This window comes from Hypanus sabinus, unplaced genomic scaffold, assembly GCF_030144855.1.
Source record: "Hypanus sabinus isolate sHypSab1 unplaced genomic scaffold, sHypSab1.hap1 scaffold_715, whole genome shotgun sequence".
NCBI lineage: Eukaryota > Metazoa > Chordata > Chondrichthyes > Myliobatiformes > Dasyatidae > Hypanus > Hypanus sabinus.
This window is the reverse complement of record NW_026781567.1, coordinates 160,395-232,483: the sequence shown is the minus strand read 5'-3', so window position 1 is coordinate 232,483 and position 72,089 is coordinate 160,395. Positions and strand designations below refer to the sequence as shown.

The window sequence follows — 72,089 nt, the reverse complement described above, 5'->3', positions numbered from 1 at the left end:
AAGCTCGAATGAAACAGTGCTCTTGATGATTTTAAAGTGCTAAAGGGGGATTTAGGAAAGCCTTGAAAATTCCTCGGAAAATAGGATTACAGAGAAACTCAGGTCATTCTATCTACACATCTGCAATGAGGAGATTTCATAGCCTTTATCTAAACAAGGATGTTCTGACACTGTAGAGGATGCAGAGCAAGTTCACAACAATGATTACTGGATTGAACGACTTGTTTGATGGGTCTGGGCCTGCACTCACTGTCATTCAGAAGATTGGTCTTGACAGATTAGACGTGTGTTTTGAGTTTCCTTTGGTGGGTCTGAGCCTGCACTGACTGTAATTCAAAAGATTGGTCTTGACAGATTAGACGTGTGTGGTGAGTTTCCTTTGGTGGATCTGGGCCAGCACTCACTGTCATTCAGAAGATTGGTCTTGACAGATTAGATGTGTGTGTTAAGTTTCCTTTTGTCGATCTGGGCCTGCACTCACAGTCATTCAGAAGATTGGTCTTGACAGATTAGACGTGTGTGTTAAGTTTCCTTTTGTCGATCTGGGCCTGCACTCACAGTCATTCAGAAGATTGGTCTTGACCGATTAGACGTGTGTGGTGAGTTTCCTTTGGTGGATCTGAGCCTGCACTGACTGTCATCAGAAGATTGGTCTTGACAGATTAGACGTGTGTGGTGAGTTTCCTTTGGTGGATCTGAGCCTGCACTGACTGTCATTCAGAAGATTGGTCTTGACAGATTAGACGTGTGTGGTGAGTTTCCTTTGATGGGTCTGGGCCTGCACTCACTGTCATTCAGAAGATTGGTCCTGACAGATTAGACGTGTGTGGTGAGTTTCCTTTGATGGGTCTGGGCCTGCACTCACTGTCATTCAGAAGATTGGTCTTGACAGATTAGACGAGTGTGATGAGTTTCCTTTGGTGGGTCTGACCCTGCACTCACTGTCTTTCAGCAGACTGGTCTTGTCAGATTAGACGTGTGTGGTGTGTTTCCTTTGATGGGTCTGGGCCTGCACTCACTGTCATTCAGAAGACTGGTCTTGACAGATAAGACTTGTGTGGTGAGTTTCCTTTGATGGGTCTGGGCCTGCAGTCACTGTCATTCAGAAGATTGGTCTTGTCAGATTAGACGTGTGTGGTGTGTTTCCTTTGATGGGTCTGGGCCTGCACTCACTGTCATTCAGATGATTGGTCTTGACAGATTAGACGTGTGTGGTGAGTTTCCTTTGATGGGTCTGGGCCTGCACTCACTGTAATTCAGAAGATTGGTCTTGACAGATTAGACGTGTGTGGTGAGTTTCCTTTGGTGGGTCTGAGCCTGCACTGACTGTAATTCAGAAGATTGGTCCTGAAAGATTAGACGTGTGTGGTGACTTTCCTTTGATGGGTCTGGGCCTGCACTCACTGTCATTCAGAAGATTGGCCTTGACAGATTAGACGTGTGTGGTGAGTTTCCTTTGATGGGTCTGGGCCTGCGCTCACTGTCATTAGGAAGATTGGTCTTGACAGATTAGACGTGTGTGGTGAGTTTCCTTTGGTACGTCTGGGCCTGCACTCACTGTCATTCAGAAGATTGGTCTTGACAGATTAGACGTGTGTGGTGAGTTTCCTTTGATGGATTGAGCCTGCACTGACTGCCATTCAGAAGATTGGTCTTGACAGATTAGACGTGTGTGGTGAGTTTCCTTTGATGGGTCTGGGCCTGCACTCACTGTCATTCAGAAGAATGGCCTTGACAGATTAGACGTGTGTGGTGAGTTTCCTTTGATGGATTGAGCCTGCACTGACTGCCATTCAGAAGATTGGTCTTGACAGATTAGACGTGTGTGGTGAGTTTCCTTTGATGGGTCTGGGCCTGCACTCACTGTCATTCAGAAGATTGGTCTTGACAGATTAGACGTGTGTGGTGAGTTTCCTTTGGTCGATCTGGGCCTGCGCTCACTGTCATTCAGAAGATTGGTCTTGACAGATTAGACGTGTGTGGTGAGTTTCCTTTGCTCGGTCTGGGCCTGCGCTCACTGTCATTCAGAAGATTGGTCTTGACAGATTAGACGTGTCTGGTGAGTTTCCTTTGGTGGATCTGGGCCAGCACTCACTGTCAATCAGAAGATTGGTCTTGACAGATTAGACGTGTGTGGTGAGTTTCGTTTGGTGGATCTGAGCCTTCACTCACTGTAATTCAGAAGATTGGTCTTGACAGATTAGACGTGTGTGGTGAGTTTCCTTTGGTGGGTCTGGGCCTGCGCTCACTGTCATTAGGAAGATTGGTCTTGACAGATTAGACGTGTGTGGTGATTTTCCTTTGGTGAGTCTGGGCCTGCACTCACTGTCATTCAGAAGATTGGTCTTGACAGATTAGACGTGTGTGGTGAGTTTCCTTTGGTGGATCTGAGCCTGCACTGACTGTCATTCAGAAGATTGGTCTTGACAGATTAGACGTGTGTGGTGAGTTTCCTTTGATGGATCTGGGCCTGCACTCACTATCATTCGGAAGATTGGTCTTGACAGATTAGTCGTGTGTGGTGAGTTTCCTTTGCTCGGTCTGGGCCTGCGCTCACTGTCATTAGGAAGATTGGTCTTGACAGATTAGACGTGTGTGGTGAGTTTCCTTTCGTGGATCTGAGCCTGCACTCACTGTAATTCAGAAGATTGGTCTTGACAGATTAGTCGTGTGTGGTGAGTTTCCTTTGCTCGGTCTGGGCCTGCGCTCACTGTCATTAGGAAGATTGGTCTTGACAGTTTAGACGTGTGTGGTGAGTTTCCTTTGGTGGGTCTGAGCCTGCACTGACTGTCATTCAGAAGATTGGTCTTGACAGTTTAGACGTGTGTGGTGAGTTTCCTTTGGTGGGTCTGGGCCTGCGCTCACTGTCATTAGGAAGATTGGTCTTGACAGTTTAGACGTGTGTGGTGAGTTTCCTTTGGTGGGTCTGAGCCTGCACTGACTGTCATTCAGAAGATTGGTCTTGACAGATTAGACGTGTGTGGTGAGTTTCCTTTGATGGATTGAGCCTGCACTGACTGCCATTCAGAAGATTGGTCTTGACAGATTAGACGTGTGTGGTGAGTTTCCTTTGATGGATTGAGCCTGCACTGACTGCCATTCAGAAGATTGGTCTTGACAGATTAGACGTGTGTGGTGAGTTTCCTTTGTTGGGTCTGAGCCTGCACTCACTGTAATTCAGAAGATTGGTCTTGACAGATTAGACGTGTGTGGTGAGTTTCCTTTGCTCGGTCTGGGCCTGCGCTCACTGTCATTAGGAAGATTGGTCTTGACAGATTAGACGTGTGTGGTGAGTTTCCTTTGGTGGGTCTGGGCCTGCACTCACTGTCATTCAGAAGATTGGTCTTGACAGATTAGTCGTGTGTGGTGAGTTTCCTTTGCTCGGTCTGGGCCTGCGCTCACTGTCATTAGGAAGATTGGTCTTGACAGATTAGACGTGTGTGGTGTGATTCCTTTGGTGGGTCTGGGCCTGCACTCACTGTCATTCAGAAGATTGGTCTTGACAGATTAGACGTGTGTTTTGAGTTTCCTTTGGTCGATCTGCGCCTGCACTCACTGTCATTCAGAAGATTGGTCTTGAAAGATTAGACGTGTGTGGTGAGTTTCCTTTGGTGGGTCTGGGCCTGCAGTCACTGTCATTCAGAAGATTGGTCTTGACAGATTAGACGTGTGTGGTGTGTTTCCTTTGATGGGTCTGGGCTTGCACTCACTGTCATTCAGAAGATTGGTCTTGACAGATTAGACGTGTGTTTTGAGTTTCCTTTGGTCGATCTGCGCCTGCACTCACTGTCATTCAGAAGACTGGTCTTGTCAGATTAGACGTGTGTGGTGAGTTTCCTTTGGTGGGTCTGGGCCTGCACTGACTGTAATTCAGAAGATTGGTCTTGACAGATTAGACGTGTGTTTTGAGTTTCCTTTGGTGGGTCTGAGCCTGCACTGACTGTAATTCAGAAGATTGGTCTTGACAGATTAGACGTGTGTGGTGAGTTTCCTTTGGTGGATCTGAGCCTGCACTGACTGTCATTCAGAAGATTGGTCTTGACAGATTAGACGTGTGTGGTGAGTTTCCTTTGGTGGATCTGAGCCTGCACTGACTGTCATTCAGAAGATTGGTCTTGACAGATTAGACGTGTGTGGTGAGTTTCCTTTGATGGGTCTGGGCCTGCACTCACTGTAATTCAGAAGATTGGTCTTGACAGATTAGACGTGTGTGGTGAGTTTCCTTTGGTGGGTCTGAGCCTGCACTGACTGTAATTCAGAAGATTGGTCTTGACAGATTAGTCGTGTGTGGCGAGTTTCCTTTCGTGGATCTGAGCCTGCATTCAGTGTCATTCAGAAGATTGGTCTTGACAGATTAGACGTGTGTGGTGAGTTTCCTTTGTTGGGTCTGGGCCTGCGCTCACTGTCATTAGGAAGATTGGTCTTGACAGATTAGACATGTGTGGTGATTTTCCTTTGGTGAGTCTGGGCCTGCACTCACTGTCATTCAGAAGATTGGTCTTGACAGATTAGACGTGTGTGGTGAGTTTCCTTTGATGGATCTGAGCCTGCACTGACTGTCATTCAGAAGATTGGTCTTGACAGATTAGACGTGTGTGGTGAGTTTCCATTGATGGGTCTGGGCCTGCACTCACTGTCATTCAGAAGAATGGCCTTGACAGATTAGACGTGTGTGGTGAGTTTCCTTTGGTCGATCTGGGCCTGCACTTACTGTCATTCAGAAGATTGGTCTTGACTGATTAGACGTGTGTGGTGAGTTTCCATTGGTGGGTCTGAGCCTGCACTGACTGTAATTCAGAAGACTGGTCTTGACAGATTAGACGTGTGTGGTGAGTTTCCTTTGGTGGGTCTGAGCCTGCACTCACTGTCATTCAGAAGACTGGTCTTGACAGATTAGACGTGTGTGGTGAGTTTCCTTTGGTGGGTCTGGGCCTGCACTCACTGTCATTCAGAAGATTGGTCTTGACAGATTAGACGTGTGTGGTGAGTTTCCTTTGGTGGGTCTGGGCCTGCACTCACTGTCATTCAGAAGATTGGTCTTGAAAGATTAGACGTGTGTGGTGAGTTTCCTTTGATGGGTCTGAGCCTGCACTCACTGTCATTCAGAAGATTGGTCTTGACAGATTAGACGTGTGTGGTGAGTTTCCTTTGATGGGTCTGGGCCTGCACTCACTGTCATTCAGATGTTTGGTCTTGACAGATTAGACGTGTGTGGTGAGTTTCCTTTGGTGGGTCTGAGCCTGCACTGACTGTAATTCAGAAGAATGGTCTTGACAGATTAGACGTGTGTGGTGAGTTTCCTTTGGTGGATCTGAGCCTGCACTCACTGTAATTCAGAAGATTGGTCTTGACAGATTAGACGTGTGTGGTGAGTTTCCTTTGCTCGGTCTGGGCCTGCGCTCACTGTCATTAGGAAGATTGGTCTTGACAGTTTAGACGTGTGTGGTGTGTTTCCTTTGATGGGTCTGGGCCTGCACTCACTGTCATTCAGAAGATTGGTCTTGACAGATTAGACGTGTGTGGTGAGTTTCCTTTGGTGGATCTGGGCCAGCACTCACTGTCATTCAGAAGATTGGTCTTGACAGATTAGACGTGTGTGGTGAGTTTCCTTTGGTGGGTCTGGGCCTGCACTCACTGTCAATCAGAAGATTGGTCTTGACAGTTTAGACGTGTGTGGTGAGTTTCCTTTGGTCGATCTGGGCCTGCACTCACTGTCATTCAGAAGATTGGTCTTGACAGATTAGACGTGTGTGGTGAGTTTCCTTTGGTGGGTCTGAGCCTGCATTGACTGTAATTCAAAAGATTGGTCTTGACAGATTAGACGTGTGTGGTGAGTTTCCTTTGATGGATCTGGGCCTGCACTCACTGTCATTCAGAAGATTGGTCTTGACAGATTAGACGTGTGTTTTGAGTTTCCTTTGGTCGATCTGCGCCTGCACTCACTGTCATTCAGAAGACAGGTCTTGTCAGATTAGACGTGTGTGGTGAGTTTCCTTTGGTGGGTCTGGGCCTGCACTGACTGTAATTCAGAAGATTGGTCTTGACAGATTAGACGTGTGTTTTGAGTTTCCTTTGGTGGGTCTGAGCCTGCACTGACTGTAATTCAGAAGATTGGTCTTGACAGATTAGACGTGTGTGGTGAGTTTCCTTTGGTGGATCTGAGCCTGCACTGACTGTCATTCAGAAGATTGGTCTTGACAGATTAGACGTGTGTGGTGAGTTTCCTTTGGTGGATCTGAGCCTGCACTGACTGTCATTCAGAAGATTGGTCTTGACAGATTAGACGTGTGTGGTGAGTTTCCTTTGATGGGTCTGGGCCTGCACTCACTGTAATTCAGAAGATTGGTCTTGACAGATTAGACGTGTGTGGTGAGTTTCCTTTGGTGGGTCTGAGCCTGCACTGACTGTAATTCAGAAGATTGGTCTTGACAGATTAGACGTGTGTGGCGAGTTTCCTTTCGTGGATCTGAGCCTGCATTCAGTGTCATTCAGAAGATTGGTCTTGACAGATTAGACGTGTGTGGTGAGTTTCCTTTGTTGGGTCTGGGCCTGCGCTCACTGTCATTAGGAAGATTGGTCTTGACAGATTAGACATGTGTGGTGATTTTCCTTTGGTGAGTCTGGGCCTGCACTCACTGTCATTCAGAAGATTGGTCTTGACAGATTAGACGTGTGTGGTGAGTTTCCTTTGATGGATCTGAGCCTGCACTGACTGTCATTCAGAAGATTGGTCTTGACAGATTAGACGTGTGTGGTGAGTTTCCATTGATGGGTCTGGGCCTGCACTCACTGTCATTCAGAAGAATGGCCTTGACAGATTAGACGTGTGTGGTGAGTTTCCTTTGGTCGATCTGGGCCTGCACTGACTGTAATTCAGAAGACTGGTCTTGACAGATTAGACGTGTGTGGTGAGTTTCCTTTGGTGGGTCTGGGCCTGCACTCACTGTCATTCAGAAGATTGGTCTTGACAGATTAGACGTGTGTGGTGTGTTTCCTTTGTTGGGTCTGAGCCTGCACTCACTGTCATTCAGAAGACTGGTCTTGACAGATTAGACGTGTGTGGTGTGTTTCCTTTGGTACGTCTGGGCCTGCACTCACTGTCATTCAGAAGATTGGTCTTGACAGTTTAGACGTGTGTGGTGAGTTTCCTTTGATGGGTCTGGGCCTGCAGTCACTGTCATTCAGAAGATTGGTCTTGACAGATTAGACGTGTGTGGTGAGTTTCCTTTGGTGGGTCTGGGCTTGCACTCACTGTCATTCAGAAGATTGGTCTTGAAAGATTAGACGTGTGTGGTGAGTTTCCTTTGTTGGGTCTGGGCCTGCAGTCACTGTCATTCAGAAGATTGGTCTTGACAGATTAGACGTGTGTGGTGTGTTTCCTTTGATGGGTCTGAGCCTGCGCTCACTGTCATTCAGAAGATTGGTCTTGACAGATTAGACGTGTGTTTTGAGTTTCCTTTGGTGGGTCTGAGCCTGCACTGACTGTAATTCAGAAGAATGGTCTTGACAGATTAGACGTGTGTGGTGAGTTTCCTTTGGTGGGTCTGAGCCTGCACTCACTGTAATTCAGAAGATTGGTCTTGACAGATTAGACGTGTGTGGTGAGTTTCCTTTGCTCGGTCTGGGCCTGCGCTCACTGTCATTAGGAAGATTGGTCTTGACAGTTTAGACGTGTGTGGTGTGTTTCCTTTGATGGGTCTGGGCCTGCACTCACTGTCATTCAGAAGATTGGTCTTGACAGATTAGACGTGTGTGGTGTGTTTCCTTTGATGGGTCTGGGCCTGCACTCACTGTCATTCAGAAGATTGGCCTTGACAGATTAGACGTGTGTGGTGAGTTTCCTTTGATGGATCTGGGCCTGCACTCACTGTCATTCAGATGATTGGTCTTGACAGATTAGACGTGTGTGGTGAGTTTCCTTTGATGGATCTGGGCCTGCACTTACTGTCATTCAGAAGAATGGTCTTGACAGATTAGACGTGTGTGGTGAGTTTCCATTGGTGGGTCTGAGCCTGCACTCACTGTCATTCAGAAGATTGGTCTTGACAGATTAGACGTGTGTCGTGAGTTTCCTTTGATGGGTCTGGGCCTGCACTCACTGTCATTCAGAAGAATGGTCTTGACAGATTAGACGTGTGTGGTGAGTTTCCTTTGTTGGATCTGAGCACACGATGAGAGTAAATAAACTTTCCTTTAAAACTGAGATGAAAGGTTCTTTTTTTCCCGGCCAAGGCTTGATTGATCAGTTCAATTTGATGCCACATGAGGGTGGGGGCTATTATTGGGTATATTCATTGCCGAGTTTGATATATTCTTGATTGTTAACTAGGTTTGCTGTTACTGTAGGAAAGCAGAAAGAAATGGAGCTTTGCGGGGGTGGGGGAGGGGGGGGGGGTAATCTTCAACCTTGATGAATGGTGTTGCAGACAAGATGGAGCGAATGGACTAATTCTGCTTCTGTATCTTTTGTCTTACAATGACTGAATTATGACTTATTCTTACCCACATCAGTTTTTCTGATGTGTGAGGGACAATTACTGATTTGTTCACTGAGATTGAGATATTTGTATTCAACATTTAAATTTCTGTGAGTTTATGACTTTAGGAACATTGAACAGAAATGTTTTGTTTTACTTGGTATTGTTAACGTACTTCGTTATCTTTCATGTTCAAGTTAGACCTGCAGTGAGACATTTATTGGAAGAAAAGCACACACCTGGAAGCAGAGCGCGACTGAAGACGAGGGAACAGCAGCAAGTGAACCAGCCCGAGGACTGAAATCATCAACTGGAGAGAAACACATCTGACTCGGAGATTCCGGTGATTCAGTCAGGAGACAGTTTGTTGAGTCTCATTTACTCAAACTCTGGTCAGTTAGACATTATATATCTTCTCAAAGGAATGTAGGAAATATTTGGAGCGAAAGTGAATGTGCCCAGAATACCAGGTAAACCTGTATCAGACCCAGTCGCAATCGATCCAGGTCTGGTAATTTGCTTTCAGCAGCTCAGCTCTTCAAAGCCACTCACATTCCGTCATTGTTTACACATTTCATGGTCTCGTATCTTCTGAAGTAACTTTTGGTCTGATCTTCGTGCCGTAGTGATTGCGGAAACGTGGAACTACCATGAACTGCAGTAACAGGTCATTGACTTCTCTTTCTATTGCAAGCTGCAATGGTGAACTTACCCTCGAATATATTGTCGTGCAGCCCGATGCGGAGAACAAACCCCTTTGAAGCATTTGTCGCAACACTTCATTTCCTTCAGTCGTGGCGAATGTGTACAACTCTTTGCCGCAGGTGGCTGTGAAGATCAAGTATTTGGGTGCTTTTAAAGAAGAGGTTGATAGATTCTCTATTAGTCAAGACATGAAAGGATACTGAGTTTTTCGAGGGAAGCGGCCCTGTAGAGGGAAGCGGCCTTGTCGAGGGAAGTGGCCTTGTCGAGGGAAGTGGCCTTGTCAAGGGAAGCGGCCTTGTCGAGGGAAGTGGCCCTGTCGAGGGGAGCGGCCCTGTCGAGCGGAGCGGCCCTGTCGAGGGAAGCGACCCTGTCGAGGGAAGCGGCCCTGTCGAGGGAAGTGGCCCTGTCGAGGGAAGCGGCCTTGTCGAGGGAAGCGACCCTGTCGAGGGAAGCGGCCCTGTCGAGCGGAGCGGCCCTGTCGAGGGAAGCGACCCTGTCGAGGGAAGCGGCCCTGTCGAGGGAAGTGGCCCTGTCGAGGGGAGCGGCCCTGTCGAGGGAAGCGGCCTTGTCGAGGGAAGCGGCCCTGTCGAGGGAAGCGGCCCTGTCGAGGGGAGCGACTCTATCGAGGGGAGCGGCCCTGTCGAGGGGAGCGGCCTTGACGAGGGAAGCGACCCTGTCGAGGGAAGCGGCCTTGTCGAGCGGAGCGGCCCTGTCGAGGGAAGTGGCCCTGTCGAGGGGAGCGGCCTTGACGAGGGAAGCGACCCTGTCGAGGGAAGCGGCCTTATCAAGGGAAGCGGCCTTGTCGAGGGGAGCGGCCTTGTCGAGGGAAGTGGCCCTGTCGAGGGGAGCGGCCTTGACGAGGGAAGCGACCCTGTCGAGGGAAGCGGCCTTGTCGAGGGAAGCGGCCCTGTCGAGGGAAGTAGCCCTGTCGAGGGAAGTGGCCCTGTCGAGGGAAGAGGCCCTGTCGTGTGAAGCGGCCTTGTCGATGGAAGCGGCCTTGTCGTGGGAAGTGGGCCTGAAGAGGGAATGGCCCTGTCGAGGGGAATGGCCCTGTCGAGGGATGCGGCCCTATCGAGGGAAGCGGCCTTGTCGAGGGAAGCGGCCCTGTCAAGGGAAGCGGCCCTGTCCAGGGAAGCGGCCCTGTCGAGGGAAGCGGCCCTGTCGAGGGAACCGGCCCTGTCGAGGGAAGCGGCCCTGTCCAGGGAAGCGGCCTTTTCGAGGGAAGTGGCCCTGAAGAGTGAAGTGGCCCTGTCGAGGGAAGTGGCCATGTCGAGGGAAGTGGACCTGTCGAGGGAAGTGGCCCTGTCGAGGGGAGCGGCCCTATCGAGGGAAGTGCGAGTCTTTGGCTCGAGAGTCCTCGGCGAGGAGGCTGAGGGAGGAGACTACACCTCAGTTGGAGAGGGTAAGAGGCGGTGAAGAGATGACAGGTAAACTAATTCAGTGTGATGGTTGCCTGATGTGGGAGGTCAGGGACACTGATGGTGCAACCGGCTGCTACAACTGTGTGTGTCCAGGTTCGGCTCCTGAAGGACAGTGTTGTGGCATTGGAGAGGCAACTGGATGACCTCAGGATCATCCGGGTAAACGCAAGTTTGCTGGACAGGACCTCCAGTGAGATTGTTACACCGAAGATACTGGAGGAGAGAAGTGGGGCGACGATGAGAAAGGGATGGATGCTTGAAGTACTGGAGACCCTGGGGGATGTGTCTCTTGAATGCAGGTTCACCCTCTTGGAAGCTGTCGGGACAGAAGATACTGCCATTCTGAGATGCGGACAGGTCTGCGAGTCAACAATTGGCACTGAGCAAAGCAGATGAGACAGACGACAGGCAGAGCTGTGGTAGTAGGTGACTCCATTGTGAGAGGTACAGAAAGGGGTTTCTGCAGCAACAGGCGGGATTTAAGGATGGTATGTTGCCTCCCTGGAGCCAGGATCCAGGACGTCACGGACCGATTGCAGGGAATCCTCCAGGGTGAACGTGAACAGACGGATGTGGTAGTGCATGTCGGCACAAATGACATCGGGAAAAAGAGGAAAGAAATTCTTCAGCGTGACTTCAGAGAACTCGGAAGAAGGCTGAAAAGCAGGACCTCCAGGGTGGTTATCTCCGGTTTGCTTCCAGTTCCTCGTGCTGGTGAGGGCAGGAACGGGGAGATATGGGATCTGAATGTGTGGCTGAGAGCTGGTGTGGCAAGCAGGGTTTTAGATTCTTAGACCACTGGGATCTGTTTTGGGGTAAGGATGAATTGTACAAAATTGGACGGGTTGCGCTTTAACAGTCGGGGGACAAACATTTTCGCAGGCAGGTTTGCCACTGCTACATGGTTGTGTTTGAACTAATAAATGGCGGGGGGGGGGCGTGGAGGAGACGAACGGGAAATATAAGGATGGAGTCAAAGGGAAAGACAGAATAAGAAAAGTTAAGATAGACAACAGATTTAAAGGGGCAGTAAGCTCAAGAAGGGATCGTATGAGGAAAGAGTATGGCCAAGTGCAATAGGGACTGATGTGAGAAGCGAGCGGGCTAATGGATTGAAAGTATTATATATGAATGCACGAAGTATGAGAAATAAAGTGGATAAGCTTAAAGCTCAGTTGGAAGTTGGTAAGTATGATGTTGTAGAAATAGCAGACATAGCTGCAAAATGACCAGAACTGGGAAATGAATATTCAAGATTATATGTCCTATCGAAAGGGCAGACAGGTGGGTAGACGGGGTGGGTTGCCTTTGCTGGTGAGGAATGAAATTCAGTCCCTTGCGAGGGGTGACATAGAATCAAGAGATGTAGCGTCAGTATGGATAGAACTGAGGAATTGTAATGACAAAAAGACTCTAATGGGAGTTATCAACAGGTCCCGAAGTAGAAACCTACAGAGTGCAAGTTGAATCAAGAGTTAAAATTAGCATGTTGCAAAGGTAATACTACGGTTGTAATGGAGGATTTCAATATGCAGGTAGACTGGAAAAATCAGGTTGGTACTGGACCCCAAGAAAGGGAGTGCCTCCGAGATGGAGTCTTAGAGCAGCTTGTACTGCAGCCTACCAGGGAGAAGGCAATTCTGGATCTAGTGTTGTATAATGAACAGGATTTTATCAGGGAACTCGAGGTAAAAGAACCATTAGGAGCTAGTGACCATAAGTATGAATCTACAATTTGAGAGGGAGAACTGAAAATCGGAAGTGTCAGTATTACAACTGAACAAAGGGGACTATGGAACCATGAGGGAGGCGCTAGCCAAAGTTGACTGGAAGGCTACCCTAGCAGAGATGAAAGTGGAACAACAACGGCAGACATTTCTGGGAATAGTAAAGAAGGTGCAGGATCAGTTCATTCCAAAGAGGAAGAAAGTTTCTAAGGGGGATAGGGGAGACCGTGGCTGACAAGGGAAGTCAAGGACAGTATGAAAATAAAGGAGAAGAAGTATAACATAGCAAAGATGACCGGGAAGACAGAGGATTGGGGAACGTTTAAAGGGCAACCGAAGATTACTAAAACGGCAATACGGGGAGAAAAGATGAGGTATGAAGGTAAGGTAGCCAAGAATATAAATGAGGATAGTAAAAGCTTATTTAGGTGTGTGAAGAGGAAAAAAACAATTTAAGAACAAATTTGGGCCCTTCAAGGCAGAAACGGGTGAATATATTATGGGGAACAAGGAAATGGCAGACGAGTTGAACAGGTGTTTTGGATTTGTCTTCACTAGGGAGGACACAGACAATCTCCCAGATGTAATAGTGGCCAGAGGACCTAAGGTAACGGAGGAGCTGAAGATAATTCACATTAGGCAGAAATTGGTGTTGTGTAGACTGATGGGATTGAAGGCTGATAAGTTCCCAGGGCCTGATGGTCTGCATCCCAGGGTACTTACGGAGGTGGCTCTAGAAATCGTGGACGCATTGGTAATCATTTACCAATGTTCTATGGATTCAGGATCTGTTCCTGAGGATTGGAGGATAGCTAATATTATCCCACTTTTTAAGAAAGGAGGGAGAGAGAAAACAGGAAATTATAGACCAGTTAGCCTGACATCAGTGGTGGGGAAGATGCTGCAGTCAATTATAAAAGATGAAATAACGGAACATTTGTATAGAATAAAGAGGATCGGTCCCAGTCAGCATGGATTTACGAAAGGGAAATTATGCTTGACTAATCTTCTGGAATTTGTTGAGAATGTAACTATGAAAATGGAAAAGAAGGAGCCAGTGGATGTACTGTAGCTGAACTTTCAGAAAGCCTTTGATAAGGTCCAACGTAGGAGATTAGTGGGCAATATTAGAGCACATGGTATTGGGGTTAGGGTACTGACAAATAGAAAATTGGTTGGCAGACAGGCAACAAAGAGTAGGGATTAACGGGTCCTATTCAGAATGGCAGACTGTGATTAGTGGGGTAAAACAAGGCTCGGTGCTGGGACCGCCAATTTACAATATACATTAATGACTTAGAAGAAGGGATTAAAAGTAACATTAGCAAATTTGCAGATGACACAAAGCTGGGTGGAAGTGTGAAATATGAGGAGGATGTTAGGAGAATGGAGAGTGATTTGGACAGGTTGGTTGAGTGGGCAGATGCAAAGTAGATGCAATTTAATGTGGGTAAATGTGAGGTTATCCACTTTGGTTTCAAGAACAGGAAAGCAGATTACTGTCTGAATGCTGTCAAGTTAGGAAAAGAGGAAGTACATCGGGATCTAGGTGTCCTTGTTCACCAGTCACTGAAAGTAAACATGCAGGTACAGCAGGTAGTGAAGAAATCTAATGGCATGTTGGCCTTCTTAACAAGGGGAGCTGAGTATAGGAGTAAAGAGGTCTATGTGCAGCTGTACAGGGCCCTGGGGAGACCCTAACTGGAGTATTGTGTTCAGCGTTGGTCTCCAAATTTGAGGAACGACGTTCTTGCTATTGACGGAGAGCAGCATAGGTTCAATAGGTTGATTCCCGGGGTGGGCGGGTCTGTCATATGTTGAAAGATTGCAACGACTGGTCTTGTATACACTTGAATTTACAAGGATGAGAGGGGATCTGATTGACACATATAAGATTATTAAGGGCTTGGACACGCTAGAGGCAAGAAACCTGTTACATATGCTGGGAGAGCTCAGAACCAGAGGCCACAGTTCAAGAATAAGGGGAAGGCCATTTAGATCAGAGTTGAGGAAAAAACATTTTAACCATATAAGGATATAACAATCACAGCACGGAAATAGGCCATCTCGGCTCTCCTAGTCCATGCCGAACTCTTAATCTCACCTATTCCCACCTACGCGCACTCAGCACATAACCCCCCACTCCTTTACTGTCCATACACATATCCAATTTTACCTTAAATGACACAACTGAATTGGCCTCTACTACTTCTACAGGAAGCTCATTGCACACAGCTATCACTCTCTGAGTAAAGAAGTACCCCCGCGTGTTTCCCTTAAACTTCTGCCTCCTAACTCTCAAATCATGTCCTCTCGTTTGAATCTCACCTACTCTCAATGGAAACAGCCTATTCACGTCAACTCTGTCTATCCCTCTCAAAATTTTAAATACCTCGATCAAATACCCCCTCAACCTTCAACGCTCCAATGAATACAGACCTAACTTGTTCAACCTTTCTCTGTAACTTAAGTGCTGAAATCCAGGTAACATCCTAGTAAATCGTCTCTGCACTCTCTCTACTTTATTGATATCTTTCCTATAATTTGGTGACCAGAACTGCACACAATATTCCAAATTTGGCCTTACCAATGCCTTGTACAATTTTAACATTACATCCCAACTTCTGTACTCAATGCTTTGATTTATAAACGCCAGCGTCCCAAAGGCCTTCTTCGCCATCCTATCTACATGAGACTCCACCTTCAGGGAACTATGCAACGTTATTCCTAGATCTCTCTGCTCCTCTGCATTCCTCAATGCCCTACCATTTACCCTGTATGTTCTATTTGGATTATTCCTGCCAAAATATAGAACCTCACACTTCTCAGCATTAATCTCCATCTGCCAACGTTCAGCCCATTCTTCTAACCGGCATAAATCTCCCTGCAAGCTTTGAAAACCCACCTCATTATCCACAACACCTCCTACCTTAGTATCACCGGCATACTTACTAATCAAAATTACCACCCCATCATCCAGATCATTTATGTATATTACAAACAACATTGGGCCCAAAACAAATCCCTGAGGCACTCCGCTAGTCACCGGCCTGCATCACGATAAACAATTATCCATCACTACTCTCTGGCATCTCCCATCTAGCCACTGTTGAATCCATTTATTACTCCAGCCTTAATACCTAACGACTGAAACTTCTTAACTAACCTTCCATGTAGAACATTGTCAAACGCTTTTGCTGAAGTCCACATCCACTGCCTTACACTCATCAACATTCCTCTTAACCTCTTCAAAAAATTCAATAAGTTTTGTCAAAAATGACCTTCCACGCAGAAATCCATGCTGGCTACACCTAATCAGATCCTGTCTATCCAGATAATTATTAATACTATCTCTAAGAATACTTTCCATTAATTTGCCCACCACTGATGTCAAACTGACAGGTCTATAATTGCTAGGCTTACTTCTAGAACCCTTTTTAAACAATGGAACCACATGAGCAATACGCCAATCTTCCGGCACAAAGCCCGTTTCTAATGACATCTTAAAGATCTCCGTCAGAGCTCCTGCTATCTCTACACAAACTTCCCTCAAGGTCCTGGGGAATATCCTGTCAGGACCCGGAGATTTATCCACTTTTAAATTTCTTAAAAGCGCCAGTACTTCCACCTCTTTAATTGTCATAGGTTCCATAACTTCCTTACTTGTTTCCCACACCTTATACAATTCAATATCCTTCTCCTTAGTGAATACCGAAGAGAAGAAATCGTTCAAAATCTCTCCCATCTCCGTCGGCTCCACACATAGCTGACCACTCCGATTCTCTAAGGGGCCAATTTTATCCCTTACTATCCTTTTGCTTTTAATATAACTGTAGAACCCTTTCGGATTTACTTTCACCTTAACTGCCAAACCAACCTCGGATCTTCTTTTAGCATTTCTAATCGCTTTCTTGTGATTCCTTTTACATTCCTTATATTCCTCGAGCAATTCCTTTACTCCATGCTGCCTATATCTATTGTAGACATCCCTCTTTTTCCGAACCAAATTTCTAATATCCCTTGAAAACCATGTTGCTTTCCAACCTTTAAGCTTTCCTTTCAACCTAACAGGAACATAAAGATTCTGTACCCTCATAATTTCACCCTTAAATGACCTCCATTTCTCTGTTACATCCTTCCCATAAAACAACTTGACCCAATCCACTCTCTCTAAATACCTTCGCATCTCCTCAAAGTTAGCCTTTCTGCAATCAAAAATCTCATCTCTAGGTCCTGTCCTGTTCTTCTCCATAATTATATTGAAGCTAATGCTATTGTGATGACTGGAACTGAAATGCTCCCCAACACATACATCTGTCAGCTGACCTATCGCATTCCCTAACAGGAGATCCAACACTTCAACATCTCTGGTCGGTACTTCTATGTATTGTTGCAACAAACTATCCTGCACACATTTCACAAACTCTAAACTATCCATCCCTTTTACAGAATGAGCTTCCCAGTCTACGTGTGGAAAATTAAAATCTCCCACAATCACCACCTTGTGTTTGCTACAAATATCTGCTGTCTACTTACACATTTGCTCTTCCAACTCACGCTCCCCATTAGGTGGCCTATAATACTCTCCTATCAGTGTTACTACACCTTTCCCATTCCTCAATTCCACGCAAATAGTCTCCCTAGAGGAGCTCTCTAATCTATCCTTCCAAAGCACCTCCATAAGATTTTCTCGGACAAGCAATGCAACACCTCCTCCTCTGGCTGCTCCTACTCTATCACACCTGAAACAACTAAATCCAGGAACATTTAGTTGTCCATCACACCCTTCCTGCAACCATGTTTCACTAATAGCTACAACATCCTATTTCCAGGTATCAATCAACCCTTTAAGCTCATACACCTTTCCTACAATGCTCCTAGTATTAAAATAGATACAGTTAAGATTCTCTCCACCTCCTCCTCTCTTTTCATCCCTAACAATGCATTCAAATTTATTATCCTTTTCTTGCTTCTCCCTTACATCTTCGGGCTGAGCTCATCCCTTCTCCATCACGTGCCTTTCCTCCCTCACACAGTGTCTATTTACTTGTTCTACTCTTGAACTAACCTCCTCTCCCATAGTTTCCTCAAATTGATTCCCGCCCCTCCCCATCTTACTAGTTAAGTCTGCCCTGTAGCCCTAACAAACCTCCCCGCTAGGATATTGTTCCCCCAAGGATTCAAGTGTAACCCGTCCTTCTTGAACAGGTTACACCTGCCCCAGAAGAGGTTCCAATGATCCAGAAATTTGAATCCCTGCCCCCCGCTCCAATCCCACAGCCACGCATTCTTCTCCACCTAATTCCATTCCTACTCTCACTGTCGCGTAGCACAGGCAGTAATCCCGAGATTACTACCTTTGCGGTCCTTCTTCTTAACTGCCTTCCTAACTCCTATACTCTCGTTTCAGGACCTCTTCACCTTTCCTACCTATGTCATTAGTACCTACATGTACCACGACCTCTGGCACCACACCCTCCCACTTCAGGATATCTTGGACGCGATCAGAAACGTCCCGAACCCTGGCAACTGGGATGCAAATTACCATCCGGTACTCCCGATCACCTCCACAGAACCGCGTGTCTGAACCCCTGACTATCGAGTCCCCTATTACTATGGTCCTCTTTCTTCTATCCCTAACCTTCTGAGCTACAGGGCTGTCCTCTGTGCCGTAGGCCCGGCCACTGTCACTTCCACCAGGTAGGCTGTCCCCCCCAAACAGTACTCAAACATGAGTACTTATTGTCAAGGGGTACAGCCACTGGGGTACTTTCTAGTACCTGCCTCTTCCCATTCCTGACCTGTGACACACCTATCTGCCTCCCGTGGCCCCGGAGTGACCACCTGCCTGTAACTCCTCTCTATCACCTCCTCGCTCTCCCTGACCAGGCGAAGGTCATCGAGCTGCAGCTTCAGTTCCCTAACTCGGTCCATCAGGAGCCGTAGTTCGGTGCAGCTGGCACAGATGTGGACGTCCGGGAGGCTCGAAGACTCCAGGATCTCCCACATCCGACACGGAGAACAACAAGCTGCCCTCACACTCATACTTCCCGAATAACAGAAAATAACAAGAACTAAACGATAAGCCTACTGTGCCCTCTTCCGCCTAAGCCCCCTGAGCCCAAGCCCTACACTCTGCTCCCGGCGCACTCCGCTGCCCGCTTGTTAAGGCTGCATTCTTTTTATATCTTCCCTCCTTCCCAGGCCTCCTCACCTGCCTGCGCAGTCCCGCCTCTCAGAACTCCGATCTGAGAAGCAATTGGACAATTTGAAAATGGCCGCCGCCGCACTTCCTCCCAAAGCCTCGCTGTCCTCTTCCAAAAGAGAAATACCTCACTCAGTCCTTTTTATATCTTCCCTCCTTCCCAGGCCTCCTCACGCGCCTGCGCAGTCCCGCCTCTCAGAACTCCGATCTGAGAAGCAATTGGACAATTTGAAAATGGCCGCCGCCGCACTTCCTCTCAAAGCCTCGCTGTCCTCTTCCAAAAGAGGAAGAGTTCACACAGAGAGTTGTGGATCTATGAAATGCTCTGCCTCAGAAGGCAGTGGAGGCCAATTCTCGGGACGCTTTTAAGAAAGAGTTAGATAGAGCTCTTAAAGTTAGCGGAGGTAAGGGATATGGGGAGAAGGCAGGAACGGGGTACTGATTGTGGTTGATCAGCCCTGATCACATTGAATGGCATTGCTGGCTCGAAGGGCCGTACGGTCTACTCCTGCACCTATTGCCTATTGCCTATTGTCTATTGTCTATAAAACTGCACCGTCTGGCACCAAAAAAACATTCCACTCTCAAAATCACTGAGATCACATTTCATCTTCATGGAGGTGTTTGTTTGGAGACAGAACGTACCCTGTGCTGAGGAACAGGCCGCGGAGCGACCCGCTGGTAACGCTGTGGGTTTAGTTAATGATTATCACCAGGAGCTGACTGAACTTTAACCAGCGTGTGTTCATTACTCACAGATCCCGTAACACAGCCTCACTGGGACAGGGTGGTAACGAACCTAGAGCCGCTGTACAAGGTAGGTAGCTCTATATATTGAACAAAATAAACATAATAAAGATATTTAGCCACTTTTATGAACACATGAATGAGATTGATAACGTATTGTGTTGATCGACATTAACACAATACATTAACACAATTTGCTTATTCCTCCATTGGCGGGATCGACGCTATCTGTCCATCTTAGACGGCATTTCGGTTGGTGGTCAAAAGTATGGAACCACCCACATTGATGATTACAGCCGGGGCAGGGGATGGTCGTGGGGAAGGCGGTGTAAGGAGTTGACTGTTCCATTATATAGTCGGTTGGTGAGACCTGTTGTGGATCAGCGTCATTAGTGTTGTTTCCCTTCCGTCAGATGTGAGTGGGTAGGTGGGAAACCAGAGGAAGGTTTACCAGACAGATATCTGCCCCCGTGAGTTTTTCTATGAGGAATCTGCTGTGATCTTGTTTTGAGGTATTACATAAAACAGGGGAGACCTGCTTGTATACATTACAGTTTTTTTAATAACAATGTATTTGATTGTATCAGCGGTAATTTGGTAAAATGAGTGGGAACTTCGATGAGACATGAAGTATCCCATGGACTTTGACAGGGACGTGGACAAAGTAGCTCCTGTTATGTGAGGATCTGAAACCTCCAGTTTTAGACAGTTGAGATGTTTTCTCTCTCTCTGTGGGTCTAGTGTGTCACGGGAATGACCGTCCTCAGTATTCAGGAGAAGGAGATCTGCGTTGGTCACAGTGAATGCGGGATGCCAATGTAATTAAATCTCCCGTCAGCATTTTCTGGCTGACAAAAACCTTAAGATTGCGTCGATTAACGAATATGTGTGTTTTATTCTGTTTGTGTGTTTTTTAACAAAGTCTTTATATATCTGGCAGTGATATTTAGGATAAAAAGTCCTATAATAATTCTCACTGGCAGTTGATAAAAGTATGGAAGTCTACACTCAGTGGGCACGTTTTATGTACCCCTATACCTAATGCTGTGACACTGAGTGAATGCTACACCCCGTCCAAGTTCTACGTTAGGTGCACAGTGACGCTCTCTTGCACTCCACTGTTGGAGTGCGTGGTTATTTGAGTTCTTGCCGCTTTCCTGTCGGATTGAATCAGTCTGGCCTATCTCACTGAGCTCTCTCATTAACAGGGCCTTTAGAACCGCTGTTCACTGGATTTTCCTTTGGTTTGATTCCGGACCATTCTCCGTAAACCGAGAGATTTATACTTGAGAATCCAAGCTGCTGATCAGTTTCTGTAACACTCAGACCACCCGTTCTGGCACCAGCGCTCACTCCACGGTCAACGTCACTTACATCGCATTTATTTCCTCTTCAGATGTTTGGCCTGAATAACAACTGAACCTGGTGAACATATCTGAATGTGTCTGTGCTTTGAGTTGCAGGAACATGTTTAACAGTTTCGTATTAATGAGCTGGTATACAGTTGTACCTAACCAAGAGGCCATTTAGTGCATTTCCCATTTAGGCAAACCCTCATCCATCTCGAATACGCACACATAATCTGGGCCTGATTATTGACGATTTGCATGTTTGTAACAACAGGCTGCCGCTGACAAGGCTGTGGACAAATCACTGTTATAAGGTGGGGGTAACATGGAGAGAGAGAGAACAGTCACAGTTCCCTCTGCACTGCACATCTGCGTAACCAAAATGCTCCCGCGAACGGAGCCTTTGCTGCAGCGCAGATGGAATTAAATACTGCCAGAGAAACATTTATGAAATCTGAAAGTTTTCCTTTGTTCTACTGCATTTTTATCATATCATTCAATTAATAATTAAAAGTGTGTTTTTTTCTCTTGTCTGCCTTCATCCTAAAATATTCATAGATGCATTTTACAAAAGAGAACACACCTACGATGTTGTGCTTTTTTCAGGCTGTGTGAACATTTCCGGCTCAGAGCAATGGTTATCCACGCAGCGGCAAAAATAGCAATTAGTGGGAACATTGGAGACCGGACCATGTTAAATTTAATGCATATTAATCACGATTGAATATGATACATTACTGTGCTTCATTACGATACTTTATTTTGGTATCTTATTTTATATTATTAGCTAGCTTGCCTTCATATTTCACCTTTTCTCTCCTTATTCCTTTTTAATAGCCTTCTTTTGATTATTAAAAGCTTCCCAACTCTCTAACTTCAACTATGTTGCTGTCTAGAATAACAACTCAAATCAATATGTAGTTTGTCCAACAAAAGCAGGAGCTGTACTGGACCTGGCGTTGGGTAATTATGCGAGCTAGATACCCGACCATTTGGTGGGTGAATGGTTAGGGCAGAGCTCCTTAAGTTTAAGAGAACTATAGAGAACGGAAGTGTAGATTTTGCTGGAGAGTAAAGAATTGGATCAGGGTAAATTCACTGAGCAGGAAATATGGAGAGTTAACGGGAAACGTCTGTTTTTGGCAAGTCCACATCTGACATGTGGAAGGTATTTAAAATCTAACTGCACGGAGTACAGGACGAGTACATTCCAGTGTGAAGAAATGATGAGATTGGCTGCGTAAGAGAACGTTAAATGTGGAGAGAAGTGATGAATTTAGTCAGGCAGGAAAATCAGAAGTATGTAAAGCTTAGGAAGGTCGAATCAAACAGAGCCCTCGATGATGTGTGTGTGTGATGTCCTTTGCGAGTAACTTACATCAGTATTTAGAAATATAGAAACATAGAAAATTGCTGCAGGAGTAGGCCCTTCGGCCCTTCGAGCCTGCACCCCTACTCAGTATGATCGTGGCTGATCATCCAACTCAGAACCCTATACCTGCTTTCTCTCAATACCCCCTTATCACTTTAGCCATAAGGGCCGTATCTAACTACCTCTTAAAGATAGTCAATGAACTGGCCTCAAATGCTTTCCTGTGGCAGAGAATTCCACAGATTCACTACTCTCTGTGTGAAGAAGTGTTTCCTCATCTCAGTCCTAAAAGGCTTCATCTTTATCCTTAAACTGTGACCGCTTGTTCTGGACTTCCCCAACATCAGAAACAATCTTCCTGCATCTAGCCTGTCCAATCCCTTTAGAATTTTATACGTTTCAATAAGATCCCCCCCCCCCTCAATCTTCTAAACTCCGGCGAGTATAAGCCTAGACGATCCAACCTTTCTTCATAAGAAGGTCCTGCCATCCCAGGAATCAATCTGGTGAAACTTCTCTGTACTCTCTCAATGGCAATAATATCTTTCCTCAGATTTGGGACCAAAACTGCACATAATACTCCAGCTGTGGTCTCACCAAGGCCTTGTACATTTGCAGTGGAACATCCCTGCTCCTGTACTCGAATCCTCTTGCTATGAATGCCAACATACCATTCGCCTGTTTCAACGCCTGCAGTACCCGCGTGCTCACTTTCAATGACTGGTGTACAATGGCACCCAGGTCTCGTTGTACCTCTCCTTTTCCTAATCGGCCACGATTTAGATAATAATCTGCCTGTTCTTGCCAGCAAAGTGGATAACCTCACATTTATCCACATTAAATTGCATCTGCCATGAATTTGACTACTCATCTAACCTATCCAAATAGCACTGCATCCGCTTAGCATCCCCCTGACAGCTAACACTGCCGTCCAGCTTCGTGTCATCGCAAACTTGGAGATGCTGCATTTAATTCCCTCGTCTAAATCATTATTATATATTGTAAACAACTGGGGTCCCAGCACTGAGCCTTGTGGTACCCCACTAGGCACTGCCTGCCATTCTGAAAAGGTCCAGTTTATTCCCACCCTTTGCTTCCTGTCTGCCAACCACTTCTCTATCCAAATCAATCCCATAACCCCAATATCGTGTACTTTAAGTTGGCACACTAATCTCCTGTGTGGGACCTTGTTAAAAGCCTTTTGAAAATCCAAATATACCACATCCACTGGTTCTCTCCTATCTAATCTACTAGATACATCCTCAAAAAATTCTATGAGATACGTCAGGCACGATTTTCCTTTCACAAATCCATGCTGACTTTGTACGATGATTTTACCACTTTCCAAATGGATTGTTATCACATCTTTGATAACTGACTCTAGCATTTTTCCCACCATCAATGTCAGGCTAACGGGTCTATAATTCCCCGGTTTCTCTCTCCATCCTTTTTGAAAAAAAGTGGTGTTATGTTAGCCACCCTCCAATCCTCAGGAACTAATCCAGATTCTAAAGAGTTTTGAAAAATTATCACTGATGCATCCACTATTTCTTGGGCTGCTTCCTTAAGCACTCTGGGATGCAGACCATCTGGCGCTGGGGATTTATCTGCCTTTCATCTCTTCAATTTGCATAACACCATTTCCCTACTAACATGCATTTCCTTCAGTTCCTCCATCGCACTAGACCCTCAGTCCCCTACTATTTCCGGAAGGTTATTTATGTCCTCCTCAGTGAAGACAGAACCAAAGTAGTTATTCAATTGGTCTTGCACGTCTTTGTTCCCGATGATCAATTCACCGGTTTCTGACTGTAAGGGACCTACGTTTGTCTTAACCAATCTTTTTCTTTTCACTTATCGATAGAAGCTTTTACAGTCAGTTTTTATGTCCCCTGCCAGCTTTCTCTCATAATCTTTTTTTCCCCTTTCCTAATTAAGCCCATTTCCCTCCTCTGCTGGACTGGGATGAACAATTGTTGTAATTTATCCATGCGATCTTTAAATGCTTGCGATTGCAGATGCACCGTCAACCATTTAAGTATCATTTGACAGTCTATCTTAGCTAATACACGTCTCATACCTTCAAAGTTACCCTTCTTTATGTTGACCAATGAGAAAGACATGGAGGATAGGGAGATCCGTGCGGAGAGTACATGTATACACGGGCATTTTGAGGTAAGGGAGGAGACAGTGTTGGGTCTCTTAAAGTGCATCAAGGCGTATAGGTCTCCAGGCCCTGATGGGATATACCCCAAGTTACAGAGAGAGGCAACTGAAGAGATTGCTGGGGCCTTGACCAATATACTTGTGTCCTGCCTAGCCACAAGCAAACTCCGGGAGACCTTGCGAGAACCTCATGTTGATTCGTCATTCAAGACATGATCCAGGGAATAATCCTGATGAGAATTTAAACTGCCGAGATACAGTCAGCTATGAACCAAGTGCTGATAAATGGAACAGTGTAAACAGTGAGTGGATGGTCAGAACAGGTATGGCCGACCAAAGGCCTGTTTCCGTGCTGTGTAATCCACCACTCCGGATATGCTAAATTAAAGATGGTGGCACCACAGGGCATTGATTTCGAAACTCCACACCCCTCTCCAATTTGAAATAAACCAGAAGGAATCCCTTTGTCACCACTGCGAATATCTGTTTCCGTCATCCAGATTGGACACTTCAGCTAAACAACTGGCAATTGATGAAGTTCCTTTGTCTTCTTCCAGTAATGTCCCGTCCTTACAGCAAAACTAACCCTATCACTGTGTCAGAATCAGTGATTAAATCCGGCCCCAAGCATTGTGCTTTCATCCCTGCACATTGTAACGTGAACCATCTCGCTGAGGGTCTGATGGAGAAACAACCCCTTCCCTCTGCACATGTGATCACATCTCCCCTGCTCCTGTCATTTCCAATACGCTCAGAATGGTTTTCTGATTCAGTCTGAAGGTTATGGAAAATTCAACTCGTTTTCAGACCTGACAAAACATGCCTCTTCCACCTCGTTCCTCCACTTCCAGGGAAGCTGCATTTCCATAAGACCATAAGACATCCTTCCAATCAGGCACCGATTTATCAATGCTAGACTTTCCTGTAATACCATGGGCTCGTAGCTCGTTAAACAGCCTCAAGTGTGGCACCTTGTCAGAGGCCTTTCGAAAATCCAAATACACAACATCAACGTATGCACCTCTCTCTATCCTGCTTGTTATTTCTTCAAATAGAAATAGCCGAATATCCAGCTACTAATTCAATATGCCAGCAACAACCTCCGACAAATAAGAGACCCCGTGAATTTAATGTTTCGAGTTTTTCCATCTCTCACTGATTGAAAACGATTGATGTACGTGCAAACTAAATGCGATATTAGGCAAATTCACCAGCGAGAAATGGTCTAAAATGCAAATGATGGCGCTGTGATCCTACAATTTGCTTCCAGTTAATGAAAAATATACTGAAGGAGAATGGCATCCATCTCTTGCTGTCGACTTTGACCAGTTGTTATCTCTGGGAGACGGTAATCTTGCAGCAGCCGCTCCCCAATTGCCCATACCCGACGTTTACAACTACGGACAACTGTTAAAGATGGCTTTTAAATGAGCCAGCTTAAAATCAGTGCAAGCCCAGGCTAAGGGGCCACAATTAAATCTGGAGAAAGGGAATGTCCGCTGATCAAAAGAAAACATTATTCCAAATGCATAGTATTCCATCGGAGTGGAGAGCGCCCTTGCTTCTGCTCACTCTGTGCAATAAACCCACAGCGATCTTTGCTCTGAGCTGTCGCTGGAGTTTACAATCTGACAATAAACTGGTCCCAAGGTGAACAATAACTCAAAGCGACGGCACCAACAGAACTGAACCAGAATGCGGGTTATGATTCCTCTCTGGTGGAGGTAAAATTTCGCGCACTGAAGTATTAATTCTAGTTCGGACCACAAGTTAGGAAAACTCATTGAAGCAAGGTGAGTCTTTGTGTGGTGTAACACAAGCGTTATGGAACAAGGTGTGACGTTACATGCTGAATAGGCTGAAGTTCAGGCTAATGAGCGACTTGTCAACTGGACATTGCTCAGGGTGTTTTCACTTACTGTTAGGGACATAAAATTCAGATACTCGGATTCACTGAAACCAGACCTAGGAGTCCTGCATTAGGTAGGAACATGGACTGTGTTCGGGAATGTCATGGTGTTTTAATAAGCCTACTTCTAGCGGCAGTACTTCTAATATTTCTACTATATCAATATTATCATTGAAATCGTGCGGCTTTACTTATCTGTGTGCTCGATTATTCTGCATGCGTTTTTTTATAGCGAAGACAAGGTAGATCTGGCAGTGCTATTTATATTAAAAAATGTGGTAATTCTCACTGACCGTAGACAAAAATATCAAATTCTACACTCAGTGGAAGCTTTACTAAGTATCTACGGTACCTAATATTGTGGCCACTGAGTGCATGTCCGGGATCTCTGCTGCTGTTCCCCGTCCGCTTCAATGCTGACCTCTACTCTGTATTCGCTGGAACTCGATAAAGACGGGGAGTTTGTTGTATGCGCTGTTATTTAGATGCAGGTGGGGAGATTTTAACCGCTGGGGGTTGGATAAATGAATTAAGCTTTTGCTGGAGACATCGAACATCACGTGGATTCCGAACAGAAATGTACAGAACACGTTTGCTGCTGTAACGGGAAAACATTTTTTTTTTCTCTGAGGTGGAGAAAAAGGGGTTCCTGGGAGATAATATAGGAAGCTAGGTCGAAAGCTGAAAAACAGGACCTACAGCGTAGTAATCTCTGAATTGATGGCCGTGCCACGTGCTAGCAAGAATAGAATGATTTGGCAGTGGCTGAAAAACTGGTGCAGGAGGCAGAGGTTCAGTTACTTGGACGATCGGGATCTCGGCTGGGCAAAGTATGACTTGTACAAAAGGGATGAGTTACACCAGAATCCCAGGTGAACCAAGGTCCTTGCCGGCAGGCTTTCCAGAACAATTCAGGAGGACGGATGGGAACTGGAGTTACAATGCAGAGAATGGGGTAGTTGATTCACAAACTGTGGCAGTGTGCAGTGATACAGCTAGAAAGGCGAGGCTGAGAGAGGGCAATACTACAGTCAATGAGATGAGCTGCAATGTAAAAGGCAAACAAAATGGGAAATGGAGAGTTCAGGACTGACAGTGTTACAGTTGAAGGCGAGCATTATATGGAATAAGGTAGACGAACGCAGCAAAGTTACAGATTGGCATGCATTGTATTGTGTGTGTCACTGAATTGTGGCTGAAAGAATATTTTAGCTGGGAGTTTAACATCCAATGATACACATTGTATCGAAAGGACAGACAGGTCGGCAGAAAGGGTGGCGTGACTCTTGGTGGAAATGAAATGAAATCATTAGAAAGAGGTGACATAGGGTAGGAAGGTTTTGAATCATTGTGGGTGGAGCTAGGAAACTGAAAGGTTACAAAGACCCTGATGGGGATTATATACAGACTCCCACACAGTAGTAATGACATGGTCTGAAAATTATAACGGGAGATAGAAAATGTGTGTCAGAAGGGCAATGTTACGATAATTATGGGATATTTTAACATGGTAAAATCAGGTTGTTATGGTCTTTTATTACCCCACTTGTCACGATTGTATTTCTAGAGTTTTCACCAGTTCAATATTGTCCACTGGATTGCCTGGATTTACGGATGCGTGTTTTTTTTTAATCTGTGTAATTTTATGAGCAATTTTATATCCGGCAGGGATATTTAAAATAAAAAATCCTGTAGTAAATCTCATTGGCAGTTTTTAAAATTATGGACGTCTGCACTTAGTGAGCAATTCTTATCTACTTCCTGTACCTAATGATATGGCCTCTGAGTGTATGTTTGGAGTGTTGTAAAAACAAGCCTGAAGGCTTTGTGTGTCAATGCGAGGAGCATTCGTAACAAGGTGGATGAATTGAATGTGCAGATAGTTATTAATGAATATGATATTGTTGGGATCACAGAGAAATGGCTCCAAGGTGACAAAGGATGGGAGCTCAACAGCCTGGGATATTCAATATTCAGGAGGGATAAACAGGAAAGAAAAGGAGGTGGGGTAGCATAGCTGGTTAGAAAGGAGATTAAAGCAATAGAAAGGAAGGACATTAGCCTGGAGGATGTGGAATCGATATGTGTAGAGCTGCATGACACTAAGGGGTAGAAAACGGTGGTGGGAGTTGTGTACAGGCCACCTAACAATAGTAGTGCGGTTGGGGATGGCATGAAGCAGGAAATTAAAAATGCGTGCAATAAAGGAACGGTAGTTATAATGGGTGACTTCAATCGACATATAGATTGGGTTAGCCAAATTGGTAAGGGTGCTGAGGAAGAGGATTTCTTAGAATGTATGCGGGATAGTTTTCTGAACCAACATGTCGAGGAATCAACTAGAGAGCAGGCCATTCTAGATTGGGTATTGAGCAATAAGGAAGGGTTAGTTAGCAATCTTGTTGTGCGAGGCCCCTTGGGTAAGAGTGACCATAATATGGAAGAATTCTTCATTAAGATGGAGAGTGACATAGTTAATTCAGAAACAAAGGTTCTGAACTTAAAGAAGGGTAACTTTGAAGGTATGAGACTTGAATTAGCTGAGATAGACTGGCAAATGATACTTAAAGGGCTGACGGTGGATATGCAATGGCAAGAATTTAAAGATCCCATGGCTGAACTACAACAATTGTTCATCCCAGTTTGGCAAAATAATACACCAGGGAAGGTAGTGCACCCGTGGATGACAAGGGAAATTAGGGATAGTATCAAGTCCAAAGAAGAAACATATAAATTAGCAGAAAGAAGCGGCACACCTGAGGACTGGGAGAAATTCAGAGACCAGCAGAGGAGGACAAAGGGCTTAATTAGGAAAGGGAAAAAATATTATGAGAGAAAGCTGGCAGGGAACATAAATCTGACTGTAAAAGCTTTTATAGATATGTGAAAAGAAAAAGATTGATCAAGACAAATGTCGGTCCTTTACAGTCAGAAGTAGGTGAATTGATCATAGGAAGCAAAGAAATGGCAGACTAATTGAATAACTACTTTGGTTCTATCTTCACTAAAGAGGACATAAATAATCTTCCGGAAATAGTAAGGGACCGAGGGTCCACTGAGATGGAGGGACTGAGGGAAATACATGTTAGTAGGAAAGTGGTGTTAGGTAAATTGAAGGGATTAAAGGCAGATAAATCCCCAGGGCCAGATGGACTGCATCCCAGAGTGCTTAAGGAAGTAGCCCAAGAAATAGTGGATGCATTAGTGATAATTTTTCAAAACCCCTTAAGTTCTGGATTAGTTTCTGAAGATTGGAGGCTGGCTAATGGAATCCCACTTTTTTAAAAAAAAAGGAGAGAGAAAGAAACCGGGGAATTATAGACTGGTTAGTCTGACATCGGTGGTGGTTGAAATGCTGGAGTCGCTTATCCAAGATGCGATAACAGCACATTTGAAAAGAGGTGACATCATCGGACAAAGTCAGCATGGATTTCTGAAAGGAAAATCATGTCTGACGAATCTTACAGAATTTTTTGACGATGTCACTAGTAGAGTGGATAGGAGAGAGCCAGTGGATGTGGTATATTTAGATTTTCAAAAGGCTTTTGACAAGATCCCACACAGGAGATTGGTGTGCCAACAGAGCACACGGTATTGAGGGTATGGTATTGATGCGGATGGAGAATTGGTTGGCAGACAGGAAACAAAGAGTGGGAGTAAACGGGACCTTTTCAGAATGGCAGGCAGTGACTAGTGGAGTACCGCAAGGCTCAGTGCTGGGACCCCAGTTGTTTATAATATATATTAATGATTTAGACGAGGGAATTAATTGCAGCAAGTTTGCGGATGACACGAAGATGGGCGGCGGTATTAGCTGTGAGTAGGATGCTAAGAGGATGCAGAGTGACTTGGGTAGGTTAGGTGAATGGGCAATTTCATGGCAGATGCAATTTAATGTTCATAAATGTGAGGTTTTCTTACAGTAAAACTAACCCTCTCACTGTGACAGAATCAGTGATGCAAACCAGCCCCAAACACTATGCTTTCATCTGCACATTTCCCTGCACATTGTAACTTGAGCCATCTCACTATGGGTCTGATGGAGACACAACCCCTGGCCTCAACACATGTGATCAGATCTTCCCTGCTTCTGACATTTCCAATTCCCTCAGAATGGTTTTCCGATTCAGGCTGAAGGTTATGGTACATTCAACTCTTTCTCAGACCTGACAAACCATGTCTTCCCACAGACAGTTCCACCTCTTTCCTCCACCTCCAGGAAAGCTGCATTTCCATAAGACCATAAGACCTGCAGCCAATCAGGCACCGATTTATCAATGCTAGACTTTCCTGTAATACCATGGGCTCTTAGCTTGTTAAGCAGCCTCAAGTCTGGCACATTGTCACAGTTCTTTCGAAAATCCAAGTACCCAACATCAACGTATTCACCTCTCTCTATCCTGCTTGTTATTTCTTCAAATAGAAATAGCCGAATATCCAGCTACTAATTCAATATGCCCGCAACACCCTTCGCCAAATAAGAGACCCCGTGAATTTAATGTTTCGAGTTTTTCCATCTCTCACTGATTGAAAACGATTGATGTACGTGCAAAGTAAATGCGATGTCAGGCAAATTCACCAGCGGAAAATGGTCTATAATGCAAATTATGGCGCTGTGATCCTGCAATTTGTTTCAGCAAGTGAAAGATAAACTGACGGAGAAGGGCATCCATATCTTGCTGACGACTTTGACCGGTAGTTATCTCTGGGAGATGGTAATCTCGGCACAGCCGCTCCCCAATTGCCCATTACCCGAAGTTTACAACTGCGGGCAATGTTAAAGATGGCTTTTAAATGGGCCAACTTAACATCAGGGCAGGTCAAGGCTACGGGGGCACAGTTAAATCTGGAGAAAGGGAATGTCCGCTGATCAAAAGAGAACATTATTCCAAATACATACTATTCCTTCAGAGTGAAGAGCGCCCTTCCTTCTGCTGTCTCTGTGCAATAGACCCACAGCGATCTTAGCCCTGGGCTGTCGCTGGGGTTTATAATCTGACAATAAACTGGTCCCAAGGTGAACAATGAATCAAAGCGACGGCATCAACCGAACGGAACCAGGCTGCTGGTTATGATTCCTCTCTGGAGGGTATAAAATGTTGCGCACTGAAGTATTAATTCTATTTCAGACCACTAATTAGAAAGACTCATTGAAGCAAGGTGAGTCTTTGTGTGGTTTAACACAAGCGTTGTGGAACAAGGTGTGGCGTTACATGCTGAATAGACTGAAGCTCAGCTTTATGAGCGTGTTATCAACTGAACATTGCTCAGGGTGTGTTCACTTACTGTTAGGGCCAATAAAATTTAGATGCTCGGATTCACTGAAACCAGACTCAGGAGTCCAGCACCGGGTAAGAACAGGGACTGTTCTGGGCTGTGTTATGGTGTTTCAATAAGCCCACTTGTCACGGCAAGTATTTCCAGTTTTTCTACCGTCTCCATACTATCAGTTGCTGTTCCAGGGGAAGCTGAAACAGGAGAAGATAGGTGAGACTATTTTTTTTAGGTGAAACTGTTTTCAAAGGAAACGAGAAGCAGAGATTCCCTCCCCACCCCCAGTGTGTTTAATTCCGCAGCGCATAGATCCTCAACAGGCAAGGGAGTGAAGTGTTCCAGACGGTCGCGGGGATGTGTCCCTGAGACCACAGTCCTACTGTGATCATAGAGAATGACGGAACAGGACTGAGGGGGCGAATGTCCTGCTGCTAATTCAACATACCGACAGCAGACTCTGACAAATAAGAAACACAGTGAAATTAATGCTTTATTTCCCCCCCCCCCCATCATATTCCGACGAAGAACGGGACAAGTATTTGTAAAATAAACGCCATGCCGGTTGATCTCTGTGTGAAGCAAATGGGATGTCAGGCAAATTCGCCAGCGGGACATGATCATAAATGTGATGTGATTTCTGCTGTGGCATTGTAACCTGTTTCCAGTCAGTAAGCAATAAACTGAAGGAGAAGGGCGTCCTTATCTTGTTGTCGACTTTGACCGGTTGTTATCTCTGGGAGAGAGTAATCTCGGCACAGTTCCTCCCCGAACAGCTCATAACTGTAACGGGCGAACTGCGGTCAACTGTTAAAGACGGTTCTTTGTAAACAGGCGTCTTTGAAGTCAGCTCCAGGAGGGGGGGGGGTGCAGAGTAAAATCTGGTGAAAGGAAATGCCTCCTGTTCAAAAGAGAACATTATTCTAAATACATAATATTCCATTAGAGTTGAGAGCGCCCTTTCTTCTGCTCTCTCTGTGCGATAAACCCACAGCGATCTTTGCCCTGAGCTGTCGCTGGGGTTTATAATCTGACAATAAACTGGTCACAAGGTGAACAATAAATTAAAGTGACGACACCAACAGAAGCAGACCAGGATGCGGGGTATTCTCCCTCTCTGAAACAGATCAAATATTTGAGAGAAACGTAATCCTTGCACCGCTTGAACTGAAGTATTAATTCTGGCTCGGACCACTTGTTAGAAAGACGCGTTCAAGCAAAATGAATCTGTGTGTGGTTTAACGCAATCTTTGTGGTACAGGGTGTGGCGTTAAATGCCGAATAGCCTGAAGTTCAGCTTTATGAACGTGTTATCAACTGAACATTGCTCAGGGTGTGTCCACTTACTGTTAGGGACATTATATTCAGATGCTCGGATTCGCAGTAGTCTAACACCAGGTAAGAACAGAACCTATACGCGGAGAAGTTATGGCGTTTTATCTAGTATTTCTTGTGTTTCTAGCAGTTCAATGTCGTGTATTAGCGGATTCGTGTGTGCCTCTTTTCATTCTGTGTATATTTTTAGCAAAGATGGTGTATATCTGTCAGTGATAAAATCAAAATCCCAGCAGTAAATCTCACCGGCAGTTGAACGAAACTTGGCAGTCTACTCTCAGAGGGCATTTTATTTTGTACATCTTGTCCCTAATGACGTGGCCGCTGTGTGTGTGTTGGTGGTCTCCTGCTTCTCTACCCCGTCCAAAATCAGAGTTCGGCGTTCAGTGACGCTCCTCTGCACACCACTGTTGGACGCATGGTGATTTGAATTACAGTCGGCTTCCTGTCGGATTTAATCAGTCTGGCCAATCTCCTCGATCTGTCTTATTAACGAGGCTTTTTCACCTTAGACCTGCCACGATTTTGTTTTGTTCCACACTATTCTCAGCAAACCGAGAGCGATCTGTGCGTGCAACACAAGGAGAAGGGCATCCAGTTTGATACTTTTCGCTATTAAAATAAAGAACTAGATAAAGGAAATGTGTAATATAAACAGATAATATTTAAAATGATTAGCAGATTGAGGAACATCTGTAGCGGCCAATTCTAACCAAACCAAGTTGCCATTGCTGGCGACTCCCACGGACTTGATATACTTGAATGACGCGCCCACGGCTCCAATGAAGGTTGTTTAAAAAGTTAAAGGTACTTCCTCGACCCTTTATTAACAATCTGCAAACGTACAATCTTGAAGCAAAGAAGCCGTCAAGTTCACATGTGCAACTTCAGCGTAAACGAGCCGATGATAACAAATGATACGGTCCCAAGCTGAATAGTGCACCGAACAAAGCACGAATACGTAACTGATTGTCTTTGCGTTTACCAAGTACCCACTGATGCGACTAGTTACCATAAAAAGCATCATAAGCTCGCAGCACAGACTGCAATGCAGGTAGAGAACAGATACATGGCTCCAACAGACAGGATCAGTGGTCAGCAAAAATATTTCAACCCACACTGCTGTAACGGGCGTCCATTACTCACCATAGCGCCTCCAGTGGTAGGAGGACCACAGTGGAGCAGTAGGCGCTGTCTGCTCAACCTGCCTTGCCATTCCATTGACACATCATCCCCGGTCCAGGACACAAGACTGGTTCCTAAAAGGGAATTGCTGGTAATACAGTGAGTAGATGCCCTGGAAAATCCTGGCCTAGTATACAATCCATAGAGAGCGCGGAAATGGACATTGTGTGACTGTGAGTCGATGGCCACAGGTAGATCAGGCCATGTCAAGTGTTCGGAGGGTAGGCCCAAGATGTTTGGAAGCGTGCGACTCAGTTAAAACAAAGTGCTCTCATTTGCGCCTCAAATAATGTCTGAGCATCCTGGTAATTATGTTTGTAGAAAGCGGCAGAATCTGACCAGAACTGTCTTCGAAATGGATAACAGAACGAGCAGTGGAGGAGTTCCAGTAACGTCAACATGGGGAAAGGACACGGGTATGCCAGCGAATTATTTTCATTTATAAGTATTGTCTTGACTCCGTGTCTGGGTTTAATTCAATATCCGCAATTCACAAAATGTATGTGAAGTGACTGAGTAGAGAGTTGACAGAGAAGGGGCATCATCGGAAGTTAGAGAAGTCACCCCCTCCTCTTCTTAAACATCGACTTCACTAACTTCCGCTATGCACCCCTCCCCTTCGTAAAAATTGACTTCCCTAACTTCCGTTAATTTCCCCCTCCCCTTCGTAAATTTTGACTTCTCCAATTTCCGTTAATGCATCTCCTCCCCTTTGTACCCCATCCCTTATTCATTTATTATAATGTTCCCCTTTTTATCTCTATCTTTTTTCTCGCTCTGCCCCTCTCATTATAACTCCTTGCCTGCTCTCTATCCTCTGGGCTCCCCTCCCCCTTTCTTTCTCCCTAGGCCTCCCGTCACATGCTCATCTCCCTTCTTCAGCATTGTATCCCTTTTGCCAATCTCATTTCCCGCTCTTAGCTCCAGCCTTCCCCCTCCTGTCTTCTCCTATCATTTCGGATCTCCCCCTCTCCCTCCACTTTCAAATCTCTTACTATCTCTTCTTTCAGTTAGTCCTAACGAAGGGTCTCGGCCTGAAAAGTCGACTGTACCTCTTCCTATAGATGCTGCCTGGCCTGCTGCGTTCACCAGAATTTTTTGTGTGTGTTGCTTGAATGTCGAGCATCTGCAGATTTCCTGGTGTTTGTATATGTATTTCGGACTGTGTTTGGTGACCTCGCGCACCACCTTTAGGTTCCAGAGAGAAAGTTGCTGCCCATTAGGAGTTGGGTAATACCGTTAATTTTGTCCATTTTCCTTCACAGGTCTGAGCTCAGTGATCACCGAGCTCCTAGCAAGCTGGGACGATTTCCAGCTGCTGCAATTGACGGACTTCTACCGGGACAGACTGGAGCAGGTGATGGAAGGAGGGGTGCACGGAGTGAGCCTGGCGTTAACGGCCGAGAATCAGTTCAGTGGAGAGGAACATCGGGTGAGTGGGAGGGAGAAATGGTTTGAATTTTCACACATCACAGGACTGATGGGTGTCGGAACTCTGACTCATCGGATATTAAATAACATAGAAGAACAACTGGGAAATAAATACTGTACATACAATCACAAAAATGTGTATCTGAACCAGTGATAGATAGGGTGAAAAGACCCTGCGGACTGCTGGGTATTATTCACAAAATTCACAATATGCGAGGTGAGTTGTGTCGGCTTGAAGTATTAAATTGAAATACTATAGGAAGTTTCGGTTTGGGAAGAATGTGCAGTGTGATGGCTGGATAACAGTGAGAACCGGGACATCATCAGTGAATGCCACAGGAACTCGAGTGTGTTCTGTTTAGAGTGGAAATGATTGTTACAATCCGTAACTGCAAACAGGGTGAACCTTGGAATACTGCCATGTTGTAATGTGTGATCACAGAATAAACCTCCACTGGAAAAGACAAAGGAAAGGCATCAGATGTCAGCCGGTAATCCGCTGTCATGTTGGACACTGGCGGACTGAGGAGATGAATCACATCTTCTTTTCTGCAACTTCTCTGAGACTGTTCACTCTGTTATAAAAACCCTCCTGACTTCTTTCTTCATCTGTGATCGTTATTTTCTGATTTCTGTTTTGCTCCGTCAAATCCAGTGAGGAATTATTTATGGATTTGGAGCCACGTTAACGAAGCGGTCACAGACCAGCCAGGATCTCATTAGCTGGTGGACCAGGTTCACGGCGAATGTCCCTCCGTGTGCTTTGCACTCAGATTGTACAGTCCATGTCCCGACAGGATCAGCACCCGTCCGGATGACTGTTCAGTGTGATCCCGTTACAGTGCACATCATTTACTTCTCATTCTTGTGTGAATCTGTCAGTCCCCAATATGTTCACTGTTACTCTTCACAGAAAATCTCTGATCTCGCTGATAAGGGAGAGCGGGCGGACAGTTCTAAACTCCTCCTGAGCCTGGTGATGGAGAAAGGCTCCCGCGCCCGGAGGGTGATGTGGGAAACCTTTGTGAAAATGCGGACTGGTGTTCCAGAGTTGGACAAAATACTGAAGGAAATACAGGAACATGGTGAGACAGTATCAGAGATTAATTTAATTTTGGAATCAAGCATTACATACTTAATAATTTGACTCATTTCAATTCCTCAAATTATTTTAAATCCGAACAGGTTGTGTTCCGGTCCGTCGACACGTACTGGAGATTCCCAGGGAACTGAAAGGTAAGTGAAGAAATCACTGTTACCATCAATGGTTGATGTTGTGTAGGGCCACGTCGTTGTTGAGCCATGTTGATTTGATCAGGTAAACGTTCCACCGTGACACAGCGCACAGTGAGACACAGGGAAAAAATGTTTGCTGGAGGGAGAGTTTTCACAGGACAGCATAAGGAACCACGCAGAGAATTGGCGAGTTTGCTGAAAGTGATCCCTGCTCTCTGGGTCTCTCAACTACATATCCTTCCATCGGGGTCAGAATGGAGAAGAGGGCAATCTGAGGAGTGAAACTATGGGAAATGTCTTACTCCGAAAGGTGAAATAAAATCCCTACAACCACCCAACCCCAGGAATAGCCCTCATCCTAAATCACTTTTCTAAACTCCCTCAGATCCTATAGGGCATCATTTGTTTTTTAGAATTAGTAGTCCATTAAAGTTCTCATCACGGAATAACAATGACAGCATCCATTTAATGAGAAAAACAGGTAACAGGACAACTAGTTTGTTTAATCCCAGAGCAGAATATGATCCAAAACTCTGTACACATCTGCAACCCCTTAGTGCAAACAGTACTGAAGTTATCCAGTTCAATTTGCTACTCAATAATCCTGGGAATTCCATCAGGAGACAGTGTTAGTGAGGGTGAAATCGGAGTCAAAATCCTCAGCTCAGTCCACAGAAGCTGAAATTCCTGTCTTCCGGTGTTGTGTGATGGACACTGTGGAAGGGTGAGAGATGGGAATTAGGACAGAGAAACCGAGGTTTCTGAGCATGCAGCCAAAAGGTGGACAGGACTGAAAATATCTATAAATAGTATTGCAATTAATTAAATTGTGAGCATCTTGATAAGAAACTCACTACATCCGTAAGCACATTGCGTCAGTGAAAATGGAGCCCAGGGCAGTGCATGGGCTAAAGAGACTGTAAGGCTTCATAATCTCAAACTGAGTTGGATCACACAACTGTACATTTAGCAGAGCAGAGTGCGTAGGAAATACAGATATCGTAAAAAATATTAATCTTACAGTAGGCCATGTTTTAAATGATAACTCGGAACCCTTGAACAGAAATATTTGGAATCTCAGTCAACACCCTCATTCAGCCTCTCTCATTTCCAAGAACAAATTCGAAGCGATGTTAATTTTCAGACGGTATTGGAGAAAGTTTTCAAACTGCTCACATTTCTGTCACCTGCATTAATGCTTTTCCTGTCCTTATTCAGACAATAAAACCCCTCCGTTTCCCTGGACTATCGATTTGGTGATTCAGTACAATTTGCCTGCAAACTTGTTCTTCACTGTTCTTCATGCCGAAGGACCTGTCACGGCAGTGAAATTCCCACATCTATTTCTGAATACAAAAAAGATTCCTTCACTGATTATTGAAGAACATTATTTCTACCACTGTCACATTCTTTAAACATTTCAAAAATCAGTGTTTTCCTACGCCCCCGTGTTTGACCCGAATACGTTGATTGGAAAGACGGAAAGACGACACGGACCCTGACACGTTCTTGACACACAGTGAGACCCCACACATCCCTGTTAAGGTGCAGCATCACTGCGAGATACCAACTACCCCTGACAGGGCCCTGACACACTGTGAGACCCCACACATCCCTGTTATGGTGCAGCATCACTGCGAGATACCAAATACCCCTGACAGGGCCCTGACACACTGGGAGACCAAGCATAACCCTGACAGGGTCCGGATATACTCTGAGACCTCACACACGGCTGACAGGGTCCTGACACACTTTGAGACACCACAGACTTGACAGGGTCCGGACACACTGTGTGAGCCCACACAATCCAGACAGGGTCCTGACACACTGTGAGACACGACGCATCCCTGACAGGGTCCCGACGTACTCTGAGACCCCACGCAACTCTGGTAGGGTCCTGATACACTGTGAGACCCCACACAAACCTGACAGGATACTGACACACTGTGAGACCCCACACACCCCTGACAGGATCCTGACACACTGTGAGACTCCACACTTATCTGTTAGGGCCCTGATACACTGTAAGTCCCCACAGACCCCGCCAGGTTGCCGACACAATGTGAGACTAACGAAACCCCGCCAGTGTCCTGACACACTCTAAGACTCACAGACATTGCTGGCTTGCTTCCGACATCCTGTGAACCGGAGAAACCCCGAACAGTGTCCTGACACACTGTGAACCATCCTGCCCCCACACTCAATTCATATTCCTGACACACTGTGAGACTCCAGAGTCCACCAGAGTCTGACAATGAGTCTGGAAAGAGACTCCACACATTCCTGACACATTCCTGGGCCAGAGTGAGAACCTACAGGCTCATGAGAGGATTTAAACAGACTTTAACATCCTACACTCCCCAACGTCACACCCACAGTCCACGTGCTGATCAGCAAAACTACATATTTGTATTTTGAATCAGCGACGGTGGGAGGGGAGGGGGAGCTGTGATTTCCCGACCTGTTCCTTTGACAAAATACCCACTACCATCTTCTCCACCTCCATAAGCCACATCAACACTGTGGATTAAAAGTTTCTTCCACAGGAAAAAATGACAGCTGTGACAGTAGTGTTAGTTTGTACGGTACAGGACAGTCGGGGTCAGTAAATATTCACCTTCACAGCACAATTAATGTGGAAATGTGATGATCTGGTGTTTATCTAGACCAGGCCTCTCTGTCCAGTCAGGGGTCTGTTAATCATATTTACTTTACTGTGCGGACATCCATTGAAGAATCCATGAATGCAATAGTTTTGAGCTAACTCTTGTGTGCTTAAATACTGAGTTCTGAGCTGAGGCATCTAACAGTTTTTTTCCGCTGTCTGTTCCCATGGAAGATGTTCAACAGAAACACAAGGAGACTCTGCGGGCACAATCTGAAACACTGAGAGTGAACACGATCCTGATGAGGGAGAAGGTGAAGGTTTTCCAGCTGGTTGATCGATACGCTGAGCTCACGGTCATTTCTACTGTTCGAGATCGGAGACTGGTGGAACATGAGCTGCTGGCAAGAGGCAGAGACCACGATGAGTGGAGAGAAAAACATCTCCGTGGAGAGCTGGAGAAACTCCAGACGGATCAGTTGTTCCAGAGCAGCTTTATCCGGAGCAAATCCAAATCTGGGAGTTCAGCAGCAGTGGCCGGGATCCCAGGGATAGGGAAAACAACAATGGTACAAAAGATTGTTTATGACTGGGCCACGGGGAAAATATACCAACAGTTCCAGTTTGTATTTAGTTTCAAATTCCGGGATTTAAACTCTATTAACTGCAGAATAAACCTGAAGGAACTGATTCTGGATCAGTATCCCTACTTTGGGAATATCCTGAGAGAGGTCTGGAAGAACCCAGAGGGATTGCTGTTTATATTTGATGGTATGGATGAATTCAATTACAAAATTGTTAATACTGACAGTCGGAGAAACACAGAACCTCAGTCCACATGCACAGATCCTGAATTCAAGTGCAAGGTGTCTGACATTGTGTACAGTTTAATCCAGGGCAAGCTGCTCCCAGGGTGTTCAGTGCTAGTGACCACCCGCCCCACTGCGTTACATTTATTGGAAAAGGCAGAGATCAGTGTCTGTGCTGAAATCCTGGGATTTTCCAGTGAGGAAAGGAAGAAATACTTCATGAGGCATTTTGAAGATCAGACGGTGGCGGAGGCTGTTTTCAAACACGTGAAGGAGAACGAGGTCCTGTATACCATGAGCTACAACCCCGCCTACTGCTCGATCCTCGCTCTGGCACTGGACCCCTTCTTCACACAAAGAGTCAGGGACCCACAGCGAGTTCCCAAGACCATCACCCAACTGTACTCCTACTATATTTACAACATCCTGAAAAATCACGGCTGTGAGATTGAGAACCCCCGTGATGTGTTACTCAGGGTTGGTCAGATGGCCTTCAGAGGAGTGTCCGAGAGGAAGATTGTGTTTACAGATGGAGATTTGATCAACTACAATCTGCAGCCTTCCCAGTTCCTGTCCGGGTTCCTGATGGAGCTTTTGGAGAGAGAGGATTCTGCCCGGAGCGTGGTGTACACATTCCCACACCTCACCATCCAAGAGTTTGTAGCTGCAGTCGCAAAATTCCTGACTCGACATCCCGGGGATATCCAGAAATTCCTTACTGAAGCCCACAACACGAAAGATGGGCAATTTGAGGTATTTCTCCGTTTTGTTGCTGGTCTCTCCTCCCCAATCACAGCTGAGGGCCTGGAGGAGTTTCTGGATCCATTTCCTCATGAAACAACCTGCCGGGTGATTGACTGGGTGAAGGAGGAGGTGAAACGCCAGATTGGAAACACATGGAGTGAAGCTGGTAAAAGGGGCCTCCTGAACACATTGCACTACCTGTTCGAGTCTCAGAATCGTAGACTGGCTCAGGCCACACTGGGATCTGTGGAAACACTTTCATTCAGTGGAATGACACTGACCCCGATTGACTGCGCGGTCCTGTCTCATGCCATCGGTCTCTGCGATACAATAAAACAGCTCAACCTGGCGAACTGCCACATTCCGTGTGAAGGAATCCAGCGGCTGGGACCCGGGCTGTACAAGTGCCAGGAGTTGAGGTAACTTGATTTATCTCTCACTCTGAACTGTTAGATTGTTCCATTGTGTTGTTTCAATGTAAAGGTATTTGGGTAAAACTGTAGTAAATCAGATTGTGAGGAATAAAACACAGTAATGGCCGTGTTTCTCGCTGCCTGTGACACGTCCATTGACAATGTTCCTTCTCACTGTTACTGACACCCAGACCGACACTGACTGCAGCAGGTGGGTCAGAGATTCACAACCCCTTCCCGGTGAGGGACAAGAGACCGTCAGCAGACTGTCCCAGTGAGAAGGAAAGAAATACCATTGTGAGATTGTCCTCCCCTGCCCTTCCCCGTGAGTGACTATCACCATCAGTCCACCACCAGATACCCAGACCCCATGGGTACATCTCCTCTCCCAACTGTGGGCCTCAGTTCAGACCCAACACTCCCGTACAATCTATTTCAGGATCATCTCATCTTGTGGGATTATGTTTTCCCATCGCTATACTGCTGTGGGACTTCTCATCACTATTCTCCTTAGTCCTGAGGGATTTCTCTTCCCCATCCCGTTCCAATCACAGATTCTGTCTTTCTATCCCTTTTTCCTTAGTGGGGTCTCTTCCACCGTCTCCCATGGACATTTTCAGAAATCTTCCTCACTGTGGGACTTTCTCCCATTCTTCATCCCTGCCCCTCCTGACGCTCTCACATCAGGAACACATTTCTAACAATCGGGGAATGAGATAGAATATGTGGAGTTTACAGGTCACAACGACAGACTAAAGTACTGACATTCGGTGAATACCCTGGAGCTGTGCAGTGAGAGATATTGACAGTGATGGGAACTCCAATCAGTGATTTACTGAAGTGGTTAATGTTTCCTGAAATATCCGTGGGAGAGAAATTCACCCAGATCCGTGGTTTGAATCACTTTGTTCATCAATCTACCTGTTTGTGTTTAGACTTGGGTGGAATGAACTGGGAGATTCAGGAGTGAAACTGGTGTCTGCGTCTCTGAGGAACCCGGAGTGTAAAATACAGAAACTGGGGTAAGTACCAGATTGTGGGGATTGTGTTTACTGTCACTGGGTGTCTGACATTGAACAGTAATGTGATCAGTATAAACACAGAAACTTAGAAAACCTACAGCACAATACAGGCCCTTCGGCCCACAAACCTGTGCTGAGCATGTCCCTACCTTAGAATTACCTAGGCTTTACCCATAGCCCTATATTTTTCTGAGCGCCACGTAGCCATCCAGGAGTCTCTTAAAGACCTTATCATTTCCACCTCCACTGCCGACAGCCCATTCCACACACTCACTCTCTGCGTAAAAAAACTTACACCTGACATCTCCTCTGTACCTACTTCCAAGCACCTTAAAATCTGCCCTCTCGTGCTAGCCATTTCAGCCCTGGGGAAAAGCCTCTGACTATCCACATGATCAATGCCTCTCATTATCTTGTACACCTCTACCAAGTCACCTCTCACCCTCCATCACTCCAAGAGAGAAGCCCGAGGTCACTCACCCTATTCTCTTAAGGCATGCTCCCCAATCCAGGCAACATAGTTGTAAATCTGCTCTGCACCATTTCTATGGTTTCCACATCCTTCCTATGGTAAGGCGACCAGAAATGAGAACAGTACTCCAAGTGGTGTCTGACCAGGGTCCTATGTAGCTTTAGCATTACCTGTCCGCTCTTAAACTGATTCCCACGGTTGATAAAGGCCAATACACTGTAAGACTTCATAGCATAGCATATGCATAGAATGCATAGCTTTTGATATGTGTAGCAGCTTTGTGTGACCGACAGACTCAGAGCCCAAGGTCCCCACAATCCTCCACACTGCCAGGAGTCTTACTGTTAATACCTTATTCTGCCATCACATTTGACCTACCAAAATGAACTACCACACACTTATCTGGGGTGATCTCCATCTGCCACTTCTCAGCCCTGTTTTGCATCCGATCAATGCCCCATTGTAACCTCTGACAGCCCTCCACACTATCCACAACACCTCCAAACTTAGTGTCATCTGCAAATTTACTAACCCATCCCTCCACTTCCTCATCCAGGTCATTTATGCAAATCACAAAGACTAGGGGTCCCAGAACAGATCCCCAAGGCACTCCACACGTCAACGGCCTCCATGCAGAATATGACCCGTCTGCAGACACTCTTTGTCTTCTATGGGAAAACCAGTTCTGGATCCATAAAGCAATGTCCACTCGGATCCCATGCCTCCGTACTTTCTCAATAAGCCTTGCATGGGGTACCTTATCAAATGCCTTGCTGAAATCCATATACACTACATCCACTGCTCTACCTTCATCAATGTGTTTAGTCACATCCTCACAAAATTCAATAATGCTCGTACAGCACGACATGCCTTTGACAACGCCGTGCTGATTATTCCTAATCATATTTTGCCTTTCCAGATTTTCATACACCCTACCACTCAGGATCTTCTCCATCAACTTACCAACCACTAAAGTAAGACTCACTAGCCTAAAATATCCTGGGCTATCCCTACTCCCTTTCTTGAAAAAGGGAACAACATCCGCAACCCTCCAATCCTCCAGAACCTCTCACGTCCTCATTGATGATGCAGAGATCATTGCCAGAGGTTCAGCAATCTCCTCCCTCGTTTCCCACAGTAGCCTGGGGTACATCCCGCCATCTCCCGGTGACTTATCTAACTTGATGCTTTCCTAAAGCTCCAGCACATCCTGTTTCTTAATAACTACATGCTCAAGCTTTTCAGTCTACTGCAAGTCATCCCTACAATCGCCAAGATCCTTTCCCGTCATGAATACTGAAGCAAATTATTCATTAAATAGCTCTGCTGTTTCCTCCGGTTCCATGCGCAATTTTCCTTTGTCACACTTGTTTGGTCCTATCCTCTCACATCTGATCCTCTTGCTTTTCACATACTTGCAGAATGCCTTGGGGTTTTCCTTAATCCTGTCCGCCAAGGCCTTCTCATGGCCCTTTCTGGTTCTCCTAATTCCATTCTTAAGCTATTTCCTGCTAGCCTTATAATCTTCCAGATTCATATCATTACCTAGTTTTTGAACCTTTCGTAAGCTCTTCTTTTCTTCTTGACTAGATTTAGAACGGCCTTTGTACACCACGGATCCTGTACCCTACCATCCTCTCCATGTCTCATTGGAACGTACCTACTGAGAACCCCACGCAAATATCCCCTGAAAATTTTCTACATTTCTTCGGTCCGTTTCTCTGAGGACATCTGTTTCCAATTTATGCTTCCAAGTGCCAGCCTGATAGGCTCATAGTTCTCCTTACTCCAGTTAAAGGTTTCCCTAACTTACCTGATCCTATACATCTCTCAGTGTATGGTAAAAGAGATAGAATTGTGATCACTATCTCCAAAATGCTCTCCCACTGAGAGACCTGACACCTGGCCAGATTCATTTCCCGATACCAGATCAAGTACAGCCTCTCCTCTTGTAGGCTTATCTACATAGTGTGTCAAGAAACCTTCCCAAACACACCTAACAAATTCCACCCCATCGAAACCCCTCAATCTAGGGAGCTGTCAATCGATATTTGGGAAGTTAAAATCTCAGACCTCAACAACCCTGTTATTAAAACTCCTTTCCAGAATCTCTCTTCCTATCAGCTCCTCGATGTCCCGATTACTGTTGGGTGGTCTATACAAAACACCCAGTAGAGTTATAGACACCTTCCTGTTCCTAACTTCCAGCCACAGAGACTCCACAGACAATCCCTCCATGACTTCCTCCTTTTCTGCAGCCGTGACTCTATCTCTGATCAACAGTGCCAGGTCCCCACCTCTTTTGCCTCCCTCCCTGTCCTTTCTGAAACATTTAAAGCCTGGCATCTGAAGTAGCCATTCCCGCCCGTGAGCCATCCTAGTCTCTGTAATGGTCACACTATCATAGCTCCAGGAGCTGATCCATTATCTGAGTTCACCTACTTTATTCATGATACTCCTCGCATTAAAATATACACATCTCAGACAATCGGACTGAGTGCGTCCCTTCTCTATCTCCTGACTATGCTCCCTCTCGCACTGTCTGCAAATTGTCTCCATTTGTGAGCCTACCTCACTTTCCTCCGTCACTACAGAGTCACCTATCACTACTGCATTCCTCTTCCTTTCCCTGCCCTTCTAAGCCACTGTTGCCTCCAACAGGTAGGCTGTCCCCAACCCCTCCAGCAGTACTCAAACAGGAGTACATATTGTCAAGGGGTACAGCCACAGGGGTACTCTCTAGTACCTGCTTCTTGCCCTTCCCTCTTCTCACTGTGACCCACTCCCGTGGCCCGGTGTGACCACCTGCCTGTAACTCCTCTTTATCACCTCCTCGCTCTCCCTGAACAGACGAAGGTAATCGAGCTGCATCTCCAGTTCCCTAACTCGGTCCCTAAGTAGCTACAGCTCGACACACCGGGTGCAGATGTTGCCGTCCAGGAGGCTGGGAGTCTCCAGGATCTCCCACATCTGACACCGAGCACAGAAAACCAACCTCACACACATACACTCGGTCTGTATTGTAAACAGATAACCTACCTCGCCTCGACCCTTTATCGCCGAAGCCCGTTGAGCCAAAGCCTTCCTACTCTGTCTCTGGTCCTCTGACGCTCGCTCTGTAAATCTGACTTCCTTTTAAACTCTTCTCGTTGTTCTCACTGAGCGACTTGCGCAGTCGTGCTGAAGAAAAAAAAAATAAGTAATTTTGTTACTGTTAAACACTGGGGATTTGTACCGGCTCCTGCCTCTCTGTGTCCTTCACCCTCACTCTCTCTCATCTCCAGGCTGATGGATGTCGGTCTCACAGATTCAGGTGCTGAGGATCTCGTCACCGCTCTCAGTACAAACCCATCACTGACGGAGCTGAACCTGGGTGGTAATGAACTGGGAGATGCAGGAGTGAATCTGGTGTCTGCGGCTCTGAGGAACCCAGAGTGTAAAATACAGACACTCGGGTAAGTACCACACTGTGGGAGATTGTGTTTACATCACTGGTTGTCTGACACTGAACATTAATGTGATTAGTAATTTTGTTTCTGATAAACACTGAGGATTTGTACCGTCTCCTGTCTCTCTGTGTCCTTCACCCTCAGTCTCTCTCATCTCCAGGCTCCGGGATGTCAGTCTCACAGTTTCTGGTGCCGAGGATCTCGTCTCCGCTCTCAGTACAAACCCATCACTGACGGAGCTGGACCTGGAATCAAACTGGCTGAGAGACCAATCTGTCCCCGCTCTCCGCCGCCTCATACTGACCCTCCCGAGTCTGGACCGGATATGGTGAGTGTTTGTGGTAATGTTCAATGTGATAAAATATCAGCGGATCCGCGGGTTTTCCGGCGATATTTGTCTGTGAGTGTTGTTGAAACATTAACCCCGGTCCCCTGTTACTGACACTGTTGTGTAATCTGTTTATTTCATCTTTATTCTCCCATCTGTTTCAGGCTGGCGGGCAATCGGTTCAGTGAGACCGGGGAGAAGGAACTGAGATCTCTGCAGGAACTCAGACCCGGACTGACAGTGATCCTGTGAACATCTGAATGTGTGAACATCCCCGCCCGCGGGGATTCCCCGCCCTCCCCTTTAACTCCCGCCCTTACTTTCAATGGCCGAGCGCCGGGGCTGATTCCCAACGGTTTTAACGGAACCGGCTCAAGCCTCGCGCTATGTGTCGCTCGGAGCAATCCCGCATTGACGTGTTTCCGCCTGTTGTCCGGCGGGGCAGCTTCCGCCGAATGTGCGCGATTTAGACTCCCACGTGACACCCCGGAGGATTGCCCAGAATGGAAGAGCCCGGAGGCCGGGGCTCAGTCTGGTACACCGGTGTCCCGGGGTGGGATTATCCCGGGAGAGAATCCTTTTGCTCCCTTTGCTGAGGACGGTGCATTCAGCAGCGTGACCGATATAATGATGTTAATTTGACAAATCCCTCGGCAGTGACCCTGGATCTGCAGCGATCCCGGACACGGCCCGGAAGTGTGTTTTTATAATCATCGGTTCCCCGATGCAGAGTGACGGTGAGAAGCGGGACTGATTATTCAACCGGTCACTCGTTGTCGCCGGTCAGTTAATTGTCTGTGACTGTGAGTGAGTCGATTTACGTTTGTCATGAAGATATCAATAAACCTCTGTTACTTCCCGTCTTGGTGTCGGACTTTAGTCTCATTAAAGGAGAAACAGTGACATGCGGTTACTGCTGCCCGCATCAACCGATAAACTGAAATAATACATGGTAAATGGTAGGGCATTGGGGAACGTCGTAGAACAGAGTGATCTAGGAATAACGGTGTATAGTTCCCTGGAGGTGGAAACTCATGTGGATAGGGTGCTGAAGAAAGCTTTACTATGCCGGCCTTTATAAATCAGAGCATTGAGTAGAGGAGTTGGGATGTAATGTTACAATTGCACAAAGCATTGGTCAGGCCAAATTTGGATTATTGTCTACAGTTCTGGTAACCTAATTATAGGAAAGATGTCACCAATGCAGAGACAGTACAGAGAAGATTTACTAGAATGTTACATGGGTTTCAGCACCCAAGTTACAGGGAAAGGTTGAACAAGTTAGGTCTTTATTCTTCGGAGCGCAGAAGGTTGGTGGGAGCTTAATAGAGGTATTTAAAAGTATGAGGGGGATAGATAGAGTTTACAAAGATAGGCTTTTTCCATTGAAAGTAGGGGAGATTCAAACGAGGACATGAGGAGAGTTAGGGGCCAAAAGTTTAGGGGTAACACGAGGGAGAACTTATTTACTCAGAGAGTGGTAGCTGTGTGGAACGAGCTTCCAGTAGAAGTGGCAGAGTCAGGTTTCATTTTGTCATTTAAAAAAAATGGATAGATATATGGACAGGAAAGAAATGAATAGTTATGGGGTGAGTGCAGGTCGGTGAGACATGGTAGAGAGTGAGCGTTTAGCACGGACGAGAATGGCCAAGACACTCCGGGGTCACACATAGGCTGAATGTCCCTCCACACTGTCCCATCACACACTCCCGGGATGAGACACAAAGTGAATCTCCCTCTGCATTGTACCAGCACACACTCCTGGTGTCAGATTCAGAGTGAAGCTCCCGCAAAACCATCCCATCACAAACTCCCGGGGTGAGACACAGAGTGAGTTTCCCTCTGCATTGTACCAGCACACACTCCTTTTTTTTTGCAATATTTTTATTCAGAAGAAGAAAAAAAACAAGATTTACAGAGTGCAACACATAGATGCAGCTAAACATATATTATGTACATTCATATATTGTGATAAAATTGATCAAAATGTTATAGCATAACACATAAAGGTATACCACTCTGTAATGAAAATTTTAAAGATAGGTCATAAGGCATAAAATAATTTTTGTAAAATAAAAGTCAACCCCCTACCAACTACCAAAGAAAAAAGCTGATGGATGATAATGGATAAATTAGAAAAGAAAACATAATCGCTTAAGAAGAGAAGATAAAAATATACATAAAAGTCTGTGCACTGTTAAACTTTATAAATTGGAAAAGTAATTTAGGAAAGGTCCCCAGATATCATAAAAAGATTGTTTCAAACTTAGGACTGAGCAGCGGATCTTTTCTAAATCTAAGTAAGGCATATCACGTAGCCATTGAAGATGTGTAGGAAGGGTAGACTCCTTCCATTTAAGCAAGAATGCCCTCCATGCTAAAAGAGAGGGAAAAACTAAAACGGGGATTTGGGTCAAATTGGACCCTAAAAAGTTGTGAGAAGGTATGGAATTATTAAGGGATTGGACAAGATAGAGGCAGGAAATAAGTTCCAGATTCTGGGAGAGTCCAGTACCAGATGGCATGGTTTGAGAATAAGGCGTAGATCATTTTGGACAGAGTTAAGGAAAAACCTCTTCTCCCAGAGAGTTGTGGGGGTCTGGAGTACACTGTCCCGGAAGGCAGTGGAGGCCAATTCTCCGGATGCTTTCAAGAAGGAGCTAGATAGGTATCTTATGGATAGGGGAATCAAGGGATATGGGGACAAGACTGGAACCGGGTAGTGATAGCAGATGATCAGCCATGATCTCAAAGTGGCGGTACAGGCTCGAAGGGCCGAATGGTCTACTTCTGCACCTATTGTCTATTGTCTGTAATACTTCCCGCCAAAACTTTGAAATTTTAGGGCAAAACCAAAACATATGAATTAAAGAAGCATCAGCAGAGTTGCATTCATTACAAAGTGGAGAAACATTTCGATAAAAACTGGACAGCTTCTGTTTAGAAATGTAAGCTCTATGAATCACTTTAAATTGTAGAAGAGAATGGCGAGCACAGAAAGATGATTTATTAAACCGATTAAGAATTTTATTCCATCTATCTTCAGAAATCTGACAATTTAGGTCATCCTCCCAAGCTTTTTTTTTTAATTTTATCTAAAAAGTCTTGTCTAGAATCAATCAGCAAGTTATAGATACCGGTAATAGAAACATTAACAAAATGTTTTAAATTTAAAAGATTGTCCAGTAAATTTTTATCAGGACCTATAGGAAAAGTAGTTAATCGGAAACGTAAGAAATATATAATTTGAAGGTATCTGCAAAAATGTGTTTTTGGGAGTGCAAATTTATTTGACAATTGGTAAAATGAAGCAAGAGATCCTGAGATAAACTGGTCCCAAAAACACTTAATACCTAGTTCATCCCAATCCTTAAAGAATTTGTCAGTCATGGAAGAGATAAAAAAAATAATTAAGGAGAATGTGAGATGATAATGAAAAATTTGCTAAACCAAAAACTTTCCTTAATTTAGACCAAATCCTTAAAGTTTGCTTAACAATTATGTTATCTGTTATGTTATTTGCTGAAAATGAAGAGTATGATTCAAGAAGAGGGGCAATAGAGGAATTTTTTACAGAATTAACTTCTAAGGAGACCCATGATGGACAATCTTTATGACAAATATAATAAGACCAGAAAGTAATATTCCTTATATTGGCAGCCCAACAGTAAAACCTAAAATTGGGCAGGGCTGATCCACCCATCTCTTTATTGTTTTGTAGGTAAACTTTACTTAAACGAGCTTGCTTATTATTCCAAGTATAAGATGTTAAAATTGAATCTAAAGAATCAAAGTAGGTCTTAGGAATAAAAATAGGTAAGGCCTGAAAAAGATATAAAAATGTAGGTAGAATCCTCATTTTCATCTAACTAATTCGGCGAATTAGGGATAAAGAAAGAGACCATTTAGAAAGCATCTTTTTCAGATAATTCAATAAGGGGTTTAAGTTTTCTTCAAATAAATTCTTGAAGATTTTAGTAATTGTTGCACCTAGATATGCAAATTAACGTCACAACTTGGATTGGAATCTCACGTTAATCTCCAGCTCAGTCACGTTAATAAAAACATGCAGAAATGGTCAAGAGGTCCAGCTGTTGTTCGAAACATCAGAGTGGGGAAGAAATGTGAGCTCGGTGACTTTGACAGTGGAATGATTGTTTATTCCAGATGGTGTAGTCTGAATATCTCTGGGATTGTCACCCACAACTGTCTCAATTTACAGGCAATGGTGCGAAATACAAACAAGAAACATCCAATGAGTTGCAGTTCTGTACGGGAAAGAGGAGAATGGCCAGACTGATTCAAGCTGCCGGGAAGGTGATAGTAACTATAATAATAACAGGCTGCAACAGTAGTGTGCAGAAAATCATCACTGATCACGTAACATTTTGAACTTAGAAGTGGACTGGCTGCAGCAGCAGAAGACCATAAGACCTTAAAACATATGGTTATAATTAGGCCATCTGGCCCATCGAGTCAATTATAGCTGATCCTTTTTTAAATCTCCATCTCAATCTCAGTTCCTGGCCTTCTCCCCGTAAACTTTGATGCCAATGCCAAGACCATGAACATACACTTAGTGGTTACATTATTGGTTACAGGAAGTACATACTAAACTGCCCACGAAGTGCAGACTTTGAGATTTGTATCAACACCCACTGAAATTCAATACAGCAAGTTTTATTTTAAGTACCACTGCCAGATGTATGCTTGTTTTCCTTAAAAACACACACACAGAAATAAAAACATCCATTTCCGTAAAGCCACACAGTTTTAAAGGCAATATTGAATAGGTAGAAACACTAGAAATCTTCTCCTGACGAGGGACGTATTGAAACACCACAACGTTCCCCACCCAGTACGGTCTCTGTGTGTACTTGGTGCTGAGCTTCTCTTTCTGTTCCAGCGAATCCGAGTCCCTGAACTTAGTGGGTGCAAACAGAAAGTGAACACACCGTGAGCAAGATTCAGTTGATAACACATATGTAAACCTGGGCTTCACATCAGTGAGCATGTAATTCCACACCCTGCTCCACAACGCATTAAGTATATGACACAAAAGCTGATTCAATCAAATGATTCCATTGTGCTGTTCGGTCCAGGCTTCCTATTGTGCTGCAGTGCACGGTGACACAGATTACATCCAGTATCTTTCCACAATTCGATCTGCTCCAGGGAGCAACCGCGACCCGCATCCCGGCTCTGTTCAGTCGGTGTCATCACACTGATACATTGCAACACGCTCAGAATGCTGGAGGAACTCAGCGGGCCAGGGCCAGGAGGCATCTATGGAAAACAGTCGACATTTTGGGCCGAGACCTTTCAGCAGCACCGCTTCCCAGAATACCTACACTCCGTCCGCCAGAAAACACGGGATCTCCCAGTGGCCGGCCATTTTAATTCCACTTCCCATGCCCATCCTGACATTTCAATATATGGCCTCCTCAGCTGCCGTGATGTGGAAACACTCAGACTGGAGAAGAAACACCTTATATTCCCTCTGGGTAGCCTTTAACCTGATAGCATGAATATCGATTTCTCAAACTTCAGGTAATAACGCACCACCACCCCCCTTCACCATTCCCCATCCCACTTTCACACTCTGGCCTTATCTCCTTACCTGTCCATCGCCTCCGTTGGGTGCTTCTCCCCACTTTTCCTTTTCCATGGCCTTCTGTCCTCTCCTATCAGATTCCCACTTCTCCAGCCTTGCATCTCACCAATCAATTTCCCAGCACTTTACTTCATCTCTCCCCCTTCCAGTTTCACCTATCATTTTCCACCTCTTCCTCCACTCCACTCCCCCTCCTTCTAGCTCTGACCGATCATCTATTTCTTTGTCCGGTCTTGCTGAAGGGCCTTGGCCCGAAACATCGTCTGTATCTTTTCTGTAGATGCTGTTTGACCGACTGAGTTCCTTCAGCATCTTGTGTTTGTTGCCTGAATTTCCAGCCTCTGCAGATCTTCTCTCGTCATTAGTTTATTTTATATTTGGGGATCAATTTATTTTCAGACTAGAAACCACAGCGATGGGCAAGGACAAAGATCCCCGTGAGCTTATAGGAAAAGCTCAGCAGCAGGACGGGCGCTGTCAACTCTGGGGAAAAGTTATGATTTTGGAATAATATTTTCTTTTGAACACCGGACATTCTCTTTCGCCAGATTTAACTGTGCCCCAAATGTCCGGAGCTCCACTGATCTCAGAGTCAGCCCTTTGATAAAGCAAACTTCAATATTTGTCCACAATGGGGCCATTACAATAATGGGCAAGGCAGCAACTGTGTCGAGATTGCAAACTGGAGATAACCACAGACTAACGAGTACAGCAAGATAAGAATATATTTCACGTTGAAATTAGTGTTCACTTATTAGAAATAAGTAACCTGATCGAGCAGATAAAATTATGACTAACGGGTCTGTTTACTTTCCTCCCGTCGGTGTGTTTCCTCGCTATCACTCATACTTTACAAATAGCTGAGCTGTTTCCTTTTACTGAATGATGAAAATCCCCTTAACATTAAATTCACTGGATGTGTTTTGTCAGCCAAAGGATGCTAATGGTAGATTTCATAAAATTCACTTCCCGAATTTACAGTGACCGATCTAGGTTTGTCTGTGATCTCTGCGCCTTACTCCTGATTCTCATCTGTAACATCTCACTCATTTGTCCTTCAACGATCACTACACTGCAGAGATTACAGAATTAATTGGAATAATCTGCTTCTCCGGAATATTGAGGAGGCCATTCTAATCAGACACGAGAGAGAGGGAGGGAAAGAGAGAGAGAGAGAGAGAGAGAGAGAGAGAGAGAGAGAGAGAGAGAGAGAGAGAGAGAGAGAGAGAGAGAGAGAGAGAGAGAGAGAGAGAGAGAGAGAGAGAGAGAGAGAGAGAGAGAGAGAGAGAGGTGGGGGGGGGGAGAGAACATCTCAATTGTTAACTGGCGGTGCCTGCTTTCAGTTCAATCTGATATATTTAGTTTTAATTTCTTCCTCCCTTTCTCTCTCTCTCTCTGCCCATCACTGCCTGTTCTTCATCTCCCTCTGGTGCTCCCCTTTCTTTCTCCTTTGGCCTCCAGTCCCATGATCCTTTCCCTTCTCTAGCTGTTTATATCTTCTGCCAATCACCTTTCCGGCTCTCAGCTTCACCCCATGCCCTCCGGTCTTCTCCTATCATTTCCCCCTCCCCCCACTACTTTCAAATCTCTTACTATCTTTCCTTTCAGTTAGTCCTGACGAAAGGTCTCGGCCCGAAACATTGACAGTGCTTCTCACTATAGATGCTGCCTGGCCTGTTGCGTTCCACCACCATTTTGTGTGTGTCTCTCTGTCAAGCCTTCTTTTGAACTCCCACCTACCCACACACTTCTGACAGAAGGGAAACAACACTGCAGGTGGTGATCCACAACATGTCTCACGAACCGACTATATAATGGAACCATCACATCTTTACATCCCTCCCAGCCCCCACCCCCCGCTATAAACTACAGTGCGGGTAGTTCTCATAATTTTGCCCTCTCCCTGCAGCTACCTCCGGAAATATCGTAAATGGTAGACAGATAGTGTCGATCCCGCCAGTGACGGAATAAGCAAAGCGAATCCTCAGTTCCCTCGGTCGGGGATCGGTAAAGCCCCGAGTGTGGACGGATCGGCTTCCTGCTGTTGCAAGCAGTAGCCCGGGAACAGTTCCGAGATGCGGGAAGCTCGCACCTCCAGAGCCTCTGCTGATGATTCGGAGCTCGGTTGAAAGTGCGGCGTTTCCGATAACACCTCCAACTACACCGGTTTCCCGCGGGACATGTACAGGAAGTCGATGCATTCAATTAGCTGAAGTGAATTATTAAATCTTTCAAAAGCGATTCGCTACAGTTCTAATATCGATCAACACAAAACGTTATCAACCCCATTCGTGTTTGGCTAAATATGTTTATGATGTTTATATTTCAGTATATAGAGCTTCTTACCGTGTACCGCGGCTCCAGGTTCAGTTACCACTCTGTCCCAGTAAGGCTGTGTTACGGGTTCTGTAAGTAATGAACACACGCTGGTTAATGCTCCGTCAGCTCCTGGTGATAATCATTAACTAAACCCACAGCTTTATCAGCGGTTCCCTCCCTATCCTGTTCCTTAGCACAGGGTACGTTCTGTCTCCAACAAACGTCACCATGCAGATGAAATGTGATCTCATTGATTTTGAGAGTGGAATGTCTGTCGGTGCCAGAGGGAGCAGTTTTATAGACAATGAACTATAGACAATAGGTGCAGGAGTAGGCCGTTCGGCCCCTTGAGCCAGCACCGCCATTCAATGTGATCGTGGCTGACCATCCGCAATCAGTACCCCGTTCCTGCTTTCTCCCCATATCCCTTAACTCTGCTGTCTTTAAGAGCTCTATCTAACTCTTTCTTGAAAGCACCCAGAGAATTGGCCTCCATTGCCTTCTGAGGCAGAGCATTCCGTAGATCCATAACTCTCTGGGTGAAAACGTTTTTCCTCAACCCTGTTCTAAATAGCCTACCTCTTATTCTTAAACTGTGGCCTCTTGTTCTGGCCTCGGGAACATGTTTCCTGCCTCTGGCGTGTCCAATCCCCTAATAACCTTATACGTTTCAATCCGATCCCCTCTCATCCTCCTAAATTCCAGTGTTCCGGTGAAAACAATGTCATTCAAGCGTGAAGAAAGTTTAACTCTTTGTGGTACAGGGAAGAGCGATAGAACCAATGACGCGATGTAAAGTACATTAGCTGGAGTCTCGAAGGTCGACTGTTCTTTTCTCCATAGACGCTGCCTGGCCTGCAGAGTTCCTCCATCATTTTGTGTGTGTTGCTCAGATTTCCAGCATCTGCTGAATTTCTCTTGTTTGAGAGAGATCGGTGATGGGTCACTGTCCCGTGGAATATTTCACATGTCACTACCGGGGTGAAAAATGCTTTCTGCTCACACTCAGTAAAAATCACCCAGGAGAGTATTTCTGGTTGACGACAAAGACATTGATTTCTCTTAATCCATTTGGACACTAATTGACTCGTTAACATGAACGTGTCAGATCTCCCTTCTCCCACTAAATTCACTCCCGGTTTTGACCAAATCCGAGCCTCGCTCTAAGTGCTGAATAGTTGTGCAAAATCATAGACAACACTTACCTCTGATGTTGTAACCGGACAGCGTTCAGTGTGGTCCCGGGAAATCACAGTCTGACTTCCCCGGTGACCAACAATGGTCCTGCACCGGTGTGCTCACCCTGTACGGAGAGTTGAGTCTGAGCTGCTGCTCCCGAGGCCACTCGGCTGTGATGTGTCCGCCGCTCATTACAGATGGACAGGGCCGGGTGGGCCGGGGTGGAGCGGGACTGCCGCAGTCCGGGTCACACTAACTCTCACCGGCTCAGGACGGGTCTGACAGCGGGAGGGGGCGGGAGTGGTCACTCATTACAGATGGACAGGGCCGGGTGAGCCGGGGTAGAGCGGGACTGCCGCAGTCCGGGTCACACTAACTCTCACCGGCTCAGGACGGGTCTGACAGCGGGAGGAGGCGGGAGTGGTCACTCATTACAGATGGACAGAGCCGGGTGAGCCGGGGTAGAGCGGGACTGCCGCAGTCCGGGTCACACTAACTCTCACCGGCTCAGGACGGGTCTGACAGCGGGAGGAGGCGGGAGTGGTCACTCATTACAGATGGACAGGGCCGGGTGAGCCGGGGTGGAGCGGGACTGCCGCAGTCCGGGTCACACTAACTCTCACCGGCTCAGGACGGGTGTGACAGCGGGAGGAGGTGTGAGTGGGATCAATGTAGCAACCCAAAAGAGGAAAACAATCAGGCTGCGTTAACCTTTCTGTCCGGATTTCCGTGTGGATCTCTCCTTTATCTTTCATCGCAACCAGTGGGGCGGAGTTTCTCTGTTTAACTCAGCCAGTCCCAGGCTGCGAATTTGATCCAGTCCGGGTTCTGGGAGGGTCTGAGCTCCGCCCTGTGTGTAAGAAAGACTGTCTGACATGGATAGAGTTTCAGCTCAAACGTCCCTCGCATGTTCAGGTCCAGGGAGCAGCATTTCAGCTGAAATTAAACCAAACACGTTCGACTATATATTTCCACTAACTGGAAAAAAAAACTGGGAGAGATGTTTGCATTTCCCTCTGGACAACCATTGTCACAAGAACCCTCCTCACCCACGGTTTCATTCCACACACCGCCGGAAATACTTGTTGAATTTATTTCTCTTAAAAGTCGTTTATTCCAAATGGCCAGAGGTTTTACCGAGGGAGGGAGTGATGCACTCACTGAAAATTGTCACATATATTAAAATAATCAACAGGGAGGGAAGGACGCACTGATTGAAATGAGCATGGGGGAGGGCGGAGTTGTTCGCCGATTAAAAATGGTACCCTCACTCCCCTCCACCCCCAGACCTAACCCTCAATATCCCATCTGTATACGCCTCATAATTTTGTAGATCTCCATCAAATCTCCCCGAATTCTTCTGCGTTCCAAGGAACAAAGTCATAACATATTCAATCTTTCCCTGTAACTGAGGTCCATCAATCGCGGCGACATCCTTGGAAATTTTCGTTGTACTCTGTCAACCTTGGGAAGGCGACGTAAACTGCAAACATCCTCCAAATTAGGCCTCATAACTGTCTTATATCATGCAATCTCCTGTACTGAATACTTTAATTTATGAAGGCCAATGTGCCGCAGATTTCTTTACTAGCTTATCTAGGTATGCTGCCACTGTCAATGAATGGTGGACCCGTATTCCCGGATGCCTTTGTCCTACCGCACCCCTTAGTACCGAACCCTTCACTGTGTAAGACCCATCGTGGTTGATCCTGCTGAAGTGTGACAGCTCACAAGCCTGCATGAAACTCCATCTGTCGTTATTGGACATTTTTACACCTGATGCAGATCACGCTGCAAGCTCCAATAGTCTTCATCGCTGTCAAATACACCCCGAACCTTGGTGCCATCCGCAAATTTGCTGATCCGGATTATCTAATTGTGATCAATATCATTGATAGAGATTACAAACAACAACGGATATCAGCGCCGATTCCTGTGGAAATCCACAAGTCACAGATCTCCAGTCAGAGAGGCAACCATCTGCTATCACTATCTGCCTTCCTCTTCTATGCAATTGTCTACTCCCATTTACTAACCCAACGTGAATGCCAAGACAATGAAATTTATAGGTCAACACCCTATGCGGGACCTTGTCAAATGCCTTGCTAAAGTCCATGTAGACAATATCTAGAGCCTTGCCTTCATCAACTTTCCTGGTAACATTCCTTGTAACCTCTTCGAAAAAGTCAATAGATAGTCTAGAACACAGAAAGTCATGTTGGATGTCCCTAATCATTCCTGTTTATTTAAATACTCCGATATCCAATGTCTTCACACGACTGATGTCAGGTGCACCGGCCTATAATTTTGGATCCTTTTTTAAACAGTTGATGTAAATTAGCTATCCTCCAATCCTCTGGTAGCTCTCATGTCTTTTAATTTAAACATAACGGTTACATCCTTGCAACTTCTGCATCCGCCTACATCGGGGTCCAAGGACTGAACTTCTCAGTCACTGGGGATTTATACACTCGAAGTTGCCCAATTTGCCCAAATCACTTACTCATCCGTAATTTGTATAACATCCGTGGCCTCACTTATATAGAGTATTTTCACGAGTGAAGACAAAAGCAAAAATCCACTGAAGAACTCCTCTATCTGTTTTGGCTCGATGCGTACATTGGCATTCTGATAATCCAGACAATCAATTTTGTCCCCTGAAATCCTTTTGCTTTTACAACATCTGTATAATCCCTCACCTTGTCTGTTAGGACAACCTTATGCCACCCTATAGCCATCCTGGTTTCCTTCCTCAATCTTATCTTGCATTTTCTCGACTCCATAAGTACCTCAATTTTTTCCTACCTGCCTACTCCTGTTATGCATTTAATTTTTTTCTAAACACAAAGTACACTGCAGATGCTGTGGTCTAATCAAGACGTACAAAAAAACAGCAGGTCGGGCATCATCCGTTTAAAGCAGTCAATGTTTCGAGTCGAGACCCTTCATCAGGACTAAAGGAGGAGGGGGCAGGGGCCCTATCAAGAAGGTGGGGGGAGGGTGGAAAACCAATCTGAGGAAAGATTAAAGGGTTGGGAGGGGAATCAGGAAGGGGATAGGCAGGAGAGTTGAAGAAGGAATCTAAGGGGAACGCACTATGGGTAGTAGAAGGCAGAGTCATGAGAGGTGATTGGTAGCTACAAGAGGAGAGAGTGATGGTGGGATGGGGAAAGGGAGAGGGAGGGAATTACTGGAAGTTGGAGAATCCGATGTTCAAGACATCTTTCCTCAAGACATCAACCAATCTTTCCTCTGATTGGTTTTCCACCCTCACCCTACCTTCTTTATAGGGCCCCTGCCCCCTCCTCCTTTAGTCCTGATGAAGGGTCTCAACCCGAAACATTGACGGCTCCTTTCAACGGATGCTGTCCAACCTGCTGAGCTTATCCAGCTTTTTTGTACGTTTTTTTTTCTATACCAGGGCCTCAATATCACGGAGGAGAGCCATCGTTGTCGATACTTCGTTTGAATCTGATGGAATTGTGATCACCAGATGCAAACAGTTTCCCTACACAAACTTTTGTTACGTCTGTCTTGTCTCAGTCCCTAATGGGAGATTAAGTGTCACACTTGAGTCTTTGGGACTTTGATGTACTGATTAATGAAACTTTCCTGAAGACATTTGTCAACTACATGAGTACATCTACAGTCTGAGAGTTCGAGTCTGTATGTGGAAGGTTAAAATCAAATTATAACAAATTATGTTTCTTGCAGTATTCTCTGACGTCTACTAATTTGTTCCTCTAAATCCTACAGACTCTTGGGTGGTCTATAAGACAGACCCATCAACATGTTCAAACAAATTTTATTCCTCCGATCTACCTATAAGGCCTCACGAGATGAGCCCAATCAATCTTCTCAAGTTTATTGAAAATGATGTTAGGAAAGTTGATGAAGGCAAGGAAGTTTATGTCGTTTACAGGGGGATTGCAAGGCATTTAACAAGATCCCACATGGGCCAAGGGGGCACCTTGTCAAGCCCTGAGGATTCATCCTTGAGATGGTAAAAAAGGTTAGTTTGTTCTGTTGACGTACAAATAGACGTTAGGCTACGCGCTGCCGGCTTTTGCACCTGCAGGATATGGTTATGCTTTGTTTCCAAATATGCAAAACTACAGTTAGGAAAATGAGGAATTATCTCATTGTGCACCTGGCCTGTTTGTCTGAATTTGACTGCCTTTGAAGGTGATAAGTGGTCTTTGCCTCGAAATACCACTGATACATGTGATAATGGGGGTACCGGAAAAATTATTTCCTATGCTCGTGACAAAAAATGGTGTAAAAACTCTGTATTTCTGATTTGCAGGGTGACCTCTGGTACGGGCCCCTGTGTGTGCCCAAGCAGAGCTCTCTCTAGCAGCGAGCTACTAAATAAAAAGCTGTTGCTATATCCTCCGTAGTCCTGTGTGTTCTTGCATCAGGTAACCAGTAATAATTAGAAGTAAGGTTTAACAATCTTGTGAGCAAGCCAGGAGTATAAAATGAGGCATCCCCGTGAGACAGCGTCAGCGATCGGCTCGGTGGCAATGACCTGAGACGGATAGGCCCACAACGTAAGATTTATCTTGATCCCTTTCATTCGTTGTCCACCCTGATGATCCTTTGGTCTGGCCGGAAATCCTCTGACGGACTCCTGTAGAACCATTAGGATTACCCGAGTACTAAGATAAGAACGATGGGTTTGAAGATTCACCCTGGTATAATAAGTGTGGGCTTCAGGATTCACAATGGTATAAGAAGAATGGGCTTGAGGTTTTGCCCTGGTGTAAGAAGAGAGAGGGGATTTACTTTGGTATAAATATGTTTTGAAGTAGGCTTACGATAATTTTCCTGTCTCGGACACTCTGCCTTAGACTGGTTGTTAAGAAGGGAAATCCCCCGCACGAAGGTCAGTATCCTGAAGTGGGTGCAAAGAGACACAGTAAGAGATTAACGGATTAAAGAAAAATGGGTCGGACCCTTGATAGGTCAGGACCGGATACCCCATTGTAAAAGATTTGTAAGGAGACGAGAATGATTTTCGTAAATTATCTGCCTCAAAAAGAAGAGACTGTGAATTGGAATGTGGCCATTAGGGGGACCTGGGATGTGGAAAAATGCATTAAAGAAGAAGGGGCAATCTGGAAATGAAATTCAGGGGAAAAATGGAAAATTTTATTGTCAACAAGGTGAAAAATGGCTGACGAATTAACCAATAAGTTTTGACAAGCTAATTGGGAACACAATGCACATATTAGAGGGATTAGGGTATGTGACAGGGAAGGCAAACCCAAAACATTGAAAGTGTTGAAATATCAGTGTGAGGACCATGATAAAGGACAGATCTTCGCCTATGATCCCCCTCTCTATCACACTCTCCCCTCTCCCTTCATCACACTCAATCTCAAACCTATCCCACTCTCTCTCATCATTCCCCAGCCCTCCCGCACCCTGTCCCTACCATTCTGGATCACCCAGTCTCAAACTCCCACTCATGGACCTCTACCCCATGCTCTCTCACTCCTCCTCCCCCACACCCTCCAACTCATATTCCAACTTTTCATTCCGCTCTACAGCACTCTAAACCCCCATTCTCAACCAATCCACTGCCCTCAGACTCGCCCTAGTTCACACCCACTCGCCCACCATCTCACCCTCACTCGACCTCTTTTCCCCACTCTCCCTCTCACCATAAGCATAACCCTCAACCGCATCATTAACCTTCCACTCACACATCCTGTCAGCTTTCCCCTCATCCCTCCTTTGCCCCTCTCTTTCGTCCTCACCCTCACTCTACTACACACACTCTTACCCTCCCGTTGTACTCCTAGTGGCCCTCTCCCTGTCTTTCCCCTAACTCCAAACTTCACCTTAAACCTCACCCACAAACTCACGCTCTCAATTACTCCCTCCCTTTCCCTCACACTCACCTCCCTCATCCCCCACACTCACCCTCATCTTCTCTGTCCCCTTACCATAAAACGTAGCCTATTCCTCGTCCTCACCCGTACATCTACAGTATTTAAAATGTAAATGACAATTGTAACTGGGAAACGTGCAGGGTCCACAATCTAGGTGATGTTGTTTGTTTTATATATTGAGGAATGTTACTATTGAGATGCAGTGGGCTGATTTACTTGAAAGGAATCGTGAAGAATATTTGGTTGAGGAAATTGCAGATAGGCCTGTCAGTTTGACATCAGTGGTGGGTAAATTAATGGAAAGTATTCTTAGAGATAATATTTATAATTATCTGGATAGACAGGATCTGATTAGGAGTAGCCAGCATGGATTTGTGAGTGGAAGGTCATGTTTGACAAACCTTATTTATTCTTTTGAAGAATTTACGAATAATGTTGACGAGGGTAAGGCAGTGGATGTAGTCTATATGGACTTCAGCAAGGTCGTTGACACAGTTCCACATGGAAGGTTAGTTAAGTAGGTTCAGTTGTTAGGTATTGATGCTGGAGTAATAAAATGAATTCAACAGTGGCTAGATGGAAGATGGCAGAGAGTAGTGGTGGATAATTGCTAATCGGGATGGAGGCCGGTGACTAGCGGGGTGCCTCAGGGATCTGTTTTGGGCCCAATGTTGTCTGTAATATACATAAATGATCTGGATGATGGGGTAGTAAATTGGATTAGTACGTATACCGAAGATACTAAGGTAAGAGGTGTTGTGGATAATGAGGTGGGTTTTCAAAGCTGGCAGGGAGATATATGCCGGTTAGAAGAATGGGCTGAACGTTGGCAGATGGAGTTTAATGCTGAGAAGTGTGAGGTTCTACACTTTGGCAGGAATAATCCAAATAGAACATACAGGGTAAATGGTAGGGCATTGAGGAATGCAGTGGAACAGAGAGATCTAGGAATAACAATGCATAGTTCCCTGAAGGTGGAGTCTCATGTAGATAGGGTGGTGAAGGCTTTTGGAACGCTGGCCTTTATAAATCAGAGCATTGAGTACAGAAGTTGGGATGTAATGTTAAAATTGTAAAAGGCATTGGTAAGGCCAAATTTGGAATATTGTGTACAGTTCTGGTCACCGAATTATAGGAAAGATATCAATAAATTAGAGAGTGCAGAGACGATTTACTAGGATGTTACCTGGGTTTCCGCACTTAAGTTCCAGAGAAAGGTTGAACAAGTTAGGTCTCTATTCATTGGAGCGTAGAAGGTTGAGGGGGGATTTGATCGAGGTATTTAAATTTTTGAGAGGGATAGATAGAGCTGACGTGAATAGGCTGTTTCCATTGAGAGTAGGGGAGATTCAAACGGGAGGACATGATTTGAGAGTTAGGGGGCAAAAGTTTAAGGGACATTCGAGGGGTTATTTCTTTACGCAGGGAGTGATAGCTGTGTGGAATGAGCTTCCTGTAGAAGTAGTAGAGGCCAGTTCAGTTGTGTCATTTAAGGTAAAATTGGATAGGTATATGGACAGGAAAGGAGTGGAGGGTTATAGGCTGAGTGTGGGTAGGTGGGACTAGGTGAGATTAAGAGTTCGGCACGGACTAGGAGGGCCGAGATGGCCTGTTTCCGTGCTGTAATTGTTATATGGTTATATGGTTATAATTGCAGTCCAATATAAATTAACACAGGGTATTAAAAACTACGTTAGGGGATGAATTGTTCGTCTCTGCAGCAGAAATGCCGGAATGCAATATTAAAGCGACTTTGTTCACATCTGAATGTAAATGTTTTGCGGAACCGATTAGACGACATCAGGTGGAAAGTCGGTCTCTGTTCTAACAAACGTGCTCGGACACGCAGCTGCTCACACACAGACCCTGAGCTACGACTCTCACAGAACAACAATCCGCGCCTGACAAATCAATTCAATCATCTGTCCTCTTCGCCCTTCACCATGAAAGTTGTCAGAGTCAATCATCGACTGTTCGCTTCCATGCATGGATGCTGCCTGACCTACTGAATTCTTGCATGATTTTCGGTATTGCCGTGGTTCCCAAATATCCCCGAGAGAGCTCGTGTGGGCCAGTGAGCAAGACACGAAAACATCAACAATTCAGAATATTCTTGGGGAATAGCCAACGCCTGCTAGGATTTTAAAATGTCTCATTTCAGATGAATACACGTATATATATATATATATATATTCTGGGTAGATTATGAGTGCATATAATTTCTCGCAGTGGCCAATGGGAAGAAAGTTTTCGATTACTTTCAAGGGCCAAATGTTTGATAAACGCGGGTCTGAAGAGCTCTATGGTGCTGGGCGTGCTGGATGTGGGATGGAAGTGCAAACATGACAGGCAAAGTTTAAATCAGGTTTCAATCAGGAGTAGCGGGTTTGAGGGGCCGAGTGGCCTGTGCGCATTAGTACGTACACAAGGAAATCAATGGCAATTGGAGAAAACTAATATAATGACTGAGCGCGAAGGCTCATGACAATTTTTCGTTGGTTGAACAGGAAATTAATAAATCTTATTATATCCAAAGTGGTAACAAATCAGCATATGGGAAGGGGGTTGATCAAGGAGCTGATTACAAATTCAGGAGGAGGAAAGCAGAGATCCATGAGCCAGTTCTCATCGAGGATCAGAGATCTAGTTCCTTCGCATTATTATTTGCATGACCTGTCCAGGACCCAGCATGCAAATACAGTTACCTAGGAAACACGCCAGTGCCTCGATATCCTTCGGAGTTTGTGAAGATTTGGCATGACATCTAAAACTTTAACAAACTTTTATAGATACGTAGTGGAGCGTGTATTGTACTACTCCGTAAGGCCACACAAGAGGTTAGGGTGTTTTGGGCCGGGAAACAAGGCTAAGCACCGCCGGGCCTCCCTATTGAAGAGAGGTAGATGGGAACGAAAGGGGTTGGGATGCTCCAGGCTATGAACGAGCACGAGCCGGGCAGATCCTGGCCAAGGGGGAAGGTGCCTCTAGGACACTCAGAGGTCTATTACATGCCGACTCCAGGGTGCAGTGAGCACCATCCGCGACTCCAGAGTGGATAAGAGGCTGGCTATGTCCCCCCTTAATCCTCTTGGGGAACCTTCGTATCTCGCCGATAGGCAGTGAAAGAGTGCGGTCCGAGCAGCGCAGGGTTCGGTTGCAGGGAGGGTGATCCCTGTGGAGAGAGGGAGCGAAGGTCAGGTCGGAGGGAAGAGGAGGTGTCGCGGAGATGGAAAGAAGTGCAGGGGAAGGATGTGAACGTCTCTGTCAGATCGTTTGCGATAATATGACAGGTGCGCATGCGGCTGCTTGATAGCGCGGGGTTTCTCCACTGGACCCCCTGCGCATACGAGGCGTTGTCTCCGCGAGTGCTTTCCAGGGTCCATGTTTTTTCGTCTCGGATGGGTTCGGTTCGGTCCCACACTGTAATCTACCCAGAATGTTCCATTATTCACATGATTCAGTATAAGTATTTCATCATACTACTTTGCGCGTTTGTAACAGGAGCGAACAGAAACGGGGAGGGAAGAGTGAAGATTGCGAAGACATGTTAAGGAAAGGGGGATCGCGAATATGAGGCGGGAAGGAGTGGAATCAAGCAGGCGGGGTGGGAGAGGACTGCGAGAAGGAACTCCTTGCTTGTTTCAGAGGGACTATAGAATGGAAGCGCTGTAATCCCAGAATGCCCTGCAGGAAGGAACGTCCTCTAATCGCTCGGTGCAATTATGGACAGTATTCTCTGACTCACACTTCCCTACCTCATCCCACACTATCCCTCTCAACGCCCAGTCATTTACTACCGTCTGTTCTTATCTACCAGTCTCTTCAACCCCTCCGGTCACCAGTACGTAAATTTACCGCCCTCTCCCTCCATTTACTCCCTAATCCCGGACTCTCCTTCACACGAGTTTCTCTTCTTATCCGCCGTCACTCCTACCCTACCCATTATATACCTCCATCTAGGGGTCTCCTCTTCCGAATTCTCTTCCAATCTCCCTCCTTATTCCGATTCCCAAATACCTCTCCTCATCCCAGATGCCTCGACTTCCCCGGCCTCCCTCCCCGTCGTCTTTCTTTAAACCCTCGATCTCTCTCTACTTCACCGGTCTCTCTCCCAGACTCTCCCCCGTGTCCCTCCGTCCCAAGTCTCTGCCTCATCTCTCTGCCTCAGATCTGTCATACAATTCTCCCTCTACCCCGCCCCCACTCTGTCCCACTCAGTTTCTCTCTCCCTCTGCCGTTTCTCCTCTCCTAGAATCTCGGATACCCTTCTCTCTCTCTCTCTCTCTCTCTCTCTCTCTCTCTCTCTCTCTCTCTCTCTCTCTCTCTCGCACTCTCTCTCCTTTTCCTCTCTTTCTTTTTCAATCTTTCTATTAAGTTTCCAATAAACATATTAACACTAATACATAGAGATCAGGGGTACCCTAATAACGGTTAAATGTAGAAACACATATTCCAAGTAACAAATGGAGACTGACTTCCCAATCTCTTAGTAATTAACGATGGAAAATATATTTTAAAGAGTTTTATTTTATTTTAGTTTTTCTCTTTTACTCTTCTCAGACTCCCGCCGCCGTCTCTCTACATGCCCCAGTCTCTTTCTTCTCCCACCCGTTTCTCACATTCTCTCTACCTCATCTCTCCGTTGCTCCGATCTCTCTTTCCCAGCCTCTCCCACTGCCTACCGCAACCCCTCGCCCTCTTCCGGACTTTCCCTCAGCCATCTGTTTCTCACTGTCTCGGACCCCGGTCTCTGCAAAGCCCCCTCTCCGTCCGCGTTTCTCTCTCCCGTCTATCCCCCTCCCGCTTTCTACCGACGCAAAACGACTCCGAACCCTCTCCCCATCTAAAATCTTTCCCCAACCCCCGAACTCTCTCCACACCAGTTCCCTCGACTTCCCCCGCCTCCCACCCCATGGTCTGTTTCTACCCTCCTCTTTCTCTCGCTACCTCACCAATCTCTGTCCCTGTTTCTTTCACCCCAGTCCCTCGTCTCTCTGGCCAGAGTCGACTCCTTTCCCGGGTAATACCTTTTCTCTTCATTGACTGCTCATGGAGTGTCGTGGAGTGAAGATGACTTCTGAACCTACGTATTTTATAGTTGAAATAATAAAAGTTGCTTTTCAGTAAATACAGATTCTCTGTTCCTCACTGATCATTATTACCCGGGGTGATTCTTGTAACAGTGGCGTTCATCATAAAAGTTGCCCACCAACAGGACTTGCCCTCTGCACAGTGTTACCATCGGGATGGAGATACAGAAGCCGGAAAGCTCAGGCTCAGCGATTCAGGAACAGACACTCCCCCTCCGCCACCTGCAACTCAGGTTTGTATTTCTCCAAATTTATCCATTCTTCATTTCACTGTACTGTACAGTAAAGTTAACAGACTTCACCACATATCCCGATGATATTAAATCTGGTTCCGATTCTGATTCAGTTGCGGTGGAGGGGAATATGCTTGAACTTAAATAAGTTGAAAGTCTGTCAGAATCTGGTGAGACGATGGGCTACATTGTGCTGTAATATTCTCTGTTCAATATTCTATCTAGTGTTCCGTATCTCACTATTTAAGTCCAGTCGATTAATTATTTACAGCTGCGACGCCTTCCCTTTCCAGATTACTCTCAATGTGTCTCCAGGAGAATTTAACAGCAATCGGCCATAAATGTGAGTGCCAACAGCTGGATGATATCGATAGCTCTGCTCGCAAAATGACTCGTCAGGAGCTATGAAATGAGGTGTTGCCCTCGGTGTTCAGGCCACCCTGGTCATGGGGTATGACGGGAAGTACCTGGACATACAGGAACATTAGCGATAGTCAGTATGGGCCAGTGCGTAGTAGGTCATGTCTAACCAGTCTCACAGAGCTTTACGAAGTAGTTACCAGGAATGGTGTGGAAGGCAAGGCAGTGGATGCCATCTACAGGGACTTCAGCAAGGAATTTCTCAAGGTTCCGTAGGGGAGGATGCTGGAGAAGGTTCAGTCGCTTGGCTTTCACGAAAAGGTAGTAAAATGGATTAGCTGCTGCTGGATGTTCAGATTAAATCGGTTATTTCCCTTAGCCCTATTTCTCGGAGCACTGTAACTGCAGAGTTCAGATAGGTTCAAATTGTAAGGTGTAACACAATTTCGACCCTCTTTGCGGAACTCGGCTGTCCGCTGTCCTCCAGCCAGAATTCACTCTGTCTACTACATCATCTGCCTTCTGTTAGTAAACCAAATCTGAATCAGCGCAGCCAAGGTTCGATCCCATGCTTCCTGACTTTCTCAATGAGTCTAATATGGGGAACTGATCAAACATCTGACCATAATTAATGCACCCACATCGACTGTTCTGATTCATCTGTTTGTTTTATTTTCACTTTTTCAAATAATTCAATCTCGCTCATTAAGGGAATATGCCATGTTGTCTCTCCGCAGCCAGACTACGTTTCCCCAAATTCTCATAAACTCCTTCTTCAGTAAACCTCTCCAACAGTCTACCCTGTACTGACGTAAGACTCACGGGTCTATAATTCCAAGAAGTATCCTCATTATCTTTCGTCAATAAAGGAATAACATTTACCGGGCTTCAATTTTCTAGTTCTACTTCCGTGGCCAGCGAAGACCCAAATATCCTGTCCAGAAGCTTAGCAATTCCTTCGCTCACTTTCCCAAATCACCTGGATTATATCCCTTCCGGAACCTGGGAATCGTCCATCACAATGTTTTCCAAGTTTCCAGCGCATCCTCTTTCTGAGCGTCGGCATGTTCTAGCACATCTGCCTTTTGACGCTGTGTTCACATTGATCAATGTATTCAGTGAGGAGCTTCACCGCCTCCTTGGACTCCAGACACAAGTTTTCCTCTTTTTCCTCCGATCTGCCCACACTCTCCCAAGTCTCCTCCTGTTCTTCACAGTGCATCTCGCCAAGGCCTTCCCTGCTCCCCTTTTGACACTGAAGTCCATTGCTAAATTGTTTTCATTCGACATTATGACTCGCCATAACACTACCTGATCGATCCTCCCTAAACGTTAAGTATCGTTCTTTTTCTTGACGAGTTGTTCGAAATTTCTTGTCACCCAGGGTAACGTAACGCTATCATCCCTTCCCTGCCTCAGTGAGACAATGTCATACGGGGGAGGGAGGGGAGGCGCTGGGACAGCACCCAAATGCAAGACACAGACACTGAAGTATGGGAACTGGGCTGGATTAGAGTTAGCGACGGGACTGGATACAGACAAGGATCTGGGACAGGAACACAGACATGGGCAAGGACTTTAGCTAGGAAAGCGGGACTTATACAAAGTACTGGAAAGTAGGAGCCTGGGCCTGGACTCCAAGCCAGTGGCTGTACAAGGAAAAGGAACCTGGGTCTTGATTTGGGTTTGGACTCTGGAACTAGGCGAGGAAATGACGTGGCTACAGGACTGGACAAGGCATGGGTTCTTCGAGGCTTGGCTGCAGGAATAGACATGGAACTCCTGCAAAGGACGAGGCACATGGACAGGACAAGAACCCGAAGCCCTGACTTGGTCTTGGGTGGACAGAAACACGGAGCCTTGGTCTTGGGAAAACAGGGACACTGAGCCTTGGACTTGGGAGGACAGGAACACAATGCCTTGGTCTTGGGAGGACAGGAACACAGAGCCTTGGTCTTGGGAGGACAGAGACACTGAGCCTTGGTCTTGGGATGACAGGGACACTGAGCCTTGGACTTGGGAGGACAGGAACACAGAGCCTTGGCCTTGGGAGGACAGGGACACTGAGCCTTGGTCTTGGGAGGACAGGGACATTGAGCCCTGGACTTGGGAGGACAGGGACACTGAGCCTTGGACTTGGGAGGACAGGGAGACTGCCTTGGACTTGGGAGGACAGGAACACAGAGCCTTGGACTTGGGAGGACAGGGACACTGAGCCTTGGTCTTGGGAGGACAGGGACACTGAGCCTTCGACTTGGGAGGACAGGAACACTGAGCCTTGGACTTGGGAGGACAGGGACACTGAGCCTTGGACTTGGGAGGACAGGGACACTGAGCCTTGGACTTGGGAGGACAGGGACACTGAGCCTTGGACTTGGGAGGACAGGAACACAGAGCCTTGGACTTGGGAGGATAGGAACACTGAGCCTTGGACTTGGGAGGACAGGGACACTGAGCCTTGAACTTGGGAGGACAGGAACACAGAGCCTTGTACTTGGGAGGACAGGGACACTGAGCCTTGGACTTGGGAGGATATGTACTTAGAGACTTGATCTTGGGAAGACAAGAACACTGAGCCTTGACCCCTCCTTGGGAAGGGGACGGGGCCGGGGCTCTACACAGAGTCAAGACCTCTCCTAGGGAGAGGGACGTAGGGCCGGGGCTCGTACACAGAACACAGAGAGACAGTTCTCAAGTAAAGGTAGCGGCAAACGGCCGGACCTACCCAGCGGAGGCGGGTCACAAAGAGACAGTTCCAAACAACGACAGACAATTCCGTATCTAGACACAGCAAGGCTCCGGTCTTGGTCCGGCGTTAGAACTTGACAGCGATACAGGCGAGGACGCAGGCAAGGCTTCTGAGGGAAGGGAAGGGAACAGCCCAGCAAATGAAGCTGAACCCAGGAGCTATTTATGTAGCCAGCCCAAAATGAGAATCAGCTGCCTCAATTAGAGCACCCTTCAGAACAAGGGAAAAGCGGAAACCCTGGAATAAGGAACGCGGACCGGACAGTGAAGCGGAATACGGATTTCATGGACCGGACTATTACAAACAATACTGTACCCCATGTCAGTGCTCCCTAAACAATCTCCACGTATCTGTCGCTCAATTCCCTGAGTACTTCATTTCCCAATGTACGTTCCCAAGTTCCTGCCCGGTAGCACCATGCATCGCAGACCCCCAACTAAACACATTCCACGCTCCCTTGACCGATCCCTGCGTAAGCTAAAAGTCGGGAAGTTCGGATCTGTCGTTCTGAAACGCTGAACCGCGGAGAGATTTGTTACCTGATCCGTTCCCTTTTCTAACACTAGATACGGTATGGACTGTTTGCGAGTCTGCCTTTCTTCATGTAGTAACATGAATCCTTCCTGGACAAAACTGAGAAATTATGCCATACCTAAACCTTTTACCCTGAGGAGGTGCCAAATAATATTGTGGGAGTTTTAGTTTTCCATTTCAATAACATGGTACATGTCCAAGTTCCACACCCGATCGGTTCCTCATGTTCCCGTTGCAGTCTCTTTGTTAAACTGGTGGGCCGATGTACAGATGTACATATAGGGTGTTCGCGCCCTTCATGTTTCTGTGTTACGCTCACTACCTATTAACAAACGAACGCTCCACGTTGTCCCCCCTTTCTGCAGCTGCGATACTGTCCCTGGTTTCCCATCGCACTCCCTTTACACTCTGTTACCCGACCCTGGTCCATTTTTCAACATATAAAACCCGGAAGTCCTGCAGCCATCCCTGCCCTTGTGACAGTCGAGAGTCTGTGATAGATTGGAACATACTTCAAACAATGTAACAATCACGCCAGCAGCATTGAACGTTTGTATTGCTACCTACCTGAACTGTATGAAGCATACAATCTCCGCCAATTCTGCAATTTCCGGATGACCAGGTATATGAATGTTTGAATTCATGACATATTAGCCAAAACTGTTCATTGTAAAACGGCTTTATTTGAAAACTCCGCTGATTTGTCATTAGACGTGGGCGTTATCTACACAGATGGCCATTTAATGTAAACACATACTTCATTCCATTCCTCAGCTCCTCTCTGAATTTCCTCTGTGTCAGTGTATAGATACAAGTATTGGTGCACAGGCTGAGCATTTGCAACATGAAGCCAAATTGCTGTAGGATGTATACCGGGGAACTCAAATATCTGTCCTGATAAAAATAATCTTGCGTTTGCCATTTTAGGGAATGGGCTACAGAGGGCAGCCAAAATAATATGAAATTAGCAGATATAGAAAACAGCAAAATAATCGATTTTCTGCGTCTTTCTACCTCAGCATCTTTCTGATTGTCGCTGCTGTGCCGAAGCCTTCTGCGGACTCTATTTGCCACAACGATATGCTGTACGGTTAACCCGTTAAACACTATAATTAATCCGATTGGTAGCAATGGTGTTAAAATACTGTCCAGTAATTCGTATCCCTTCCACACAGGTGAAGTAGCGTATTCATATGTGCCGGTGCACCGCCACGGCATGTTGTCAATGATGACGTAAGGTTCAAGGGTAAAATAAAACGGGGCACATCTCCCGCAGCTCAGTATAACTACGGTCACGATAACCACCGTTGCTGTTCTCTCGGTGCAGTATCGCTCCCGCAGCTTTCGGCAACATATTGCGATGAAGCGATCGAAGGTAAAACTGACCGTCAACCAAACAGAACAGTCCCGCGTCACCGCCGCAAATACAAGTGTCAGAGCGCATACAGGAGTGATGAGCAGGGATCTCGAATAAATGTGGATATTGTTGGTCTGTTCCACTAAAGCAAAGACGATAACAACCATCAGATCCGCTGTTGCCATTCCAACCAGGTAACGGGTGATGCATTTGGAGAGTCCGCATTTTCCCCGAGATAGGATCACAATCGCCGTTAAATTAACTACAATAAATTGGAAAAAAATGGAAATATAAACGTAATTAATGTATATGCTTTTGGTCTGTTCCATACAGCAACAACAATAACCACCGTCAGATCCGCTGTTGCCATTCTAAA

At 45.8% G+C, this 72,089-nt stretch overlaps 1 protein-coding gene across 1 annotated transcript; it reads left to right on the top strand.

Moving 5' to 3' along the window:
• The first annotated feature begins 11,745 nt into the window (after positions 1-11,745).
• Positions 11,746-47,132, top strand: LOC132389947 (NACHT, LRR and PYD domains-containing protein 3-like). The gene is made up of 11 exons (XM_059962512.1): positions 11,746-11,788; positions 19,294-19,352; positions 30,716-30,773; positions 35,135-35,301; positions 36,214-36,385; positions 36,486-36,536; positions 39,376-41,113; positions 42,043-42,129; positions 45,886-46,056; positions 46,211-46,378; positions 46,543-47,132. Exons 1-11 carry the CDS (start codon positions 11,746-11,748, stop codon positions 46,628-46,630), a joined length of 2,802 nt encoding a protein of 933 aa, XP_059818495.1. The 3' UTR covers positions 46,631-47,132.
• The last annotated feature ends 24,957 nt before the right edge of the window (positions 47,133-72,089 follow it).

What these genes read in the sequence shown, in the direction of transcription:
- LOC132389947 (XM_059962512.1), top strand. Translation starts at nt 11,746, where the DNA reads ATGAGAAATAAAGTGGATAAGCTTAAAGCTCAGTTGGAAGTTG. An exon ending in GATTCCCAGGGAACTGAAAG is followed by an intron (nt 36,537 to 39,375) that starts GTAAGTGAAGAA and finishes TTCCCATGGAAG; the next exon opens with ATGTTCAACAGAAACACAAG. An exon ending in TACAAGTGCCAGGAGTTGAG is followed by an intron (nt 41,114 to 42,042) that starts GTAACTTGATTT and finishes GTTTGTGTTTAG; the next exon opens with ACTTGGGTGGAATGAACTGG.